The sequence below is a fragment of the Nicotiana tabacum genome, chromosome 17 (genome assembly GCF_000715075.1).
Source record: "Nicotiana tabacum cultivar K326 chromosome 17, ASM71507v2, whole genome shotgun sequence".
Lineage (NCBI taxonomy): Eukaryota > Viridiplantae > Streptophyta > Magnoliopsida > Solanales > Solanaceae > Nicotiana > Nicotiana tabacum.
This window is the reverse complement of record NC_134096.1, coordinates 135,339,756-135,411,844: the sequence shown is the minus strand read 5'-3', so window position 1 is coordinate 135,411,844 and position 72,089 is coordinate 135,339,756. Positions and strand designations below refer to the sequence as shown.

Here is a 72,089-nt window from a genome sequence, read left to right as displayed (position 1 = left end):
AAGAAGAAAAAAGAGAGCCCCCCGAGATGGAATCAGTTTACCCCTGTTGGTGAATCATACTCAAGCTTGTTCTAAAGCTAGTCAGGCTAGGTCTACTGCAGCCAATAGCCCTGAACCGGCCAAACTCTGAGTCCCCCTCGCACCGGCTAATGCTAGATGTGAATACCACTCTGGAGTAGTGGGACATGATACAGAAGACTATTGGACTCTTAAGAGATCAGTGGAAGACCTCATCGAGGTCAAGGCAATAATGCTTAGGGATGAAGAGGCCCCTAATATGATGAACAATCATCTGTCTACTCACACCAATCGGCCAGTAGTCGGAATGATCTGTGAAGATGAGGAATTTGATCTAGCACTGAAGGCCATTGCAGCCATTGAAGAGACAGAAGAGAAACCTAAAAACGGGCGCCAAACCTGAAAAGTTCTCAGTCATATGGGAGTCTCGGTAGCCGGTCTTGCTATCTTTTCTGCGTCCGAATTATTTCAGGATCTAATCCAAATATTTTTACTTCGCTGCTTTGCTTTCTGATGTAAACCCTTCTATCTTAAAAACTCTTTTAAAAAAAAATCAAATGAAATTAATATTTCATTGTCGGGGAATGTTTCTTTTCTTAATCTTGTCACTTTTCTTATTCTCTTTTTAGTTCTGTTAATGCAGATTTTAATGACATGACATGCTTGCGGACTTCATGCCCAGATCCTAAAACGTTGTCAGACCCCGAAATAATAGATCAAGAAACAAAATATTTTGAAGACAAAGCTTGTAAGAAAATAAATAGAAAATTGGAACGAAGTTGAGATTCCCTCTCTTCGGATCATTGTTGAAGCCGGGATTGAGGATAAAGATTGAGTCAAGAACCGATTGAAATAATTGACACTGACAGATGAAAAGTGATTGGCCGCAATTTGCCACGGGCACTTGTGCTAACAAAGAATGGTCTGTGTCTACAACAAGAAAGTGCGGCCCAATAAATTTAAAATAGGACAACTCATTCTGAGACGTATCCTCCTAACTCATGAAGAAGCTAAAGGAAAATTGGCTCAAAATTGGAAAGGTACATACATTGTAATGAGAATACTGCAAAAGAGAGCGTTGTACCTGGGAAGCAATGAAGAAAGTGTCCCTGAAACAACCGTCAACGCGGATGCAGTCAAAAGGTACTATGTTTGACCTTCTATATAGCATTAATGTTTTCTGATTGGGATGATGAAGACTTTCATTCTCGCTATCCAAACACCATCAACCCTTTGCTAACCCTTTTGAGCCGGTTACCTTTCTTTGATTACCCTCTTTGTAACCTAAAGATGTTATTTTTTAAAAAAAGAAGAAGAAAAACAAATAAAAGAAAAAAAATGAAAAAAAAATCAAACAAGTTCATGTTAATCAACCTACGTCCGACTTGATTCCGAGAGGATACGTAGGCAGCCTCTCTCTGGGGTTCAGTCACACCAAAATAAAAATCTACATTCCCCCAAAAGCTGAAACTGGGGCACGTGTTATAATGGTTCGGCGATGGTTTCGCCTGAGAGGTTCCAAAGTTGTAATTCAATCCAAATCCTTTTCAAGTCCTTCCGATCAATCAACGAGAATGTTCAAGAATTGGAGGATACAATCACTTGGATCTGATGCCACCAAAATGAGAGAAATAAAATAAGAGAGTCTTATTGGTGAAAAGCCCTCACGGGCACCATAGGGCGATGACGAGCAAAGAAAATGAAAATGAGAGAGTCTTGTTAGTGAAAACCCGCAAAGGGCACTATAAGGCGATGTTGAGAAGAAAATTGAGAGATTTTAGCTGGTGAAAACCCGCAAAGGGCACTACTGATCGAAAAGAGGATCTTCACAGCTATTGGTATTGATAATCCTGGGCAAGGTTTCTAGGTTTCGAGGCAAAAGTTGTGATGAATTTCTAAGAGTCGGACAGTTTACACAGATCAAACATCAAGTCCAAAAGGCATGTCATGTTCATTGAAGTCCGCATATACTCCAGATAAGTCATTCTTTCCTTCCCCGAAAGGGATACCTCTTGTCTAAATTCATTGTCCATTCCATTGTTTGTTTTTCTTCGAATCCATTTTGGTCTAACTCTGTTCCAAAACTAAAGCAAAGAAGGGATAACAAGACTGATTTACAGGGCTTTCGTTTGATACAAGCTACCCAGACTCGGCAGCGACATCAAGTCGATCCCGACTGGCCATGGCGGCTGATGCTTAGAAATCAAAAACTCTTGTAAAGAGGAAATCAAATTGAAAGTGCCTACAAGGCAAAATGAAGTTGAATAGGTTAAGTCCCAAGTGGCTAACCATTTTAGCAAAGTTTGAAAAGCTAAAGGTTTTCCAATTCTCAGAAATTGAAAGTTTCGGAGGAAAGAAGTCGAAAGTGAAATTCCACAAAGGCAAAACAAAGTTGACAAGGTTAATTCCCACGCGACCAACCGTCATGTAAAAGTTTGAAAAGTCAAAGGCTCTCTGGGGCCAGACATGCTAGTGGTATTCAGGAAACATCTAGTGGCAGGTTGAAATCATCATCAAAAGAAGATGGGCACAAAGCCAAGCTTCCAAAGACATCAGGGCCACAAACTGACCACTATTTCAAAACTCATAATTTTTCTTTGTTTGCAGCATGAACAAAACAGTGAAGAATGATGATTTCTAAAGGATGAATGTCACCAAAGGTAAGTTTCCTCAAAATCTCCACTTTCCTTTATTTTTAGCATGCATAACTATTGTTCATACCTCTCGTTTTACGTAGCTTAACCCAGGTAGAACCTTTTCGCCTAGGGGGATTCAGCTCATAATTTCGGGTAGAAGCACTCTTTGCCGAGGCTGTTTTTTGTTGCTTAACCCAGGTAGAATATTTTCGCCTAGGGGGATCCAGCTCATATTTCCGGGTAGAAGTACTCTTCGCCCAGGTTATTTTTCGTAGCTTAACCCAGGTAGAGCTTTTTCGCTTAGGGGGATCCAGCTCATAGTTTAGGGTAGAAGTACTCTTTGCTCGTGCTATATTTCGCTGCTTAACCCAGGTAGAACTTTTTCGCCTAGGGGGATCTAGCACATAGTTCCGAGTAGAAGTACTCTTCGCTCAGGTTGTTTTTTGTAGCTTAACCCAGGTAGAACCTTTTCACCTAGGGGGATCCAGCTCATAGTTCCGCGTAAAAGTACTCTTCGCTCAGGTTATTTTACATAGCTTAACCCAGGTAGAACCTTTTTGCCTAGGGGGATCCAGCTCACAGTTCCGGGTAGAAGTACTTTTCGCCCAGGTTGTTTTTCGTTGCTTAACCCAGGTAGAACTTTTTCGCCTAGGGGGATCCAGCACATAGTTCCTGGTAGAAGTACTCTTCGCTCAGGTTGTTTTTTGTAGCTTAACCCAGGTAGAACCTTTTCACCTAGGGGGATCCAGCTCATAGTTTCGGGTAGAAGTACTCTTCGCCCACGTTGTTTTTCGTAGTTTAACCCAGGTAGAACCTTTTTACCTAGGGGGATCCAGCTCACAGTTCCGGGTAGAAGTACTCTTCGCCCAGGTTGTTTTTCGTAGCTTAACCCAGGTAGAGTCTTTTCGCCTAGGGGGATCCAGCTCATAGTTCCGGGTAGAAGAACTTTTCGCCCAGGCTGTTTTAGGTAGCTTAACCCAGGTAGAACATTTTCGCCTAGGAGGATCCAGCTCATATTTCCGGGTAGAAGTACTATTCGCCCAGGATTGGTTTTTGTAGCTTAACCTAGGTAGAACCTTTTCGCCTATGGGGATCCAGCTCATAGTTTCCGGGTAGAAATACTATTCGCCCAGGATTGGTTTTTGTAGCTTAACCCAGGTAGAACCTTTTCGCCTAGGGGGATCCAGCTCATAGTTCCAGGTAGAAGTACTTTTCGCCCAGGCTGTTTTAGGTAGCTTAACCCAGGTAGAACATTTTCGCCTAGGGTGATCCAGCTCATATTTCCGGGTAGAAGTACTATTCGCCCAGGATTGGTTTTTGTAGCTTAACCTAGGTAGAACATTTTCGCCTATGGGGATCGAGCTCATAGTTTCCGGGTAAAAATACTATTCGCCCAGGATTGGTTTTTGTAGCTTAACCCAGGTAGAACCTTTTCACCTAGGGGATCCAGCTCATAGTTCCGGGTAGAAGTACTTTTCGCCCAGGCTGTTTTACGTAGCTTAACCCAGGTAGAACCTTTTCGCCTAGGGGGATCTAGCTCATAGTTCCTGGTAGAAGTACTCTTTGCCCAGGCTTGCTTTTCGTTGCTTAACCCAGGTAGAACTTTTTCGCCTAGGGGGATCCAGCACATAGTTCCTGGTAGAAGTACTCTTCGCTCAGGTTGTTTTTTGTAGCTTAACCCAGGTAGAACCTTTTCACCTAGGGGGATCCAGCTCATAGTTTCGGGTAGAAGTACTCTTCGCTCAGGTTGTTTTACATAGCTTAACCCAGGTAGAACCTTTTTGCCTAGGGGGATCCAGCTCACAGTTCTGGGTAGAAGTACTTTTCGCCCAGGTTGTTTTTCGTTGCTTAACCCAGGTAGAACTTTTTCGCCTAGGGGGATCCAACACATAGTTCCGGGTAGAAGTACTCTTCGCTCAGGCTTGTTTTTTGTAGCTTAACCCAGGTAGAACCTTTTCACCTAGGGGGATCCAGCTCATAGTTTCGGGTAGAAGTACTCTTCGCCTACGTTATTTTTCATAGTTTAACCCAGGTAGAACCTTTTCGCCTAGGGGGATCCAGCTCACAGTTCTGGGTAGAAGTACTCTTCGCCCATGTTATTTTTCGTAGCTTAACCCAGGTAGAGCCTTTTCGCCTAGGGGGATCTAACTCATATTTTCGGGTAGAAGTACTTTTCGCCTAAGCTTGCTTTTCATAGCTTAACCCAGGTAGAATCTTTTCGCCTAGGGGGATCCAGCTCATAGTTCCGGGTGGAAGTACTCTTTGTCTAGTTTTGTTTTTCATAGTTTAACCAGGTAGAACTTTTTCACCAAGAGGATTCAACATTCTTTTTCCCAAGTAATACAGGGCACCAACCCCTGGTTACATTTTCTTTTCAGTAATACATGGCACCAACCCCTAGTTATATTTCCTTTTCAGTATAGGGTACACCAATCCCCGATCTCCTTACCAGTATAGGTTACACCAATCCCTAGCTGTGTTTTCCAATATAGGATACTTCATTCCCTAGTTGATTTGAGCTTAAATGCAGGATACACCATTCCTGTTCTTTTATTTCTTTCAATAAAGAAGTAGTTTAGAATTTTTGTTACAATAACTCACGAAATTTTCCTAGTGAAAACTGGGGCAGAAAAATTTTGTTCGTTTATTTGTTGTGATGTCTGAGTAGGTTTTACCATGAGGCACAGTGTTCGAGATGAACAAAAGAAAAAGTCTCAATCCAGAATAAAGAAAAGAAAAGGAAAAGAAGTGAATCCAAATGCAGAAGCAGATGGAAAAGATATGGACTACTCAAGACATGACTGAAGTTACGAGCTTCACATTTCCCGTTTTGCTCAAAAGAAGCCGTAGAAGAATGAACTAGCACATACAACTAGCAAGCATCAAGGTTCAGATCAGAGCTTGCATGAACAACCAGTCAAGATTCAAGATCAAGCTTTAAAAGACTTATAGATAGGAATCTTGTAACTCATAGTTGATAGGCTTGTTTAGTTTCTTTCAATTTTGATGTAATAGCAAGACCACGGACAGGAGCCTCGACGGAACCTCACTCGACTCTCCAACTCATCACTCCATCATTTTTCTTGAACTACACGCGACCTGATTCCCTTATAACCCGGGATATGTAGGCTGTCCAAAACCAGGACTCAGTTGCACCTTTTTCTTTTATTTTCTTCCTCTTATGAATAACGATATGGTCTAAACTTAGTCACACGGCTCACTTTATCTTTGCCTGAAAACTTTAAATATTTCCAAGTAAAGAGGGGCATGCTGTGAGCACCTAATTTTTTATCGTGCTTGAATATTTTCCGCTCCCATCTTCCCACACGTGTCCCCACTCTTTGTCCCCCACGCGTGTTCCCACTCCACTTTTCCTTGTCCCCCACGCTTGCCCCCCATGCTTGTCCCCCACACTTTATCCCCCACACTTTGTCCCCCACTCACAACCCCTAACTCTTTTCTTCCTCATCAAAAACGGACCAAAGGAGCCCCAAAAAGGAGAGGAGCTCAATTCTTTTCTTCCTCTAAGAACAAGCAAGAAAAAGGCAGTCAAAAACCAACAAAAAGACCTCCAAAAACCCAGCTTAAAGACAGCCGAAAATTACTCCAAAAACGGCTCCAAAAGAACTTGAAAAACAACCCTTTTCCAGCAAAAATTCGTTGCAAAAATAGCCAAAAAAAGCGACGAATCGCAGCTGGAAATTCCAACCCCAAAAGGCAACAAAACAGCCCTTGAAACCAGCCTCAAATCACCCAAAAAATACCCCAAAACTCAGTTGTGTTACTGCTGAAAATCAGTCCCAAAAATACTTTTTTTCTTCCTCCAAACAACCATCAAAAACGGTAATACACAGCTGCCGATAATCCCTAAACAGTTATTAAAACTAGTCACGAAAATAGTCATCGTCCAGGTCGGTAGTGGTGGTATTCCATTCCAATCGAGTAGAGTTCGTCGCCGTCGTTCGAGCTACGATCTTGGTTTGAGATCCCCGTATATTTAGCTTAAGTTTTCTGGCCAGTTATTTTGATCGTTGATTCAAAAATCTGACCTCCAATGGAGTTTCTTCATGTTTAAAATAAAAAAAGTTGCTACTAAAAGGTCATACTATAACTTTACTTATCTTCTAATTTTCAGATCTTGTGTCGTGGGTGTTTGAATTGTTTTATTTGATTTCGCCTGTTTCTGTTTTGCTGCTTATGTGATACTAATATTTTGAGCCTTCCATTTGTGATATTTTCTTGTTTAACTGCAGAATCAATATGAAATTTTAAGTGTTTGTTTGCTCTCATTAATTGTCATAGTATCTTGTTTCATGTTAGATATGGTTTATGCGGATTCATTATTGATGTAAGTTGTCCGTTTGGTTAAGTTGAATTAACAGATGTTATAAATCGGTTTGGTTGATTTCTTTCCGTTGGAGTTAAAACTAGGAATAAAGATAATATTGTTTGGTCATGAAAGCATTTGGGTTAAAGGGATTATTATTATGGCATAGAGTAATAACAAATCATATTAGTTAGTCCATTCCTTATAAATTAATAAATCGTCCGAATCTTCCTAGCTTTAGTAAGATAATTGAACTTGTTAATGTATCAAGAGCTGATCATACGCGTCTTATCCACAGTCATTGCTCCATAATTCTCATGCCTCACAATAATCTCAAAATTAGTTTAGGAAAAATAATTCATAATAATCGCTAGTATTAATAAATCTATCATCGTGATTATGCATACGTTCGTATGACATAATTGAGATTTTCAAAATTAAAATAGAAGTATGCGTTCGCGCAACTTTGGGCAAAAACAATCTTATATAATAAAATGTTATTAATTGTGTACACGTATGCGTAACATGATTTCGGCACAATAAACAAAACGGATTCACACACTTGATTTGTTTCAAAGATAATTTTATATTTTAATAATTAAAAGCGGATAGATAAAACGTGAAAATAAATAAATCACAGTTTATCCAAAATTAACTTAAGCCAAGTTGTAGTCAATAAAGCGACCGTGCTAGAACCACGAGACTCGGGGAATGCCTTACACCTTCTCCTCGGTCAACAGAATTCCTTATCCAGACTTTGTTTTTGCAGACCAATAATAAAGGAGTCAAACCTTCCTTTGACTAGGGATTCAAATAAAAGGTGACTTGGAACACCAGCAAAAAATCAATTCCAAGTGACGACTCTGTAAATAAAATAATTCCTATTTCAAAAATTATCACTTTAATTTCATATTTATCCGTTATGATTATAGAAATATGAAAATATTCAATATTCCTTTCATTTATAGTCTCAATATGCCAACCACTTTGACTTATACATTTGAAACTCAAAAAGTTTCTTTTGAGACTTTACAATATCAATGTCGTGAATACTTTTATTCATCCGGGTAGTAACAAATTAATTTTTCCGAAGCTCTTAACAACTTTTGTACTACAAGATCTTTTGTCACACCATTCATATAGTAAATGTCTCCTTCATGGAGAAAATTATATCATAATAAATTGTCATTGTCAAAATCATCATAAGCAAAGTCATTTTTTACTTTAATTTTACCTTTAATAACCTTCTATAAGGCACAACAAAATATATATTTTTTTTGGCGTATCACATGTACGCGACCAATGACATATTCATGTAACCACACAAGAATATTTATTCTCTTTATTTCACTCAAACCTCCCTCGTAGGTGAGTTGTGTGGTATTCATCCAATCATGCATTGCATGTCTTTATTCATTACTTTTATCACATATTACAATATTCACCTTTAGGAATGGGTCTGCATTCTCAATGCTTATCACAAGTCACATTCTCTTCGGCGTACTTTATTATTTTGCATACCAATTTGATGGTAAACATTGCCTTCACATTTTGAAGAACTATTATTATTATTGTGAAGGCAATGTTTACCTCTTGAGTTAAACTATTCATAATGTCATTTGGATATAATTCTCAATAATAGACTTTCGTTTACTCAAATCAGCTAAGTATTTAGTGTCAAACAGATATATGAAAATACAAAATAATATTAAAAATTCACATGTGGTCTTTGCTACAATAAGCTTACTTCAAGATGAAAGTGATATGACTAGAACATTAAAGATAAATAATGTATCAAATAGAATAATATAGTACTACTAGTTACCATGCACTTTTAAGGAAACTAAGTATTATGCTCTCTAGAAAAACAAAGAGATATAGCAGAACCTTTAATTGAAAAAATCATTGACAATATTTTTACTATTAATGAAAAAGTCAATACTGGAATGACTCTACCATCTTGTTGCCTCCCGCATCAGTTATAAAATAGGAGCAGTTATGTATTTTAAGTCACAAGAAACTAAACCCCTATTTTATTTATTTAATGGAGTGTACTAAGAATATCATGCACAAATAATAAAAAATTGGGTTGCAGAGATACAAACTCACTCAATTTTTCAATATACGAGAATTAAAAGTTTTGATCGGCCAATGCTAATTCAAAATATTTTTCCATTTGGATCGTATATTTATTTATCAATAACGTATGCTAGTTATGCTATTAAGATTACCCGAGAGAAACTTACCTCACATTACCTTTTCAAAAGTTAGAATGGCGCATGATGGTCAAGCATATATTTTATAGGAAAACGTTTAGTTAAGTGAAACTTTACATAAGGTTCTTGCTTTTTTTAACCTAGGAACCAAAGTTCCTCAAATGACTTTGCAAAAGCTGTAGTAGCTCCCCAATTTCTTGTACTTCTTTTGGTCTTTGGTTTAGTACGTAACTTTTGACTGCATCATTATATACTTCTGATTCTTATAATAAGATCTATATAACCAGGATACGAGATGAAAGAGATCAGATCAAACTTACAACAAATATTAGAAACTCGTTCATTGAAATGGATATTGATAATGCAACAAAATAAAATAAGTAAAATATGGAGTAGTAATTAGTTTACATTTAAGTATTTTTCTTTATAAAGTAAAACACTTAAAAATATGAATGGATTTGTAAGAAGAAAATACTTAGCATTGGAAACTTTCATAACAAATAAAGAACGTATGAGAAAAATGAATAAGAAAATGAATTAATAAAAAGGATTAGAAAACGTATCTTAGCATTAGCATTATATGCCTTATCACAGTGTACTGGTATCCTCAACCTTATTGTTACTTCAGTTATGTTTGATACCATTCTTTGAAATTGCTAAATGAGAAAGAAAAGCTTATCTCTTCAAAATGAATATTAGGCATGGCAGGAACATGCCTTTTATGATGTGGAACAATTTTGTAGATGTAAGTAACTCAATTGATTAGGGCATCGTGCTGATAACGTGTTATAAAATAAAAATAACTTAGTAAAACATGAACAAGATATGTTGTTATGAAATAAAAGCAATTTAGTAAAACATGAACAAGAAATGGAGATAGAGAGAAGGAAGAGATTTTCTTCTTCAATTGTGTGTATTTTCCTATCTATTACAAGGCCTTTATATATGCATGAAAAGTGAAGAAAAATATGTCATTGAATATGTCATTAAGCATAAAAATATGTCATTGAATATGTCATTAAGCATTTGAGAAGATCATGGAGAAAGAGTAGACATCCACCATAATTTAATTTTTCTTATAACATCCTTGATTTTTTTTCAGTATTTACTCCATTATAGTCTATAATCAACAGTGTTGACGTGTATTTTTGCTTTTGCAGACGAAAAAAATGAATAATAAAGGCTTGTGGCTTTCGGTGAGTTTCTAAGTAAATTACATTTGATTTTAGAAGATCAATGCACAATTACATACTCCCTCACGTCCACTTCAATTGATATTTTTTTGTTATTTTTACACATATTAATGAATTTATCTCTTAGCATTAATTAACAATGAAATTAAGCATATTAACTTTAATTTATTCATTGCAAATATAACAAATACTCCTAGGTTGTTTACTCCAAAAACAACTTATCTCCAGAATATTTGGACAAAAGATACTCTCAATAGTCAACATTTTCCACAAAATAAATCAAATAATTGTATATTTTGGGACGAATTTTAACACAAAGGAGTAAAAACGAAATAGGATGCAGGGAGTATAAAATTTTTCATTGTGACTGTATACGATCAAAACCGATTCGAGTCAGTCGTACGGACTGATCGAGACGATAATGTTTCGATCAAAGGATATCTGCATGACAAGCTCGGTCAAGATCCGAAGTAAGGGCGGCAAACTTAGAGCTCTAAGACCGATCAAATGACAAGCTCGATATCATTATCTAGCCCATATCCAAATCGAGCTACGAGGAAAAGCGGAGATTATCGAAGATGCATGGACCAACCAACATTCACCCTGAATACCGAGACCCCAAGTCAGAATCGAGCTCGGACCAAGGCCGAGGGCTCGATCCAACACCGAGCTCGAGCCAGTATCGAGCTCGCAGATTAGGGCCGTTGCAACCGTACTATGGGAGAGAATCTTGGCGAAAATTGAGAAAAAGACAATATATCATGGGCTCTCCACTACGTATTTTTTTATTGTATATAAAGTAAGATCCCTCTACTATAAGAGGGATGGCAACAAAAGATCACGGGGGAAAAAAGATAATTCCTGGGGCTTGTTTTACTCATTCTTTGCTCACTATTTTCATTCTCATAGTTAAGAATACATGTATTTTTGTTTCTCTACACGATTTATATCAAATTGTATCGCATATCCTTAGAACCATACACAAATCTAACGTTATCCGATTTTTTGGGTAAACAGTTTGGCGCCCACCGTGGGGATAAGGGTAATAGTGGTTGTTTGATACAAATCTGCAATACACACCAGTTTACAACTTCAGATCAATAATGGCAAACCCTCGATTGATGGCTATACCTATCGACCACGAAGCCGACCTTCAAGATGAAACCAACGACTTGACACCCAGGGCCGGAAGGCGAATTAATGATGTCACCAAAGCTCGAGTCGAAGTACCGCTAGATGTCCATTCACAAGTGGCTCTTGAGGCGAACCAAGGTTCCGAACTAGAAAAAAGCATTCAGGGCGGTATTCGATCCGTAGCTCGAGACACCCATAACGTGGAGGAGATCGAAGTCAGCTTACGGGTGATCTTCGAGATGTTACAAGCCCAGCAAATAGCGATAGCTCAGTTGCAGAGCCAAACTCAGGAACGAAGCAGGCCGGAGCCCAATCCGCTTCGAGAAATCACCCACAGAACGGAACCAGCCATAGTGAAGTCAAACGAGCCAGAATCGGGGACTACTCCCGAAATTACTAAATTGCTCGAGGAACTCACAAAATGAGTCGAACCCAACGATAAAAAAGTAGAAACATATAATTTCAGGGTCGATCAGATCCCGGGAGCTCCACCAATGATAAAACGACTGGATTCAGAAAAAATCATTCAAAAGCCTTTTCCCTCGAGTGCAGCCCCAAAACCAATCCCCAAAAAATTCTGTATGTCCGAAATATCCAAATATAACAGAACGACCGACCCCAACGAGCACATCTCTTCTTACACGTGTGCCATCAAGGGCAATGATTTGGAAGATGATGAGATCGAATCTGTATTATTGAAAAAATTCGGTGAAACCCTGTCAAAGAGGGCAATGGTATGGTATCATAATTTACCATCTAACTCTATTGATTCTTTTGCTATGCTTGCAGATTGCTTCATAAAAGCACATGCCGGAGCCATAAAGGTCTAAACCAGAAAGTCGGACCTGTTCAAGGTAATACAAAAGGATAACGAGATGCTAAGGGAGTTCGTAGCTCGTTTTCAAATAGAACGAATGGATCTGCCACCAGTCACAGACGATTGGGCTGTTCAAGCTTTCACTCAAGGTCTAAATGAGCGGAGCTCGATGGCTTCACGGCGGCTGAAGCAAAATCTGATCGAGTACCCAGCCATTACTTGGACCGATGTGCACAATCGATATCAATCCAAAATAAGAGTCGAAGATGACCAGTTGATTTCTAGGTCCGTTACGAAAAAGAAAAAGTCGACCAGAGATCGATACCAGCCATATAACAGAAACGATACTACTGTTGAGTATCCGAGGCCTCTTTAAAATCAACCTCGTATACTAGGGGGCTTTATCATTGAACGCATCTGTGATGATTATCAAGTTCGGTGCAAAGGAAGTTACTTCATTATTTCATGACAAACAACGTCTCAACAGGAAACGTTGTAAGAGCCAAATGGTCAAAACGAACCATGCTTATGTAGTTGGCCCGAGCCCTGACGCAAAACATGAACCCATGTATAATGATTTGCAAAGAAAGCCCTCTTCTTTACCGATATTCTATGTTCAAGACTTACTATGCAAACAGGATCGAGTTCGAGTTAGCGCTCACTCGATCATTACGCCTACGAGCTACATTATTTCGAGTTCGAATCATTCACTCGACTACTAAAGCCTACAGGCTACTTTTATTTCGAGTTTGAGCAAGCACTCACTCGATCATTATGCCTACGGGCTACATTATTTCGAGTTCGATCAAGCACTCACTCGACCATTAAGCCTACGGACTACTTTTATTTCGAGTTCGAGCAAGCACTCACTCGACCATTATGCCTACGGGCTACATTATTTCGAGTTCGAATCATTCACTCGACTACTAAGCCTACGGGCTACTTTTATTTTGAGTTCGATCGAGCACTCACTCGACCATTAAGACTACGGGCTACTTTTATTTCGAGTTCGAGCAAGCACTCACTCAACCATTACGCCTACGGGCTACATTATTTCGAGTTCGAATCATTCACTCGACTACAAAGCCCATGGGCTACTTTTATTTCGAGTTCGAGCAAGTACTCACTCGACCATTATGCCTACGGGCTATGTTATTTCGAGTTCGAATCATTCACTCGACTACTAAAGCCTACAGGCTACTTTTATTTCGAGTTCGAGCAAGCATTCACTCGACCATTACGCCTACGAGCTACATTATTTTGAGTTTGAATCATTCACTCGACTACTAAAGCCTACGGGCTACTTTTATTTCGAGTTCGAGCAAGCACTCACTCGACCATTACGCCTACGGGCTACATTATTTCGAGTTCGAATCATTCGCTCGACTACAAAGCCCACGAGCTACTTTTATTTCGAGTTCGAGCAAGCACTCACTCGACCATTATGCCTACGGGCTACATTATTTCGAGTTCGAATCATTCACTCAACAACTAAAGCCTACGGGCTACTTTTATTTCGAGTTCGAGCAAGCACTCACTCGACCATTACGCCTACGGGCTACATTATTTCGAGTTTGAATCATTCACTCGACTACTAAAGCCTACGGGCTACTTTTATTTCGAATTCGAGCAAGCACTCACTCGACCATTACGCCTACGGGCTATATTATTTCGAGTTAGAATCATTCACTCGACTACTAAAGCCTATAGGCTACTTTTATTTCGAGTTCGAGCAAGCACTCACTTGACCATTACACCTACGGACTACATTATTTCGAGTTCGAATTATTCACTCGACTACGAAGCCTACGGGCTACTTTTATTTCGAGTTCGAGCAAGCACTCACTCGACCATTACGCCTACGGGCTACATTATTTCGAGTTCGAATCATTCACTCGACTACTAAAGCCTATGAGCTGCTTTTATTTCAAGTTCGAGCAAGCACTCACTCGAACACTAAGCCTACGGGCTACTTCGATCATTACGCCTACGGGCTGCATTGTATCGAGTTCGAATCATTTACTCTATTACTAAGCCTGCGGGCTACTTTTATTTCTATTTCGAGCAAAACTACTCATTTTATTTGAGTTAAAACGAACACTTGACTATTTAAGCTAAAGGATGTTCGAGCTCGATAAAGCGAAGGGGACTACCCACAAAGCCCGAAGGCAACAGTAATTTAAATTCAAACTTTCTATTCAGTTTGAAAGGCTATTTTTCTTCAAAAAGAAGAAAGATTTATATTTACAATTTTTTTACAGAGGCGAGTACTCTTCCAAAGGGAAGTTCTTTATACAAAAGCCGAAAGCGGTATCAAAAGAACACATCGATCAACCTAAGGCCCTAAATGACTCAATCTTCATCGGAGGCCGTATTCTCGGCATCATCCTCGTCTTCAGACTCCCCCGAGTCATCGGAGTCCTCCTTAGGAAAGGCCAACCTCCGAGCTTTGTTCTCTTCCGCCCTGGTGACTTCGATCTCGGCCCCAACATCGAAGCCCTGAGCTATGACCTCCTCGAGAGCCTCTCTCCGAGCCTGCCACTTTTCATGTTCGACCATGCTCGCGGCTTTGGTTTGATTAACCTCGACATCGATCCTGAACTAAGCCACTTTGGCATCGGCTCTTTTGTTGACCTCAACTACTTCAGATCTGGCCACTTCGAGTTCTTTGGCCAAATCTGCTTTATCTAAACTGGCCAAATCCAACTGATGCTGAAGCTCTTTTATCTTTTCAATCAGCCCCAAAACATTTTCTTTCACAGATCGAAGTTGGGCATCTGACAGCTCCAACTGAGCTTCGACGGCTTCCTTTTTCGAGGAAAGGTTATCCATACACTTTTTAAATTCTTCTGCCTAGGCCATCAGCGCATCTACCTGTGAGTTAAGCCGTCCAATCTGCTCGATCCTCTGCCGCACCTGCAGAATCGGATCGTTAGTGGTTATCTCTTTTTCATCTTCACTATCATGGAACATGCGGAATACTTGCTCAGCCATCTCCTCATGCTCTTCCCGAGCCGCTGTCAAATCTGCTCGAAGTTTTTCACTAAGAAGCCTGTACGAGTCACTCTTCTCAGTGAGGCTCCGAACCTCGGCATCATGCTCCTCCATGATTCGAAGAAAGGCCTCGTGATGCAACACCGAAGCTTGCAAACAAAAGGAGAAACATTAAAATTACCTGCAACTCTGTGTAAAAGAAGCGGCAAAAATGCCATCAGAGTTACCCGATTCAAAGCATGTTGGGCCTCATTGAAGAGGCAGGCGGACCCCACCGCGTTCATCACTGATTGATCTTCTTCGATCACCAAGGACCGAAGGTAACTAGCAATCCCCATAGGGGAAGAAAAAATTCGGGTATCCGCAGGTACTGAGAGCACTATCTTCCGCCTTCGGTCGGGATCGATACTCGGGACCGAAAATCGGTCCACCAGTTTATGAGTCGATGAAGGCTTGGTGGAACCCGACCACGATGCTTTTTTGGGTACCGTCATTCCACCGAAACCGGTAACCTTCTCTGAGGCACCTGACTCGAGCCCCTCCAGAAAATCGTGGATATCGGCCGACTCCTGAATACCCTCATAGGACCGATCCTCCAACATGACGGCCTCTCGAATCATGGCATCCGAAATTTGAGGGGATCCGCCAATGTCAACTATCCTGAACTCATCCCTTGAAATATCTTCTACTGCCTGAGAAGATCCACCCTCGGTATCCCTTCTAATCATCTTAGCTCGAGAAGGGATAATCTTGACTTCTTGTTGTGGGATTATGGCCAAGTTTCCCCGATTTGCTTCCACCAAATTGGAAGACTGTTGAATCACAAAATTAGCCTGTACGCAGGCTAAATTCTGCTCTTCTTCTTCGGGCTAGTCCCTTGAATGGCGGACCGCTTCCGAAGACATAACACCAGGGCCCTCCTTCGGCTTCCGAGATCTCTTAGCCAGTTTCTTCTTTTTCGAGTTCGAGGAGCCCGATACGTCTTTTCTCTTCCTTTCTTTCACCTGCTTCGGGACAGGAACTTCTTCGCCACCGGACGGCGGCCTCATGACTACATCTTTCCCAAGTCCTACAAAAGGTAAGAGGGAGATTTACCATACAAACTGATGAAGAGACAAATCGACAAAAAGATTTACCATGACTGCTGGCCTCCCATCGGCCCCTTGATAATTCGACCCAAGCACGTTCAGAGTACGGTCTCTACAACACCAGGCTTTCGACCCATTGTCTAAGATTCGGGATCGGTTCCGGCATTCGAGCTACGACTGTGATAAGGAAAAATGGATCAGCAAAATAGAAAGCAATCACAAAATCAAAACGGGCAAAGAGAAACGTTTACTCACGGCTCATATTCTATTTCTCGAGAAATGGCAAGTTATCGGCAGGGATCAGATTCGAGGTTCTGACTCGAACAAAACGGCCCATCCAACCCCGATCCCGGGTCTCGTCTATGCTCGAGAAAGGCGCTTTGGTTGCTCGACGAGCAAGCTTGATCAGCCCTCCTCGATAAAGTCAGGAACTGTAAAAACGCATAAGATGATCGAGGGTGAAGACACGCCCCTCGACCTTGCTCGAGAAAAATCGAAGAATAATCACTATCCTCCAAAAGGAAGGATGGATTTGGCCGAGGGTCACATCGTACCTCTTACAAAAGGCGACGATGACAGGGTCTAAGGGTCCCAGCGTGAAAGGATAAGTATAAACACTTAAGAACCCTTCGAATTACGTAGTAATTGATTCATCGGGTGATGGGATTACTACGAATTTATTATCCCAGTTGCATTCTTGTATGACTTTATCGAGAACTTTTTTCGTGATTGAACATTGATACCTCGACATCGGCTCACACCGACTCGGTATCGGAGAAGGCTTTTCAATTTTAAAATCGCCTACGGTCGAACACCCAATCGGAACGAATTCCTCAGGGCGGGGCTCTTCCACATCGTCGCCACCAGTAGGTCGAGATGAAGAAGCGGTCTCTTTTTACGGAACAGTTTTAGACGTTTTTGCCATTTAAAATTTCATAAACAAAGGACAGAAATATTTGGTGTTCTATGGAAGAATTTGCAGTAAAACTCACAGGTTTACAAGCAGAAAACTCAAAAAAGGAATTTGCAAAATTTGGAAGACTGAAGACATAAAATGATGAATGGTGGAAGGAAAGGCTATTTATAAATTGAAGCAAAGACGGTTCAATATCAGAGGTGGCCGACCACCGTCTGACACATTAAATGCCTCGATAAAACCGAACCGATGGGACAACTATCACATACGTCATGGTCGGGATCGATGAAAATGTTAGTATATATCTGATGGAGCTGTTGGGAAATCATATCGTTTCTCGCCACATCCTTTTCCGAGAAACGAGGGGACTATCTATATACGGTCAAAACCGATTCGAGTCAGTCGTACGGACTGATCGAGACGATAATGTTTCGATCAAAGGATATCTGCATGACAAGCTCGGTCAAGATCCGAAGTAAGGGCGGCGAACTTCGAGCTCCAAGACCGATCAAATGACAAGCTCAATATCATTATCGAGCCTATATCCAAATCGAACTACGAGGCAAAGCGGAGATTATCGAAGATGCATGGACCAACCAACATTCACCCTGAATACCGAGACCCCAAGTCAGAATCGAGCTCGGACCAAGGCCGAGGGCTCGATCTAACACCGAGCTCGAGCCAGTATCGAGCTCGCAGATTAGGGCCGATGCAACCGCACTATGGGAGAGAATCTTGACGGAAATCGAGGAAAAGACAATATATCATGGGCTCTCCACTACGTATTTTTTATTGTATATAAAGTAGGATCCCTTTACTATAAGAGGGATGGCAACAAAAGATCACGGGGAAAAAAAAATAATCCCTGGGGCTTGTTTTACTCATTCTTTTTACTCACTATTTTCATTCTCATAGTTAAGAATACACGTATTTTTGTTTCTCTACACGATTTATATCAAATTGTATCGCATATCCTTAGAACCATACACAAATCTAACGTTATCCGATTTTTCGGGTAAACAGTGACTTATCCCAAAGAAAAAAGCTCACTGTTGATAGCACATATAGTATCTTACATTACCATTGAAATAAATTTTGCTTATTATTTCATAGATATTTTTGAAGAAGAATCACATGCAAATTAATAAAGTTTGCAAGTTTATTTATTTTAAATTTTTTTATTAAAAAAGATGCACATTTTGCTTTTAGTTTTTTTAACTGCATATTGTGAACTGTTTTATATAGAAAGTTAAGGAGAATTTGGGACGGATTTTAGCAAGATCTAAAAGAGAACTTCTACTGAATCTAAACTTCATTGCATATTTATATTCAAACTAAACACGTAAAATCTCTATCTCTAAGAATAATATATGGTACATCAACATACAAATTAAAAATAAATTTTGTACAAATTTAACGCAAATTTAAATATGTACAACAACATACATAGTAAAAATATATTTTATACAACTAATTATATATTATACAACTTATTTACAACTTTCATACATTATTTCTATCCAGTTAAATATAACTACAATATCATACAACTTAAATATAATTTTTATACAATATGTCTTTTGTATACTTTGTATCTGATTTATACATAGTAAAAATAAATTTCATACAACTAATTATATATTATACAACTTATTTACAACTTATCTACAACTTTCATACATTATTTCTACCCATTTAAATACAACTACAATATCATACAACTTAAATACAAATTTTATACAATATGTCTTTTGTATATATTTTGTATATATTTTGTATCTGATTTGTATATATTTTGCCTGTGGTGTGTGCTTCTTCCTCTCTAAAATTTCAATCAAAACTTACTCTCTTAATATAATTTTGATACATATCAACAACTTTATGTAAAAAGATAGTATTGATAACTTAAATATAAATTTTATACAACGATTCATACATTATACAACTATTTTTCAACTTTCATACAACATTCAAATAATAAAAATATATAACTACAACAGAGTACAATTTACATACAATTATAATACAACTTTACTACAATTTCGTAAGTATATTGATGTCATGTGTTCTTCTTTTTCTTCTTCGAGTTTCAATCTGAAATTCAACCAAAATCAAGTCTAATCTTCACCAAAATACCCTCAAAATTGAGATATAAACTCCAAACAATATTTCCAATTGTTTGCAACAATACCCAATCCAAACAAGTAATAATTTTTGAAAACCCAAATTCGATTTCAAAGCTTCAAAGCATTTTAATAGCTGTCAATGGTGGATAGTCAAATACCTTCAAAATTTATTGATTGACAATTTCAATTTGAACACCAATTGTGCAACATGAAAAGAAATTGCTAAGTTAAAACGATTGAAATCCATTGATGAATTCTATTAAAACTCTATACAACAAAAAAACATAAAAAAACTGAGAACATCAAATGATGAAAAATTGGGGGAAAAAACAGAGAAGGAGAGTAGAGAGACGAAGAGAGAGAGAGACGGAGAGAGAGAGTGGACAAGTATAAAGGGATAAGGAAATAACTGATATTCCTTATTCAATTCATAATATAAAGGGATACTCATTTAAAACTTATTTGTATATAATTGGTAAATTTATATGACCATGTAATTAAATTGAAACTTGAGTCGGAAGGGTAATAAGGTTTCAAATAGTGTATAGGAAGGTAAAAATTCAAAAAAAAATCAATTAAAGTGGACCCGAAGAGTAATACTACTGAATATCACGTGTTTCCAACAAGTCATTAACAATTAACTATTAAAAATAAACAAGATCCATCCTCTGAATACAAAACGGACAATAAAAGTGATGTTTGGCCAACGGAATTTTTTTAAGAAAAAAGAATAGCATATTCCTCTGTTATCAACTGGAATAGAGAATTAGAGATATGTAGACGAAAAATATAGAGAAATTAAGAGTGGAGACCTAGTAAAATTATGACATAAAGTCTGATTATCTGTTTAAATTCATATATGAAATGTTCTTGGAGCTCATCATTCTCAATAAAAAAAAGTATGCAATATTACGACCCCAATATTGACTTGGAATGTACTCAAACTTTTAATTTGTTGTCAATAATGATAGAAACTGATGCAGGATTTAAATTTAATGAATTTGGTAAGGCTCTCTTTGTTATCAATATTGAGTTGGAATGACTTTCTTTTAATTGAAGATTTGGTTCCACCATGTGCCTTTACTGAAAGCGTTTGTTAGGAGTTTTTATGATTTTGAGGAGAGGGCAACCAAAGCCAAAAGTGACTGTCTTTTCTTGTTTTTCACTTTTAGCTGAAAGGTGATGTCAACTCATTATGATTTAATCCTAATTTAATCAGTTATAATGAAGATGACTCTGCTAAGCATTTTAACAAACAGTAATAGTGCATTAATTTCGCAAGAACATGGGGGAATTTTAGTGTGAAAGCATGTTTTTCCTCTCCAAGAAGTCCACCCTCAATCATTTCCATTTTGCACAAAGTAATATTATCCAATTCATTCTACAAGAATTGCGTCTTCAGAATTGAAATGTAGCCCAAACCAAAGAAGAGGCTGCAGCCCAAAACTAGGCAATGGATCTCTATTCTAGTAGTTCCTTTCACACTGTAATAGCAAAACAATCTTAGTTATGCTTTTGCTCTATCTTTCCTGCCAACGGCCCTGCCAATTCCTTCCTCAATTGCATAGTTAGAAGTAGAAGTAGAGGCGCAGTTTGCCCCCCACTTCAGGAAAAAGTAAAAAAGCATGGATGAAGTAAAAAGAGTGCATACGGAGGGAGAAAGAAAAACTTGGTTACAAACCGAAAAGCTAAGTCTCATTACTATGATTGAAATCTCACCAAAGTGGTGTATACAGTAAAATATGCTATGCTAAGTGGCCAACTAAGAGAGTGATACGTGGAACCTAAGGCGGGGATAGTTAGAACTGAAGGCAATTATCCCGTTTGTCATCGGAAAGAATAACACTCGTAAAGATACAATAAATATCCTCTGCCCGGTAGCATTTAGTGGAGAATATTCCACAACATTTAGTGTGATGCCCGTTACAGAGAATTTGTCGTTATGCTCACCGTTACACCTTCATTAATGACCCTCGTAATTGACATTAAAGAAGGGCACGATCCTAGGACCTTGTTCCCTAGGTGCAACTATAAATAGTGAGCTCTGTTATCATTGTAAAGGACACGACTTTTCTGGAAAACTTATGCTAAAACCGATTAAAAGCTTTATACAATTTCATCTTCTTGTTCCTTGATTTCATCACTGTTGTGCCCGGAAGCTCTGCTCCTGGAGTGACTGTTTTTCGTGATTTTATCTTCATTTCAAGGCTAAGTATTGCGTATTTCTTTAATTATTTCATTATTTCAGGATCTAATTAATTCACTTGTCTAGAAACCACGTATAAATTCAATTATACCATTTTACGGGTAAACAAGCGGTAGTTTTGTTTTACATATTACAATATTATCACTCTCTGTCAATTATCGGAAACAACCTCTCTACCTTCACTAGTAGGGGTAAGGTCTATGTACACATTACCTTCTCCAGACCCACTTGCGGGGTTATACTGGGCTTGTTGTTGTTTTTGTATCACTCTCCGTCAATTGTCATGTACATATATCAAGTATGTATCAATCTTTGATTTTAAAACGTTTGGCATTGGATTTGGATTCATTTTATTCTGTGAAGACTGCAATATTACAAACAAATGCCTCATCTATGAGACTTAGCTCTTTCCATAGCACTTCTTTTTCTTGCCATTACTTGCAATATGCTAATAATCCACTAGTAAGATGTGTGCTGTATATAATTAGGGGTTGTTTGGTACGCGGACCAGTTCAATCTCATCAAATCTTCTTCTGAGCACACGCATTAACTTCTATTGGTTAGAATCAGAATTTATACACCAACAAGATGGAAAACCAAATTCAAGACTCTTGATTTTCTAATGAGTGCATTTACGGGAAAGTGAATCCACAACACTATATATCAAAGCTATCAAACATGGAATTCAACCACATCAATTCCGACACACACTTCTACTTTTGATGAAAATCAGAATTTATTCCAACAGAACACAGGAACGAAGTCAAGATTCTTGATTTTCCAATGATTGCCATTACATCACCTAGACCATCAAAGCTATCAAACCTGGGACTCACCACATCAATTGTTACAAACTGCAAATTGGATAATTAAAGAGGTGACCTAGAATTATAGAAATTGTGACTAAGTGACAATTAAAGAGGCTGCTAGACTTTCACCACCTTCCCTGCTATAAATTGCAAATTGTTAATCCACTCGAAAGAGGTGTGCTAGACACATTTAGAGAAATTCCAATGGAAATGTAAAAACAATTCTAGCTCATCTAAGTTCAATTTCTAGCTCATCGAACCTTCCTTGATGAGCACAAACATTCTTTTCTGTTGGTAAGAATCAGAATATACACTAACTAAATGCAAAACCATATCATTTTCCTTGCTATAAATGGAAACATTGCTAATCACTTGTAAAGGGTGTGCTAGACACAATTATAGAAATTCCAAAAGAAAATGTAATAGAAACACAGTTCAAGCTCATCAAAAACTTCTTGTGAGCATACATATTCTCTAGTTTTGGTAAGAAAGAACACATACCAAAAAAAGGCAAAACCAAATTCATGATTCTTGATTTTCCAATGATTTCCATTTATGAGAAAGTGCATCCACAATACCATCAAAGCTACCAAAATTGGAACTCACCACATCAATCCCCACACCCAAACTCTCAGCACCAGCAGCTGTGACCGGGCCATGCGCCGCCACCACCATTCTTGGACACCTCCTCCTCACCATTTCCCAATCCAATCCAAATTCCTTCAAGCTCTTCAACAAACCCTCCACTTCTCCAGTACTAGTAAACACAATTGCATCAAATCCACACTCCTCTTCACTCCTTGTCACCACCTCCACTGCACATTTCGCCCCCGCCCACCGTGTCTCATATGCATCTAATCTCACTGGAATCCAACCCCTTTTAGCTAAATCTTCAAGGAATTTAGGCACTACAGGTGGTTCATCCAACCCAATCACTAATGGAACTGGACATAAAACTTTTCTTCCTTGGCCTAATCCTAGTGCATCCACTAGCCCAGATGGGGTTGCAATTGGAGGAACCAAGATTCTAATTCTCTCAGGATTTTCACACATTTTCCCAATGTAATCTTGATCCAGGAGTTCTGAATCCTTACCCAAAGCTGCAATTGTGAGGATTTCTCCATTTGGGGTTAATGGGGGCGTGGAGTTAATAGATAAAGCTTCTGAAAAAGCAGTAATTCCAGTTCTTGAAGTGAATGCAAGAGCTGAAAATTCTTCAAGAAGTGAGTAGGGTTCATTGCTGGTAAAATTGAGGTAGTGATGAATACAAGAGATGGTTTGTTTGGTAGATTCAACAATGAGAGTAGGACACCAAAGAGGAGTCCAGCCTTTGACTTGTATGAGCTCAGATAATCTTCCTGCGTAGTTCTGAGGAGTGGTGAAAGCTATGACACAGTTTCTTTTACTGTTTTCAGGGCTTGGAATCGGAAAAGGAAATAGCGGAGGATGCTGCATATTTTTAGAACCACTATCATTCCCTTATCATCTTGGGAGTTTTATCTATATTACATAATGGATGGAGTAGTTCGCCTTTCGCCGGGAGTTAAAATTCCTGTATGGTATAGAAAAACATTGAGATAAGATGTCTCTTTCTCTTTTTTCTCTGAAAGGGGCGCGATGTGAAATTGTGATGACGATTGACGGAGATAAATAACGTCAATATTAGGAAAAGGTTCATAGTAAATTGTAAAAACTAGTGATCCCATCAACCGGGGCGGATGTAGCCTTACAATAACTGAACTCATAACTTTGCACGCACAGCATAAATTTATGTACAAAATTCACTAAAATTATAATAAATTATAAATATAAACCCATAATTTTAAGAATATAATGAGTTCAATACTAAAAACCTTAAATGTTGAATCCATAAAGTTTACATCCTGAATTCGCTTCTGCCATCAACCTGTTGTGTTGGTTGTACAAAATCTAGTAAGCGTTTAAACTTTAAATTTAAACAATATTTGGTTGAAATTGAACAAAAAAAAGTATTTAGAATTGAAATTTGTAAACAAAATCTGAAAGTTTATGCAATTGTGTTTGAATATAAACTCGCTTAAAAAACCTGAAGATTTTATTACTGAAAATTGTTACTCCTGTCATCTCTTGAAATATTCTTCAGATAAATTTTTCAACATTTCACCAAGGCTTCAAATGTTGAAGTTAATATTAGAGCATTCTGATGGCTAAGCAAAAAATTTACAAATACTGAAATTCAGATTTGCTAATACTGGAAACTTCCTCAGTGAAGAATAATTCTTCCATAAAATCTTTCAAAAACTAGACTTTCGAACTTTTTCTTCAAAATGTTTTGTGCATTAACTTTTTTCTCCAAACATTTTTATTCCAAAAACTTCTTCCGGAAGGAAGACTGTAAAAAAATTATCTATTTATGTTCTATCTTAATTCTAGCGGTTGACAAAGGAATACTGCAACACATTTAAATAGATCTGGCTCCTTATTACCATTCCGTGTAAGTAATCTGTCTTGTGTGCAGCCAAAAAAACGGAGAAGGCAATATAGCAACCAGTAAGTCCGCAGTAAGCACTTTCATTTTGACCAAATGATATTGGAAATCTCAAAATGCAAAAATTACAGCTACAAGAATGATACCGTGATACTGAACTGAAATCTTATCCTACATCCTCAATTAAGAGATGAATGTCTAGCCTCAGACTATCAAAATCTTGAAAGGCAAAACTACAACTGACTCACTACAATATGACCTTCAAAACAGATGCACCTTACGGATTCCCTTTAACTGATCGGAAAACACCAACTCTATTGCTTGGTCTTCACGTAAGATCTACTGAAACTCCTTATGTTTTCCAAGGCAGTTCGAATTTGATCAGATATGGTCATGTACAGACATCTCTGTGCTGCCTCGTCCAGTCCACCAAGGATGTTTCCCGGCCATCGCCCACTGGAAGATGATGAACCCCGAGATTGAGATAGAGCCATCTCTCTCAATTCAGGAAGGTTGAATTCCATTGGCTCACCAACAGCTATTTTTATCTCCCGGTTCCATAAAGGAACTGGAGGTCTTCTCCCACAAGCATAGTTCTCAGGCATAACCTGAAAATTGATCAAAGCAAAGAATGTCTAACCATCCCAAGGATCAACTTTAAAGTTATTCAAATAAAAAGCTGATTCAGAATCATAATCCACACTTAATTTGGAAACAAAAATATGTATCCCTGTCCACAGAAATACAAGAGGCACACCGTGTGTGTACACAAGTGTGTGTATTTATCTCCTTGAACTGGATTGAGCGTAAAGAAGCACAGGAGATGCTTAGCTGAACGTAATGACCGTCATGACATTTAGGCCACTCTTATTCTCTTTTCTTAGGATGGAACAGGAGGGAAAGGAGAAAGCAACTATGGCATTGGTAAGCATGTCACCTTATTAGTGAAGTTGACAAAAGAATCAAAGGACTGTTTAACAACATTGAAGCAGTGCCATAAATGTAATTGAGAGATTTAAAAAACACTGTTAATACCCCATGACCTCTAATCCTCAAAGCTACAGTACATTATTTTTACAATAAAATTAGCTCCACACAAAAGCACAGGAATTTAGCAACCAATGAACAATATACAAACAAACAGGTATAAATTACAGAATCACAACTTCTTGAACATTCCCAAGAAGGTCTGCCTCATGTGCATAATGTATTACCACCAAAAACAACAAAAACCAAATGGATCCATTCCTATTTAGGAATTGGCTTGCATTGTTCAATTCCCAGTGTAAATATCAAGAACCTACCTTTTCAAAACCATGATGGACAATGGGCAAGACAATTGGTGTCACGGGGGCACGAGCAATGAGACTGGCAGTTCCCCACTTCAATCGTCTTATTGGAGCATCTTCTTGACAGACCTTCCCTTCTGGAAATGTATGCAACTGCCCAATTGGAAGTTAGTCTTTTGCCGAGCAATGGACCATTTCGAATGCAACATGTAATGATGTAATACTAGAATAACATGATATCACTTTTGGGGAGTGTGTATCCATTTTAGCGCAATACCAATTGTACAGTCACTGGGTAAATGATAAAACCACCCTAATCAAAAGCAAAAATTTAATGAACCGTAAATAACCCCTAGAGTGTAACAAAAAAATTCAACTAATTAAGCAGAAATCTGCAAAAATCGACACTAATGTTCATAACCAAATGAAGGAGTCCATGGTATGGGAAAAAAGAAGTATTACCCAGGCTCCGTCACGCAAACGATCAAGAGCTTCATTCATATGTTCTTGATAGATTCCACCCCCTCTTGTTATTGGTATACATTTCCCTGCACATCCACACACCGTGAGAAGCAAGCCATACCAAGAACAACATCCCCCTTTTTTTTTTAATTATATGATTCTTGTGGGTCTGCAAGTGAACCCCAAAACGTCAAATCCCCTAATGTGTGATTTATTCTCCACTGACATGTATAATAATCAATTTAATATTTTCATATTTCCCTTGTTAAAGCAAGTAGTGGAGACAGGAATAAATGCTCAATATGGAAGCTTGTTGTAAAGAAGCATGGGTGCAGATCTGAATAACTGCTCTGTAACTGACAAAGAAACCACATTAGCATGCATGCAGATACAAACAAGTGCTAATATGGAAACTTCATATCCATGTAAATGGCACAGAAACCACATAAGCACGGATGCAGATTTGAGCAAGTGCTCAAGTTTTTTTAAGTGAATGATCTCCAGATATTCTCAAAGTCATAGAACATCATTATGCAAAAGCATGCTCCATCCTTCCTAGAAGAACCTAATTATCTGCTGAAAATGCATGTCCACTGACAAAGCATAATTTTCATACGTATTTTTTTTCACCTTTGAGTTCTAGGGTAGTCTAATACACTATGAAGTTCATAAGAAATAAATTAAGGCATGAAAATACAAGAACAGAAGTGTACCAGACCAACAGATTACACACCAAGCCGGAAAAAATATGACAATGCTGTATTTTTAAAGCATATGTCTTCAGCTGCCAGTACCCATCGAGCCAGCTTTGCATCAGAAATTGGAAAACCTTTGAATCCCCACATAACTGGGTCATCCAACCTGCAGTTAGACACACAATAGGAAATAAGAGACAGTAACTACATATCCCAGAAAGTCACTAGACCAATGATCAAGTCAATAATCAACTACAATTCAACCCAAGAATGGGGTTTGATTATATGAATCCTGTATATGTATTCCGCTAAATTGCTCCACAACCAACCGGAGACGGAGCAGGGATCGTCACAGGAGGGAAGCTGCCGGAGACCTCGAATAGAGTGAAACAATGTCATGTCGCTTCTGCCAGTTGTTCAGAGGATAGGCACGTGGGGGGTATAGCCTTTAATTCAAATGTAATGGGGGAGCAGTTGGGCCAGACCTGGATCCAACCTCAGCCTACTAATAAGGGCAAAGCAATATTGGGCCCAGAGTCAAACTTCTATTACAAAGGCCCAAAAAAGAACAAAAAGAAGGGGCCCAAATTGACATCCCAGTGGAAAAAGGTGAATGTATTTATTGATCCATGCCTTAATAAACCTGTTTCACCACCCAGACATGCCCACGATTTTGACCCGGTCTCAGAGGAAATTATAGCACAGGGTCACAAAGCACAACCAGCAAAAGAAGGGCCCTCAAGAGAATTTTCAGACGCCGACGATGAAGCAGAGCCCTCCACCCACATTCACATTCCTTCTCTGATTTCTTTAGGGCCTCAGACATCATCAATTGCTCGCGAATCGGAATCTTATTTTTCTTCTCAGTCAATGAATGACTTTCTCCCTCTACCATGGCATGGCAGAGATGATCTCAAGGTACGAGTGGTGGGCATACCCACAGTGTATGAGACCTCCAGATGGACAAAAATAGCATTGGGCAAGGCATGCAAAGCTTTTGGGGTGAATGCAATGGGGTTTGAGCATGAAATCCTGGGTATTATCCTAAGAATGGAGCAGAAAAAACAATTGCAATTACAGCAGCAAAAATTGGCAAGCCCGGCGTAAAAGAAATCCAAAAACAAGGGGGAGCCTGAACTCAAGAAGCTGGAATGGGGACTCGGTGAGGGAAAAGAAAGGGGCAGGTATCACAAGTCAGTTTCTGAATGAAAGTCAAGATCTTGAGTTGGAATGTACAGGGTCTCAACAGGAGAAATAAAAGAAGCACTCTGAAATCTCTTATTCGCAAATGGGGAGTGGATATAAATTGTCTACACGAGACAAAGATTGAAAATTGGAACGTCACTTTACACAGACAAATATGGGGAATAGATGGGGTTCATGGGCTGAACTACAATCATGTGGAAGCAGTGGAGGAATATTAGTTCTATGGGACAAAAGGTTCTGGAGTTGTGTTGATGTTCAAGTTGGCACCTTTTCTATCTCTTGCAGATTTGAGCATCTCTATGAAGACTTTAAATTTGTCTTCACTGGAGTATATGGACCTCATACCAATCCAGAAAGAGCCAAACTTTGGCAGGAATTGGCTGCAATTAGAGGGTTATGGCCAGAGCAATGGGTGATTGGTGGTGATTTAAATGTATGTAGGTTTGTCAATGAAAGATTAAACTGCTCAAGGATATCCTGGACTATGACTGGTTTTTCAGATTTTATACAAGATTTGGAACTTGTTGACCTCCCACTTCATGGAGCACAATACACATGATCAAGAGGGGTGGACCCTTTCCAAACTTCCAGAATTGACAGGTTCTTAATATCCCCTGAATTGAATGATGCTTTCAAGAATGTGAAGCAAATTGCACTTCCAAGAGCAGTGTCAGATCACAAACCAATTCTCTTAGAATGTGGAGATTGGGAACCCACCACATCATATTTCAAATTTGAAAATATGTGGCTCCAAGTAGAGGGTTTTATGGAGATGGTAAAGCAATGGTGGCCGTCTTATACGGTAGTGGGCACTCCTGATTTCATACTAACTCTAGAAGTTAAGGAAGCTGAAGAAGGATATTACAACTTGGAACAGGGAGATCTTTGGCAAAATGGAAGCAAAGAGAAACAATGCTCTTGAGGAACTGCAAGCAGTAGAACAGGCTGCTGAGAACAGAGCTCAATCCCCAGCTGAGAAACTGAGAACCTTCAATCTGAGGCTTGAGCTAGAACAAATTGCCATTGCTGAAGAAATTTCTCGGCGACAAAAATCAAGATGCTTATGGTTAAAAGAAGGGGATCGGAACCAAAGTTTTTCAAGAAAATGGCAAGTTCAAACAGGAGAAAAAGCAGCAATGACAGACTCATGGTACGGGAGGAGATTACTGAAGACAAAGTGGTCATCAAAAAAGAAATTCTGGATTACTACCAAAACCTGTATATTGAGTTTGAACTCTGGAGACCCACTGCAGACTTTGAAGACCTGGCTTCTTTAAATGAGGAGGAGAAAGACTGGCTAGAATCACCCTTTGAAGAACAAGTGGTGCTAGCAGCCCTGAACTCTTGTGCTCCTGACAAGGCAGCTGGGCCAGATGGCTACACAATGGCCTTCTTCCAAAAAGCTTGGAATTTCTTCAAGTTAGAAGTTTTGAATGCTCTTAGCTACTTCCATCAGAATTGCCATATGGTGAAGTCTTGCAACGCTTCCTTCATTGCACTTATCCCTAAAAAGAAAGGTGCAACTGAGTTAAGAGATTACACGCCTGTTAGCTTAATAGGCAGTGTTTTATAAGCTAACTTCTAAAATACTGGCTGAGAGACTCAAGAAGGTTATTGGCAAGCTAGTTTCAGGCCAACAAAATGCTTTTATCAGAAACAGGCAGATCATTGATGCATCCTTAATTGCTAATGAAACCTTGGATTGGAGAATAAAAAATGGAGGCACAGGTATTCTTTGCAAGCTAGACATTGAGAAAGCATTTGATCAATTAAACAGGCCCTATCTAATCAACATACTGAGAAGAATGGGTTTAGGTGAAAGGTGGATTAAATTCAGCATTACCACAGTGAAATACTCTGTTTTGGTTAATAGGAGTCCTGTTGGGTTTTTTTCTCCACAAAAAGGCCTCACACAGGGAGACCCTCTCTCCCCTTTCCTCTTTATATTGGCTATGGAAGGACTAACTAAAATGCTTGAAAAAGCAAAGCAGCTGCAGTGGATACAAGGTTTTCAAGTGGGAAGGGCCTTAGAAAACTCAGTGATAGTCTCACATCTATTGTTTGCAAATGATACATTAATATTCTGTGGGGCAGAGAGGTCACAGGTTCTCAACCTCAACCTCACTTTGCTCATCTTTGAAGTTTTATCTGGCCTACACATTAACATGTTGAAAAGTGTCATATATCCGGTTAATGAGGTCTCCAATCTAGCTGAACTGGCTGAGATTCTTGGCTGCAAGACAGGCACTTTCCCTACAACCTACCTAGGCCTACCATTGGGAGCTAAACACAAGTCAGTTGGCATATGGAATGGAGTAATAGAAAAATTTGAGAAAAGGCTCTCTTCCTGGAAGATGCAGTACCTTTCCATGGGTGGCAGGCTCACATTAATAAACAGTGTTCTTGATAGCATCCCAACATACTACATGTCATTATTCCCTATCCCATGCTCAGTTTTAAAGCAATTGGATAGACTCAGAAGGAGATTCTTATGGGAAGGGAATAGCCTAACCCATAAAATTTCTTTGGTTAAGTGGTCGAAGGTCACTCAACCAAAGTCACAAGGAGGTTTGGGCATCATGGACCTAAAAGCTCACAACAAATGTATGCTCTGGAAATGGTTATGGAGGTATGGTCAACCGGAGAATGGGTTTTGGAAAGATGTCATTGATGCCAAGTATGGAATGCAAAGTCATTGGTGTACCAAAAATAGCTCAGCCCCCCATGGGGTTGGCTAATATTAACAGAAACTGGAGTGAGTTCTTTGAAAATGTAACTTTTAAAGTTGGCAATGGAATGCATGTGAAATTCTGGAATGATAGGTGGATTGGAATGTTACACCTTGTGCGTCCCAAGGTGACGTAATGAATATGAGACTTTTTAATCATTATTTAAATGATTTTAAAGTCATAATATGGCTATATATGATGTTTGGATAGAAAATATGAAGTTTGGGAAAAATCAGATTTAAGTTGCAGAAAAACCGACTAAGGATATGTAGTTTCCAACGCTCTTAACAGTTCGTTCATATGGCACCCGAATAAAAAGTTATAAGCGTTGGAAGAAGGGCCAATCATAGGATGCCAAGTAGCACCTTTTTGACTTTTAAATAAATGGGATTTTTACATCCCATCTCGTCTCTTTCTCCATCTTTCCAGAGAGCTCGCCCAAATAACACCCCTAACTTTGCTCTTAAGCTCTCTGCAAGAGCTTCAAACAAGATTATCATCCCGGGCACGAAATCAAGAAGCGATAACATTAAAACGATCCCTACGACGTAAGTATCGCTATATCGCCCCTCTTTTTCTTTGTAGTTTGAGTTTTGGAAGGTATTTCATAGTTAAGAAAACGTGTACTTTCTGTATTTAAGTGTTTAAATATCAAGGAATGTTGATAAATTCATTTCCTAATAGTTAGAACTCACGGGATGGTGATCGGAAGCCGTGAGTTCGAGTTATTTGACTTGTAGTAGACTGTTTTGTGGACTGTTTCGTATTGCTTTTGGGCTGTCTATTGTGCTGCTAATTTATGGAGTTTTGAAGGATAAAAGGGCGTGGAGAAACGCCACATGTGGTAGGGTAGTAGGCTGGTCGTTCGTTGTTACATTTTTTAGGTTGTTTGACACTACTTTGGTTGTCGTTTTATGTATGAAGTGATTAGGGTGTGTGAGCTGTTTTGTGGTATATTGTGATGGAGATAGGGTTGGAAAATGATGCTTACATGTTGTTATTGTTGTGTTCTTGTTGTTGTTGGTATATGGTATTGGAGGAGGGCCTAGTTACAGGGGAGATGCTGCCCAAATTTACGTAAACGAGCTACTAGTTTAAGTTGCGGACTTAGCCTTTACTCAGCACTGATTTTGAATCTCCTTATGATGTGGTAGATTGAATTGAGTTGTTTGAATAATTTCTTGGAAGGTATTAAGGACTCAACGGAGTTAAGGCTATCCCTTCTTTCTTTTTGGCATGATCCAAATGATACAAACGAAACGAGCAAAATACGCACAACTTACATAAATGACTCTATTCATAGAAATACTAGGGTTGTCTATATTCTTGATTCCCCATGTGAATTATTATTATATCCTCTGTTCATGGGTCTCAGAAAAATACGTATTTGATAAAGTTTGTCCGACAGACATATTGATTTTATGATATTCGAGAAATCTTATTAACGTATTTCTTATGCATTTCATGCATTTATACATGTACATTGACCCATGATCAGAAGGCGTTATATACGCGTATATTATATGTATATGAGATATGGGAAAAGGTTATGGCATTATATACGCACCACCACCTGATCAGCTGGTATACATTGATGATTTTGCCCACAGTGGCTGAGATGATATGATGAGATGCCCTCAGAGGCTTGATGATGTTATGTACGCATATACCTATGCATGGTATGGTATTTATACGCACATGCATGACATTATAAATTTTCATCATTCACAGAGCTATTCAGAATTTCAGGTTGAGTTCTTTACTCCATGTTTCTTTCATGTCTTTTATATACTACTGTCATGCCTTACATACTCGGTACTTTATTTGTACTGACGTCCCTTTTTCCTGGGGACGCTGCGTTTCATGCCCACAGGTCCCGATAGACAGATTGAGAATTCTCCAAGTAGGCTATCAGCTCAGCGGAAGATGTTGGTGCGCTCCATTTGCTCCGGAGTTGCTTATTTGGTCAGTATGATTCGGACGTGTATTGTTTAGTATGGCGGGGCCCTGTCCCGACCTTTATGGTATTTATCTACTCTTAGAGGCTTGTAGACGTATGCCATGTACGTAAAAGATTCTATGGCCTTGTCGGCCTACGTTTAGTGTACGAGCGATTATTTTGGTCTTATAGGCCCAAGTTGGTAGTACATGTTTTATTCTAGTTATCCTACGATAGCATTTCCGTCTCATTTACCCATGATAGCATGATACAAAAAGATACGTTACGTTGGTACTCGGTTGAGTAAGGTACCGGGTGCCCGTCGCGGCCCATCGGTTTGGGTCGTGACATGGAAGCTCAACTCTGAAGGACTCATTCCCTGGGCTGTTTCAGATAGCCTGCAATCAGAACTCCACCATAGCTCATAATAGGGAAGGAAGTACATGGAATCCCTTATTCAGAAGGAACCTATACGATTGGGAAATCAATGATCTACTGGCACTCTTTGAAGCTTTAGAAGGCTACAACATTGAAGAACAACAGCCGGACATAATCATTTGGGGAAGCTCCAAGGAAGGCAAATACACAGTCAAAGCTGGTTACAATCTCATTTGCTCTCAAAATGGGATATTACAGAATTGGCCTTGGAAGCACATATGGAAGACTAGACTGCCTACTAAGGTAATATGTTTCACATGGACAACATTGAAAGGGGCATGTCTCACTCAGGATAATCTAATCAGGAGAAACATTATACTAGTTAACAGATGCTACATGTTTCTCCATAACGCAGAGAGCGTAAACCACTTATTCCTTCATTTTTCAGTTGCAGCTGACTTATGGAATTTCTTTTATTCCGTCTTTGGATTATCCTGGGTCACCCCTCAGTCAGTCAAGGAAGCCTACGATAGCTGGTTTTTGTGGAAAGTTGATAAGGCCATCAGAAGGATATGGAAAATAATCCCAGCAACTATTTTTTGGTGTATCTGGACACAGAGAAATCGCAGATGTTTTGATGGTGTCTCAACTCCAGCATGCTTCCTGAAGGCTAGATGTTTAGTTAGTCTTTTTAGCTGGAACTTCATGACCCCTGTAAATAGCACTGATTACTTTTTGGACTTTGTTAGCTCTCCGATCCTAGCATAGTTTTTTGTATTAATAGAGCTAACAGTCACCTCTCTTTGTAACCTTTTGTTTGCTTTTGCATCTTCTTGATGCCTTCTTAATGATAACACCTTACTTCATCAAAAGAAAATATGTATTCCGCTATATCAGGGCACATTTCATTCCAAAAATCAGCAAAGATTGAAATAAAAGGAAAGATAGTTCTCATTACAAAAAGAACTTTGTAAATCATTGCCCATTAACTTGTATTATAAGACCTAAATCAAAAATCGGTATTGCCAAGCCTGGTAAGAATGTCTACCTCAGTACCTAGCACATGTTATGACCATTTTGTGATCTCCACAGCATCTCAAACCTAAATGGCTAAAAGCATTCAAATCAATAATGGATGTTCTACTCAGCAAACAATAACGAAGTAAACAATTTATCTACCAACTCTTGCATGCCCAGCAGCTGCGTATTCGCTATTTTATTCAACTTGAAGAAAAAACACAAGTTTTTCAAGCGTCTTATGTAAGCATATATGAGAACAAGGTTTTCTGAATTAAAAAGAGAATAAAGTGAAAGATTTATTAGGATGGAGAGGAGAGCAAGTGACTAACGTGGACATGTGATTGCTGACGGTGAGGAGAGGAACACCGGCAGGGCGGGATCGAACGAGCTGGAGGAGGGTGTCGCCGTTGTGGACAGTGGTGGTGTTGAGTAGATTCGCCACCGCCTTCGCGAACGCACCTACCGCCGTGATCACCATTTTCCTCGGAAGACCACCCAGGTGGTTTGCTCTCGCCGCCCACTCCATCGTCCGACCACCCGCCATTTCACTAACTCACTGATGTTCAACAGTTCAAGCCCGGCGGCATAAACTTCTTTTGTTTGGGCACCAATTTATTACCGATTAAGTACTTACACATATAACTATTCTTATCTCCTTGGTGAATTTTTTTTTACCCTATCTCAATTGAGTTCTTTAAAACCTATTTAACATTTATATTATCATCTTTGTCTCTTTTTTTAAGCAAACCTAATTGCTTATTATTGGTTGCTGATTCAATCTAAAGACAAATCTTTGTTAGTTCAAAAATCTTTGTCTCTTCTTTTATTTACTTATTTTTTAGTATCACAATATATTTCTCTTTTTTAATAACATAAGCTTAGCTATATGACAATTAATCTTATTTCTGAAGTAAGAAACAATAATCAAACATATAAGTTAAGTTAATAATGTTAATAATAAAAGAAATGAAAATAAAGTAGTTTGCTTGTATTATATTTTTTAATAGCAATTAATACTCAAAACATTTGTTACACAATATTGAGAATACATGGGTTTCCTATGAAGGAAATTATTTTTTTAGAAAAAAAGTTGTTTTCTAGCAACTAAACATTTAAAAGCATAACTCTCTTAGCTTATGCTTTCTTCAATAATCCATTTGAAATGGTTTTCGATATTTAGAGAGTGAAGAATAATGAGATAAAAAAAATTCAGTAATAGTTTTCGAAAAAAATGCAGCCTAGAAGAGAGTAAGAATTTTTAAACCTATACTTAATGGTTGTTATAAAAAAAAATCATTACGCAAAATTTATGACTATTTCTTTACAAATGTCTATTTATACTTTAAACATATTTTAGATTATAATATAGATAAAAGTTTCATTGATGCCTATCAAAATTAAAAAATCCTTACACATAATAGAGAATAAAAAGATTGAAACTTAAATATAATTTTAAGTAAAAATTATAAATAAAGGTAGATTTTACAACAACTTTGATTTCAGGTTGCTTTATTTTTCAATTGCAAATTACTTATTTTGAAGAATTTTCTCAAGGGTAGGGGAAGCTAAAAAAAAAAAAAAACCAATATGAAAGTTGGATTTTTATTTATTTATTTTTTTTTTTTTTGTGATGAAATAAAGATGGATGCTTCGATTTGACTGAAGTCATTAAAAAGGGTTGGGGACAAACATAAGGTGAGAATTAACTACCCTGTCTGTCTGAACAACACTTGTCTTCTCCAAAAGTCCACCGCTTTAAATTCAACTAACCACTCAACACTTTTAACTTACCCCATTTCCCAAATGTGAAGTCTTTCACTTTCTCTCTTACTAAAACCCTACCCACCCATTTTCCACAATGCCCAACCCCAAACCGAAATCATTCTAGGTTTTGCTAAACAGTGAGAATAAGTGATGGGTGTTAAGCTTCTGATGCATTTACAGTTCCCTTTGCTTCTATTTTCTTGTTTTCTGCTTCAGCTCTCTGCTTCCACTTCTGTAAGTAATAAGTAATAACCCACATAGCAAAATATTCTTGCAAATTCTTAAGAGTAAATGTTATTGGAATTCATGTAGTCATGTGAATTTGGAGCAAGTTCTGATTTTTTTTTTTTTGAATTCGCAGGTCTCCAATAAGACAGTTGATGCACAAGTAGCCCCTTCTTCTGAGAATCAAAGTCATGATGATGGTAATCATTTTGATTTTATTCGACTATTATTCTCCAGTCATTTTCTTTGGAACTGATAGATTGGCTGTTGCCAATATCAGAGGCGGAGCTAAGATTTCAACTCTAATGTTTTGGATTTTAGAACGACGATTTTAAGAGCTACTAACGGTTCTAAATTTACTATTTGTACATATTTAATGAATTTTTTAATAGAAATAAGCAAAAGCTAGTGGGTTCGGCCGAACCCGCAATTAGGCTTTTAGCTCTGCCCCTGGCTAATATGATTAGGGCTCTCTGAATTCTTTTGGACTCTATAATTGAGTTAAATCTATAATTATATTTTTCTTATAATGTTTCATTACATATGACTTTATGCATCCAGTCCATAAAAATATTACTTGTCCCTCTGGTCTTGTTCCCAACACTAAAGTATCGGGCATTTCTAGGGACTAGCCTTCTTTATCTAGTCCACTAATAAAAACTGAAGTTTACACAATATCAGCATCAAACCTAAGTTGATTTCGAGTGATACACGATTCATAACACAGAGGCCAAATAATGGCTGCCGCTATCAGGTTCATAGGACACATGGGTAGAGGAAGGGAAAAATAACTGAACTTATAGATGTTGTAATTGTTAATGGCCAGGTGGAAGCATTGTGCATAGGCCTTCTTAAGCTTAGTTTGAGATGGCAGTGTTAGCCAATTGTGGTTAATGTTTCAGTCTCCGGATCTTGGAAACCTTATCCCAAATGAATTCTTTGAACATGATCCCATGCTTGCTAGCACAATCATATGAATCGTGTATCATATAAATCAAGCACGATTCATTTGGCTGTCCATTCACTGTCAATGCAGAGTGGCTCCCGTATTTAAGTATGAAGGTACAGACACTTTCAGAGTGAAAATTCATCTTTAGTTGTGGTATTAGATATAAACAAGTTAATAATACCTAAGTTTCGTGGTCCATCATGAATTTAAGATCTAATGCGTGGTCCATCATGAATTTAAGATCTAATGCCTTTTGAACATCTCTTTTGGCTTTTGTTTGCTTGCAAAAATAAGCTTCTTTTTTAAGCACCCAAGTGTATGGCCTAATGGTCAATGAAGTGGTTATGAGAACCTAAGGTCTCAGGTTCAAATCCAGCGGAGACAAAAACACTAGGTGATTTCTTTTCATCTGTCCAAGCCTTGGTGGACAGAGTTACCTGGTACCTGTTGCTGGTGGGAGATCTCAGGTATCCCGTGGAATTAGTCGAGGTGCGCGTGAACTGGTCCAGACACTATGGTTATCAAAACAAATATAATTCTTTTATGTAAATATTAGTCATGTTTTTGAATTTGATTTGCAAAACTTTTTTCTACTTGTTTTACCATGTATCCCCAATCCCTTGTCCTAGAAAAGTGGGAAGAGATAGAAGAATGTTATGGGAAAGCAACATAGGGGCTTTTCACTCAATAGAATTTCCAAAAATTAGAAGAAGCCCTTGAGTCAGTTGGTAGTACCTTGTTCTAGTTCTAGTTCAATTTTAGAAAAAGAGGGAAGAGACAAAATACACTTGGTGATTTCTTCTCATCTACCTATGTCTTGGTGGGCAGAGTTACGAGGTAGCTGTGCTAGTGAGAGATAGCAAGTATTCGGTGGAATAGTCGAGTTGCACGCTAGCTGGTCTGGACACCACCGTTATAAAAATAAAATAAAGAAAGAGCGAAAGAAGTTGTCTGAGTGACTATCTAGGAGAAAGTCTGGATAAATTTTGAGTATTATTTTTTCGCTCACTAATTAAAAAAAAACTTTTGAGTATTTTTTTTTCTTTTTAGATAAATCAAGAAGTCAGAATAAGTATAATTATAGCACTAGTGTAACTGAAACTTATTTTGATCTGTCAAAATGATTTTTCTTAGTGTAATTTGTGATTTTTAACTACTCTAGTTATTATGTCTCATCTGTTTGACACTATTGAGTATTGTCTACTGTTTTGCAAGCAGGAAGATGTGATCCTGGTTGGTTTAGCAGCCCAAATGGGAAAAAGTGTTTCAAATATAATGCAACCTCTTTGCAATGGGATGAATCAGAGATTTACTGCAACAGTTTTGGAGGAAACCTTGCTGCCATAACATCTTCAGAAGAACTGAACTTTGTCCAAAAGCTCTGTGGCAATGATAGTAACAGATGCTGGGTTGGTGGAAAGAGCATTAATACTACTGCTGGTTTGGGTTGGAAATGGTCTGACAATGAAGCTAGTTGGAATGAGAGTCTTGATCTTAAGTCAACTTTTAACTCAAGTTGCAAAAATTTCTCATGCTATGGCTTTAAGTCAGCGGATTTGTGTACATCGATAACCAATGGCACTACACCCCTTATAGCTGAGAGATGCAATACAACTCATGCCTCTATATGCATGCTTGATGCCGGTAAGTGATTGCCGAACAACTTATTTCTAATTGCTTTTCTTCACCAAGTGTAATTTTGAAAAGTGGGAGCAAACTCTTTTCCTGATATAATGTGGTGATGATATGTGTCGACTAACAACTCTATAGTCCCCTTTTAATTTTTCCATGAGCAGTACATTTTAGATAACCATTATCCAATCTACATGCCTTAATTAGATATTAAATAATCTTCTGATGTTTTTGATACATTAGGGAGCAAGTGTCGCCATATGCGCTGCCACAGGGAATATCTCATTATCCTTGCAGTTGTGAGTGGGTTGATTCTTTGCACTACTTTGGCTGTTGTGATATGGCTTCTTGTTTATAGGCGAAGTAAAAGACGGAGAAGATCTCGTGCATCATTAGCATTAGTTCCACCATCTTGGAAAATCTTCAATCGTGACGAAGTAAAGTCCATGACAAAGAATTTCAGTGAAGTAAATCGTCTCCTTGGGGATGCCAAAACAGGTGGTACCTATAGTGGGCTTTTACCTGATGGTTCAAGGGTGGCTGTGAAAAGATTGAAGAGGTCTGGCTTTCAGAGGAAGAAGGAGTTCTACTCTGAGATTGGAAGGGTTGCAAGACTTCATCATCCAAATCTGGTCTCCATCAAAGGATGTTGTTATCATCATGGTGACCGCTATATCCTATACGAGTTTATTATCAATGGACCCCTGGATAGGTGGCTACACCATATTCCTAGAGGAGGTAGGAGTTTGGACTGGAGCATGAGAATGAAAGTCGCCACCACCCTTGCTCAAGGAATTGCGTAAGTAGCGTTAATATTATCTTCATCTGCATTGTAGATTAGGAATAAATATTTTAATTTATCCTTGAGATGGATTATTTTAGTTAGAAATGTGCGTTTATTCTTTAAATCTTGTCATACATCCCTTCTTTGTCATGAGTATGAACTCATGTATACATGTTTGGCTTCATGTCAATTGGGGGATGTTATCGGGAAGTCATACAAGGGTAAATATAGATGGTTCGAATGCATGATTTATACTATTAAAAAAAGAAAAAGAAGAAGAATGCATGATCTCTCTTGCAATATTTCCCTTCTTATTTCTTTGACATGGAAATGCCGGTGAATAAAATTTCCAGAGGCTTATGAGACCACTCACTGCCCAACCCCCAACAAGAAATATGTATGGAAATTTTTTTTGAGGGTTCAAGAGGAAGCCTATATATTAATTCCAATTATTCATGATGATATAAGATAGACCAATCCACGGGCTTATCTAGCATCACCAGATTGTATTGTAATAATAATGTATGGTCCCTGGTGGTTTAACTTTTCCCGGACTTCTTTGATCAGATTGTATTACTTTCCATAATTTATTTGGTATAAGTTGAAAAATATAGGTCACTTGAGTAAGCTGGGCTCTACTTCCACAGGGTAGGGGTAAGGTCTGTGTATACACTTTATATGGAGGTCGCTGCCATACGCAAATCAACCACGATGCCTAGTTCTGGCTATCGATGGATAAGGTACCTTAAAACCAGTCACGTCTATGGTATATTTGTTAAAAACGAAAAATAGAGAAAGATGATGCAGGGTCTATTACTAAATTATGTTATTCTCTATTACTAAATTATGTTACTGTCTATTACTACTAAATTAGTTTATTACCTAATTAATTTCTGAATTGAGGGATCTAGCTGCCTAAGGTGAAAATGACTGGTCTGGTTGTGTTGTTGTGCGGAGGTAGTTGAAAACTCTCGGTTTTGTCATACTGTTTCAGCTAGTGCACAAGAGATAGTGACTCAAGAGCTGCAAATTATTTGTTTGCAAACCTCTGTAATGGCAAATTCTTTGCTTGTACATAGTTTTGTGCTTATTTCATCAAATTTGACAGGTTTCTTCATGACAAAGTGAAGCCACAAGTTGTGCATAGGGATATTCGTGCAAGCAATGTACTTCTTGACGAAGATTTTGGCGCACATCTAATGGGAGTTGGTCTGTCTAAGTTTGTACCGTGGGAAGTTATGCATGAGAGGAGAGTCATGGCAGGTGGTACTCATGGGTATCTTGCTCCGGAGTTTGTTTACAGAAATGAGCTTACTACAAAAAGTGACGTTTATAGCTTTGGAGTTCTCCTGCTTGAAATTATGAGCGGACGAAGACCAGCACAAGCAGTTGATTCTGTTGGTTGGCAGAGTATATTTGAATGGGCCACGCCTCTGGTGCAGGCCCATCGCTATGTAGAGCTCTTGGATCCTCTCATATCATCTTCTTCTTCTTCTCGTATTCCTGAAGTTGGAGTTATCCAAAAGGTTGTTGACCTTGTTTATTCTTGTACACAACATGTGCCATCAATGCGTCCGAGGATGTCCCACGTTGTCCACCAGCTGCAACAATTAGCTCAACCTCCTAGTGTAAAGTAAGTAGAGAAGAATTACAGATCTGCAGTTCTTCTAACAGAAACTAGTTACACTATGTTTCTAACCTATTTGCAAGGGCCACAACTGTTTTAGGATTTTATTATCACCTTGCTGATGGACATGCAATGCCTTGAAACAGTCCATAATGGTTAAAATGTAGCTACAGTTACTAATCTGTACGTGTAAGGCCAGTTGATTTTCACTTGATATCACCAAAGCCGGTATGCATTCATCTTGCGGGTGCTTTATATTTTATAATTTATTATCACTATCTTCAAAGTTTACTTCTAATTTCCTGTAATTGTCATTATGCGTAACAACCTATTCAAGATATGTCCACGGATTTTTTTTGAGATATTGTCAAAAGAATTCCAGAAACATGTTTGTTCCTAAAATATGTTTGTTTAAATTCTTTCAAGAAACTTCTGCAAAGAAAAGTTCGTGAAGAAGTGTTTTGTTGGTTTTTCAAAGAGTTCTTCCATTTACAAAACACACACAAAAAAGAAGAAGTCCGATACACTAAGCTCCCGCTATGCGCGGGATCCGGGGAAGGGCCAGACCACATAAGTCTATTGTACGCAATCTTACCCTGCGCTAAGCTCCCGCTATGTACGGGATCCGGGAAGGGCCGGACCACCTAAGTCTATTGTACGCAATCTTACCCTGATTGCGAGAGGTTGTTTTTGCACAAGTTGTCTTCAAATTTTTCAGAAGTAGTCAAAGCGATTTAAAGCATCTTAGGCTAAACTTAGTCGGACGGTAGATATCTGTTCTGCAAGGATGTCGCTTAAAAAATTTCAAAGAGATTATTGCTTTTCTATATTCGCTCGTTTATTCTTCTCCAATTTACCAGCAAGTGGCATCCAATACTGCCACTTATTCGAATCATGCTCAAGCAAGAGTTTGCTCAACGTCGGTTCACTATGAACAGGCGAAATTGCTATTTGCAAATATACATTCTCATTATTGCAACTATAGAAGTTTGCATCGATGTATATACATAATATGATTACGAATGGAAAACTAGATTGCATTGCAGAATGCCGGTAATTACAAGAGGGTCTCCAAAAATGTAAGTACTGCCATTCCAGCTGCCCAAATATCATCATCTAATACATGCTCCGCAGGAGAATGGCTGATGCCTCCACGACAACGCACAAATAGCATTCCCACCTATTGAAAAATAGTGGATCTTTAATACAAACAAGAAAGAAGATCACGTTCATAGTGTCAATGAAGTGGGTAAGTAAAACCATGGGACACACAGGGGTTCCTATTTGCCTAAGTGGACAGAGCTACCTAGTACATGTACTATGAGAGGTAGCAAGTGCTAAGTGAAATAGTCTCGCAAGTGGCCCTTACACCACCATTATCAACAGAAAGAAAGAAAATCACGTCCAAGTAAAAAAATACAAGGTTTTGAGTATAGCTCACCTTGGTTAGATGAGACATGGCCATTGCATCATGACCTGCTCCACTCATCAGTACTGGAACATCACCAGGATCCTCACCGGTAATTCTCTTCAAAGCAGCATGAGATGCAGATTTCAGCTCTGTACTTAAGCCAGGATCGCAAACGACAGCATTTGCATCATGCTAAACCAATAAGAGAAGTGTTAGTCATAGAATATGCAGCAGGTAACGCCACAGATAATTAGGTATCTCTCACCTTTCGCTCAACGTTACAAAAGACAGAACGTCGATCACACATATGATAAAGTCTATTGGAGAATTCATAAATTATAGCTTCTCGTCCCGTGTCATCCATTGCACGTACATCTACAGTGAATGTCACCTGTGAAAAATGCTCATATAGTAATAAGCATCCCAGATATTCTTGTTTCCCTGAATATTGGATGATGAACAACCAAACAGTACGTGAGTTGTACGCCAGAAGTTTTAAGGAGTGCTTGCCTGGCCTGGAATGACATTACTTGCACTTGGCCAACTTGATATCTCTCCAACAGTACAGACCAGAGATCCTGCAAGAGATTCCACTGTTGAAGAAGCGCATTGACCATCATAGGACAGATAATAGTCAGGTTGTTTACAAAGGCTTTCCAGAAATACAATTAGTTCAGCAGCTGCAACCATAGGATCCTGTCGCATATTCATAGGCACTGTTCCTGCATGTCCTTGTGTGCCTCTCACTGTCACCTGCAGAGCTTAATTCAAAAGTCTGGTCAAGCTAGCATTACTTCAACCAAAATTATATGGGATAATGTATACCAAAAGGAGATTAGTAGTGACAACTAGAAGTAAGTCAAGCTGTAGATTGTGCGAAGAAAAGACTTACTGGACAAATAATTTTCTCACATAATTTAAGTACTTTTCCCCTTTGTAACATCATATCATCACAAAGATCAGAACTGCCTTTTACTAAACAAACCTAGATAGACTGAATAGATACAACAGCCAAGCGGACATTCTTATTTCTTCATTGCACGTTATATACCAAAAGGGTACTTTATCACCATGATCCAACATCTTACAAGGAGGGATGAAACGAACCGTGGAAATAAAGAACTAGAAAAAGGTGTTTAAGCTATAGGAAAGGAAAAAAAGGGGGGAGTTGTACATGGAGGATAAGTTTATGTTAGAATAAAAGTAGATGACAACCAAGAGGCAGTAGGATAAGAATACATACCTTCAATCTTGTCTGCCCTGCTATGCCTTTTACTAAACCAAGAGGGAGACCAACAGTCTCCAGTACGGGTCCCTGTTCAATGTGAACCTGCGAAAGACCATTAGAATAAGATCCACCATCAGCAACTATGTTACCAGAGATCTTATGAAGTAGTTAGTAATTTCGATATGGCATATTGAGAACTATTATTGACCTCAACATAGCCCCAAACAGATTCTGGTTCATATTTGAGCTGCAAAAGGTTTTCTTCTGTAGTTTCTATAGAACTTGCTCCCAGAGCACCTTGCACTGTCACACCACTGAAAACAGTTGCACATTAATGTATTGAGAAAGAAAATCCATACAAACAAAGACAAGCTTTTAGGTTAGCCATACAAACTTCTTATCATGTATTTGCAATGCTGAAACTGGTAATAAGCCAGCAATAGCTGCACTTCCCAAGAAGGTCGACTGAAACCTCACTCCCTCCTCATCACTAAATGCAATTACCTGCAAAACAGTACATAAGATATTTGCAAAACCGGAGAAACTAAATAATCTTTGATATGATTTAACTGAAAATAAAAGCTGTAAAATAGAAAGAATACAAAAGAGAAGTCAGATTGGCAGCAACAACACATTAGACAACTAGCACTATTTTTAGTGCTGTAACACTTGCTACAACTGCTCAAGGATGTAAACTCAAAATTTTGATTGTTCCAAGGATATAACGTTCAAAGATTGCAGAATATACTTTTTGAGCTAGGGTTAGATGGCCAAGAGAGGAAAATTTCACAGCTCAGTAGTGACTAGTGAGTTCACACACTTCAAAGATGAAAGACAAGGAGATAAGATGACTTTCCCAAAGAAGCAGAAAGATGCAATAAGGAGGAGAAGGATAACCAGGGAACGCTAAACTTAACAAATACTCCAAAACTCTTACAGATGGATCTGAACTTGTTCTCTTGAAGCTTACTACTATACATTAGCAAGCATCAACCTCAGAAGTTGTGAAAACTACTATAAATTATGATAGGAACTTTGGCTGGTAAAGACATATTCAGCAAAGCAGACTCAGTTAGTAGGGAAAGACAGAGAGCTAACAAGTATTAATCCATTTTCCAATTTCAAGGCCTCATATGCAAGTCACGTCTTTAGCGAAGCTTGCAACCACAAACATTAGCTTCTGAGTTGAATTGGTTTTAAATGTAAATCTCAAAGACAAAATTGACACAGTTTGAAACTTGGCGGTTGAAACCAGAACATAGTCCAAACTTCAAAGATCATTTGTGGGAGAGCTCATGACTAGCAACTTACAACTAGTACTTTAACTCATGATCCTAATCAATCTAGCAACTGAAATTTGTAGTTAAGTTAAAGAAGAAATTACTTTCTGGAATTCAGATTGGGCACTTCCCGTAACAATTGTCTTTAGGAAAATAAGAGGTCACAAATAAAGTTGCAGCCCCCCTTGGATATAGCTGATAGTAACTTTTAAAAAACGGATTTGATAGTTTAATTAAAAAAAGATATTACCCTTACGGTTACAACTAAGAATAACAGAACAGAAAACATGCCAGACGATAGCATGTTTGCTTATATTAATGTGTCTCACCTCAACCGGCCGCCTGAGTTTATCCAACCTTCCAGTGGCATTCAATGCCTTCAATGCAGATATTGCACAAATTATGCCCAATGAGCCATCAAAGTATCCAGCATCGATAACTGTATCCTGTTGCAACACAAAAAATTCATTTTCCGGTTCTTCTGCAGCATCTTAAACTAGTGATGCTGGGAAGTAAACCAAATATACTAGAAGATATAATGTAAGGAAATCAATGCGTCACCAAATGGGAGCCAATTAACAAAGCCTTTTCACTTGGATTAATCCCATCAGCCCGACCATGGACATTGCCCATTTGGTCCACCCACCTGGAATCAGGAGTGCTCTCAATTAAGTTTCTGAAGCATTAAAATATAATACGATAAGTTGAAAACTTACGTCTTCAAGCCCGCATCTTCCATCCATGCACGAAGAAGATTTCCTGCTCTGATCGATGCAGGGCTCTGGAATGTCCTTTCAAGGTAGTCATTTGCATCACTTACCTGCCACACAACACAAAACTTGTTACTTCAGCTCTTCTACTGATGAAAAGTTGGATAAGAGATAGCAGCCGTGAAACGGACTAATGGATTTTCAAAATTTGAAACCTTCCAGTGATGCATATTGTATTGTATGTATTCCAAGGAAGAACAAAACTCTGGTAAGACACAAGAAAAAAAACATTCCTCACAGGAAATTTGACTTCCACTAGTAATGATATAAATAGATTCCCCTGCTTTAATACCTTTCCGAGCTCATTAAGTCTAGCAACAGCTTCCTCCTTGAGGATTTCAGGAAACAGATCATACTTTATGCCTTGTGTATTTTCACCTAATAATGACAAAGAGAATTAACCACATTATTACAACTTTGAGGTGTTTAGCATAGAAAAGCAATTTTTGCTTAAAAAAAGAATCTTGCCCGATGAGATGGAAAGGAAACAGTTCTGTGTTATGACAAATACAATATTTTGGATTCAGAAAGAATTAATTATTTCAGACATATAACGTTTGGATTAAGAGGGAAACAACCCACTATAGTTTCATCAGGACAGCTGTCCAAGCAAAACGGCTCCCAAATACTTGCAAAAGCATCACTAAAAAGGACCAAGGAACGCATTAAAAGAATGAGGAATATTTGAAGAATTAACAAAAAAGATCACAACTTTAAATCATCAACAAAACAATACAAATTCCAGGTCACAGATTCAAACCACCTTAACCATACATTTCGAGCTTCAGATATTGAAATGGTTCATTTATTATCCAAAATGGTCTAAAAACGACAACTTTTCATGTACAAATTAAAAGAAAAGAAAAAACACAAATAAATAAATACAGTAATTACCGAAGAATGTGTTAGCAGAAGTAGCCATGGCGAAAGAAGGATAAAGAACAAGAAAGAATAAGGATAAGATCGAAAGAACGTTCTTCGTCATTGCATGGGAAGTTGGAAATGAGGTTAGATTAGAAGAGTGAAGAGAAGGAGCCGCCATGGCTACTTGCTGCAAGCTTATGGAGGAAACAACAAAAGCAAGCAAACAAGGCCACGGCTCTCTCTCAAAATGAGAAAGATAAGTCACTTTAGATTGTAGGAATCCACTACTCCTATATACTATCCACCTCACTTATTTGTTCTCGTGGCTCGTGAAGGCTCTACCTGCTTTTGTTTTTTCGGCTTTGTGGGTCCCAAAATGGTCTCCGACCCAAAGCAAGATGCTGTGGGTTCCACCAAATATTCATCCATGTTTAATTTTTTCCCTTTCTTTTATATTCGTTTCGGTCCACTTTTAATTAATTTTTTAGCTTTCTTCACACATATTAAAGAATTTATATTTTAACATTAATTAACAATAAAATTAATCATATTAACCTTAATTTATTCATTAAAAATATGATAAATACCTATAAGTTCTTTAATCTAAGGACAATTTTGAAAAAAAAAGAAATTAACTTAATCTTGATATCCAAAAAAATCAAATATTGTTGACCACAAAAAAGACAAAAAAATTGGTGGACCGGAGGGAGTAGTAAACTAGTTAAGTAATTTGTGCTTCCCGTGGTGATATATTTCTTTTATAATTTAATTAATAGTAATTCTATTATTTCTCGTTCACTTTTACTTGTCTATTATATTAAAAAATAATTTTATTTTTACTTTAATTTTAGTAAATCAAAAGAAAATTAAATTTTTTCTATTTTATTATTAATATTTATTAATTATTCCCACAATCAGTCCTAAGACTTCTTAAAATATTATCGTTATTATGAATATTATGATAAAATATGTACGTTCATTTATCGCATGTCAAACAAGTAAAAGTGAAGAGAAGCTATTTTATTCCTCCTTTTTCGTCATTTCTTTTTCTTTTTCTGGAGTCTAGTGTTCAGCAATATGTATATTATTATACTCCATTGTTTGCCACCAGAAAGGAGTGGAGAAAGCGACTACGTTTCCCAATTGAAAAGTTTGATTATTTAATAATCATTGCTCATCTGATACAGTTTCTAATAGAATAAGGTTGAATATTAGTTATCCTTTTCGTCTATTTTGAACGAACTAAAAATTAGAGACCACATTCAATACGGGACAAAAATGTTTTATCCAAAAAGATAACAATTGAATTTGTATGCGATTTAAATGATACGTAATTTAATTTAACACGAATGATTAAAGAACATAAAATAATTGAATTAAAAGGAGACAAAACAATCAAACCAACGACGTCAAAATTTGATCACGTCCAACTATGCCTCCTAAGAGGTCTAGTGGTCGTTGCAAATATAATCCGGTTTACAAGTCCGGAGTCGAATCCCACATGGAAATAACGTGCTAATTACAACTAATAACTTTGCACGAATTCAAGTAATCAACCTTCAGAAATATTAAATAACAATTTGGGAGTGTACTAATTAAGATCAAAGTAATTAAAAATGCAGTATTTTGTAACGAACAAGGCAAATATTATAGACAAGATTTGGAAAAGTCTAAGGTTATGATTTTTCCTATTGTCGGAATCTTCCCCGCTACGTTTCTGATAGGCTATATGTACCTTGTTATGTTTTGATGATCTAACAAACTTAATGACAAGAACCAGATAAGGAACCTGATACACATTCTCAAGTATGTGGAAACAACAAGACTTAAGCTGGAATTGTAAATTAACGCTTCAAGAGTCAAAGAATCAACAAGGGGAATAGATGGACATCAGTTCCCCTGGTGATCGTACCAGTCAACTCTCCAACAACAGTAAAGTCACTGCCTGCACACGCAACGGTACAAGCACAGTATAACAGTCAACTTCATTGGGAATGATCTTGTTCCCAAGAAGCTTACATCATCCAAGTGATATCATCAATGTTATATTAACATTAAACAAAAGACAAAACATCACTTGAACACTTAGAGAAATTTCTCAAGCACTCCACACAGTGATTGATCATCTGCCAAACGATTCTCAACTGCATCAAGAACAAAGAACAACATAGCAACAGACCAGTTCCCTCTGTATTGAGTTATTACATGTCCTTTGTTGTGTTGTACCTTTGTCAAAATTCTTTACTTGTAATTCCTACTTAGCTTAGTTAGAAGCATTGCGTAGGAAACCCTTTGTAAATCATAAACCCTTGTGTTTGTGTCTTGGCTAGAGTTAGTCGAGTTGTAAAGTCTTTGTAATAGAGTTACTACAAAGTGACTTGTAATAGAGTTGATACCAGTTAGTGAAGGATTAAGAGGTTAATTCCTAGGTTACAATATGTTGTAATCTAAAGTTTGCTCAGTAGTGAAGTTGAAATCCTACAAGGGTAGGTCGTGGTTTTTAATCCCGTGAGCTGAGAATTTTCCACATAAAATTTCTCTGTGTCATTTACTTACTACAGTGTGCGTGTGTTCTGTGGGAACTAATAGAGAACCTGGTTCTCTATATAGTTTGGTGGACCCTCGAATTCTATCAGTTTCTTATAAATTTGTCTAAATATTCTCTACCAATCGTGAGTACTTTGATTTTCATAGCTTTTTCTCGAGCAAATACCACAATTTATTAGACGTATTCTCTCAAACTACGCTAGCTGACACTAGTTTACCGCTCATTACGATTGCACCAAGACTTCGTTATCTCTAATCTCGCCTTTAAACCCTCCGTATCGATCTCTCAACTACGTTAGGAGTGGTGTTGTTCAACAACTACCTAAATATGTACTCTCTCTCTCTCTCGAGCAATATACACACTAAATAGGCACAGTTAATTATACACAGTTAATTGAGAGCTCTTCAATTAACAACAATGAAAATATAGTTGAACAAGTAGAGAAAAATCAAAGACAAATCTATATTAAACGCAATAGAAAATCATCCTCCAATAGGTTCTATCAAACCTTAGATAAGAGAGTTTAGCTACTCATAAATATAACAACAATCAACATAATGTTTAAAGAAATGAAACTACAAAGTAAAGAGATAAAGGAAGGAAAAACTCGTTTGATTCTTTCTCCACAGTGCTTGGCAGCATTTTTCTTCTCTAAAATCATGACCAACTCTAGAATAACTCGTTTGGGGAGTATTTATGTCAATCCACAGTCCAAATCCAGGTTGAGGTTTTTTTAATCCGTGACTTTTAATTACCGTGCTATAGACCTCGCGAAGCCTGGTCTATAGCGCTGTCGAAACCTCGCGAAGTTTGGTCTATAGAGCGGTCAACCTGGCTATAGACCTCGCGAAGCCTGGTCTATAGTGCAGTCGACCTGTCTATAGACCTCGCGAAGCCTGGTCTATAGCGCAGTCGATCTAGCTATAGACTTCGCAAAGCCTGGTCTATAGCACGGTCAACCTGGATATAGACCTTGCAAAGCCTGGTCTGTAGCACGATTTGGATACTTGATGCTTTTGTGCTCTTTTCTTGTATTTTTGTCCTTTTTTTGTGCAACTTTCGTTCGACGATTCTTTCCGATGTTCCTACACATAAAACAACACAATTTAGCTCAAACGTCGCACAATAAATCATTAGAATAACAAAATATAGGGTGAGTAATGTGCTAAAAGTATAGCATTCTGGCCTCACATCACCACCCCACACTTAAATGTTGCTCGTCCTCTAGTCAACCGCTAATTCCTAGAGCACTTTTATTCTCTTTTAGCACATCTGAAGCACACCATACCTATGCCTATGGTTGATAGCAACAATTAAACCTTAGCATATGCCTTCAAACTTTCCTTTACATTATGTCATACTTCAAATCTTTATTCAACAAAAGGACACGATGTTTCTAACAATCCTAACCTCACAAACCGACTCAATATCACAATGCATTCATGGCTTGAACACTTAACATCATAGAGAAATCTAATAACGTCACATATCCCTTGTGAAATCATGTGCCCTCACAACAAGAACAAGTGAGTAAGTTGAATCCACACATTCGAATCAAATGCTCAAATATATTTTAAGGATTCTCATATATCAAAGAAATTTTTCACTCTCACAAAGAAGTCACATGCATGCACAAAGTACCATAGGCTTGCCAATTAATCTAAAATAAAGAACATCTCCCACCAAAGGATGTAAACCTCTACTAATGTAGGCTTGCTCGATCTAAAATCAATTAGAACTTTTTATGGTTGTAATGTTGGCTTAAGGACGGTTAGGATAAATTTAGGAATAATGACTAACCCTCCTAAACACTTTAACACATCACATAATTAAATTTAAGCGCATTTTTCTCCAACCCAACTGCATTTTCACAAACAATATCATCCCCAAAGTATTTCCTGTTTCTTTAAGCACTACTTTAATTCACGCCCACTAGCAAGAACAAGATCTCTTTTTTTTTAGTTTCTGCTAGTGTGTATTAATTTACAAAATAAGTGCACCTTTCTTTCTTTCATTGGTTCCACTCGAAAGCCACCCCACACCTAGTCCTTACTTCTTCTTGCACTCACTTCACAATTAAAGTGCTTTACGAGGTACACGGATAAAAATAATATTAATTAAGAACAAATGGGCATATACTTGTAGTGTGATTGCCAAATAAAAGTCTATAGGCTCAAAACGGTTGACTAGGGATACATTTTATTTGTGGTAGGCATTATGTTCAAAAAGATCAAAGAAAACTTAAAATTATTTTTCAAACCGAGCAAAACCTAAAATTTCGCTTCAACTCACATGTCGGGCAAGTTCTAGACTCTAATGCAATGACACGGACTATACAATTTCTCACCACTCATGGCACATGACTCACCAAGGATGGTTGCATTCCTATTTTCAAACAATTGCAAGTATTCACAGAGCCATAAAATATTAAGCATCAAACATAAAGTGACACAAGCGAAGAAAATGAGATATAGGCGTCAATAAACATGTTATTACTCAACAAGGCATAATAAATATTTTCAAACCATAGGGAAGGTACTACACAAGCTAGAGCCTAATATGCTACTACCAAACTAGTCAAAGGCGCCTAGCATTTCTCATTTCTCCCTTTCTTTTATTCCCTAAATTTTATTCTAATCTAAAGACAAAACAACAACTACTATCCGGTTCAACTACATCCTGTGGAAAAGAACCGATGCACAAAGAAAAATCACGAGGGATTATTACTATCTAAAATAATAAAAAGACATATATATATATATATATATATATATATATATATATATATATATATATATATATACTTTGATAGACTTAAGTCCCTCAAGAAAACTGCCCAAGAGATCCATCGTCGGAAAAAGTCCAGTCATTTCATTTTATTTTTATTTTTTTTAAAATTAAATAAGGGAAAATTCGGTTTTTACTGAATCCGCATTCCCTAAGGAGGCCTGGTCAATCAGATGATTTTGTCTGGTATAAAAAAAGTAGGAATGGATAAATAACATATAAATCGAGGGCTATGCGAATCCTTAGACATATATGAAATGGAATAAAGATGGACCAAGCTACTTATGAATGTAACCACAATTAACATCACTATGGTCGGGCTATCGAACACAGAGTCAGAAGTGAATTACGAGTCGAACCAATCTGCGAATCGAGCGAGCTCCCCTTGCACGCAATGATGTGGTGGTAAACCTCTCATTCTAATTCAGTGCTCTCCGAATCGTGCAGGAAGGTTTCCTATCACCCGGCTCACGAACTTGATCTTCCGCGACGAAAAATAAAATAAACATTAAACACACGAACTAATTAGTTTATCTAATATTTTCAAATGACAGAGAATACCTTCCACCCCACACTTAGATCATGCATTGTCCTCAATGCATATATAAATTCATAAACACAAAAACATGTAAGGTTATTGGAAAAACTCCCTGATCAGTCATCGTCCTCGCCCTCATCGTCGAAGGCTCCATCTGCACCTGTCTAGCCCTCATCCTTTGCTCTCTCATCATTATCATCATGATCCTTATTGGGCTGCTCTGGCTCGGCCTCAGAACATACTGGTGTGTTTACATCCTCATCATCTAGGAGTCGCTGCCCATCGCCAAGCTTAACTAGATGTTGTGCGTGAGTATTGAGTGGAGAACGCTCCTCCAAGGTGGCCCTCTCCTCAATAGTGGCCTACCTGCCCCCAATCCTGAGCTGTAAATCCATCCTCCCATATAGATATGCCATAAAGTTGTCATCTTGAGCATTGTGCTCGGCACCTGTCATTGTGGCCATGGCATTCTCCTCTTTTACCCGTATACTTGTGATGTCCGTTAGTCTGAGAGGTGTAGGAATGACTATATCAAAATCTCGCTCCTCCTCCACCTATTCTTTATGCAGGTACTGAGTCAACATGTTGGCAAAGGACAATCTGTCAATGCACTTACTTATTTTCACCTGGGACATCTGGTAGCATATTAAGTGGCCCACATTTACTTCCTGGCCAGTCAGGAGGAAGTACAACATGCATATCCTTTCACGGCTTATAAGAGTCTCATGATTGCATGATAATAGTCGTGTGTTGATCAATTTCAGCCACACCTGAGCTTCCGACTTCATTTTTTTTCTTTGGAAATTTCCTATGGCGTTGGGTCTTCTTGTCACGAACCCAGGAAATCACAGAATTGACACCACAGAGAGTGTGCCTCCATGCCTGATATGTAGGACGGATGATGAAGTTGTCCAAGGGTTCCTATGGAACATCTGGAGCTCCCAAAAAATTGCATATAGCTGTTGCCAAAAAATTGATCAACCTTCCTCTAATAGGCACCAACTGCTCAGGATTATTCGGATCAAAACTGACATAAAATTCCTGAATAAGGTTGAGATTTATATCCTCGGTGTTTCTAAACACGTATCTTAAGCCAAGGTCATGAATACCTTTCCAAATTGATTGGTACTTAGCTTGTAGGCGCCGCTCATGAATAGATGACGCAGAATGTATATGTCTCGGCCGACAAAGCTTGTACCAATCCTTAGCAGATTGAGGTATGCTCTTCAGTCCAAATTCTCATTGTCCCTCAGTTTGTGGGCGTGTGGCTGCTATAGCTGCAACTGCTTGCAACTCTTCAACTTTTCTTGAAGTGGCCTCCCCACCTTTTCTCTTTTTCGGTGGAGGTTTGGAGGAAGCCTTGGCCTTAGTCGGAACAATAGCCTTGCCCTTGCCTTTTCCATCATCTTTTTTAGGATGCATACTTGTACCTACATAAGTGAACGTTCCTCGGTGATAAAGCAGATGAATTAATTCAAAATATGGTCTTGCGACCCCACACTTAAGAGTTCACTACATGATGTTCAACCATTTTGAGGCTACTCAGACTTCACCTCTTTATTTTAGCATGCGAATAAAGCAATGGTAAAATGGTGTTTACTATAATTGCGATGCATGTAGCTACTGTTTAGCCCACCTAAACTTGCAATTTGGAGTGTTGCAATGCAACATAGCATTAGTCATTACAATCCCGTAGAGTAGAACTCCATTTGGGCCAAGAATGCCTTCGAGGCATTTCGACAAACACTTAGCGTGCACTAGTATTATCAAATTGGTTGTAGATATGAGGGAATGCCTCACCTTCCCCAAATAGGCTTGGTGATTTCATATTATCACCCTTGTACACAACAACAATACCAATCCTATGGGGTTTATGGGATTAGGGCGAGCAAGCACATTGCTGCTTTGAAGATATACCCAAAAATGGCGGAATTGCATTTCTTTAGCTAAATTCAAATTTTTGATAGAGGAGAGAGTTAGAAACATACCTTAGATGCTTAGGAGGATTGAAGTGTCCTTCAATTGATGTCCCAAGTGATTAAAAGAGATGATGAACGAAGGTCTTCAATGAAATTAGTGTGTGAGGGGAAGGGAAAAAGGGACTGGCAATGTAGTGTTAAGTATGGTGTGTGTGTGTGTTTAACTATGTTATAACTAACAGAAAGAAGTTTAAAAAAAAAAAAAAACTAGACAAACTAAAAGCAACACTAACCTGGCGACACGAGCTCCCAACAAGCATAACACCATGTGAGCCTATCTGTTTAGAGTGAAACGGACTGGGCGACGCAAAGCTAACAACGAACTAAATGCCTGGCGACACAACCTTTGCCGCGAGATTGACCTCGTTTAATCCCTCACTTGGCGAGCTCTATAGCACACTTAAGACCTGACGACGTGCGGTGTTTAGCGATAAAGGGAATGGTTCGTTGTGCTTAGGCTGGGCAAGCTCCCAAGCGAGCGATGGACAGTAGGTTTACAACAATGGACAATAGGTGATGTGAGGTCCATGGAAATCTCTGATGCGTGCATGGGGGCTAGCCAACTGAGTTTTACAGCAAAAATGGGGGATGGCCAGGCGAAGCCAATAGCGATCTAGAAACATGACTGGCGATGATTTCCGTGAGCAAAGGACTATGCGAGGTGATATCTAATGCGTGCTGAGAACCTGGCGATGCGAGCTCCCAGCGAGAAACTTACCTGGCGAGGCGAGCTCCTTAGCGAGCTACGAAGCAGGCGACGCGAGGTTCTTTCCTGGCGATGCGAGGCCTGCTGATAGGTTTTACTTGCTGCATCCTATGCGAGGTAAGGCTAACGCCAAGTTTTGCTTGTTGTATCTTTTACGACGTGAGGTTAAACGTGAGGTAATTACCTGGCAACGCAAGGCTGCCGCGAGATTGGTATCGCTATAACCCTCACTGGGCGAGTTGTATAGTGCGCTGAAGACTGGGCGACACGAGCTGGAAAGCATGCTGGGCAGCAGGTAATGCAAGCTGTGCCACGAGGTGAAATGTTCGCGACACGAGGTTTGCTTCTAGGTGTGTTGTGCATTAAACTGGGTGACGCGAGGTACACAACGTTGTTTGGAGCGTACGCATGTAATTTTTATTTTGTTTTGTGAATGACTCCAAGCGCCATGACTTTCCATCGTGCTCCATTACCTGTTCAGACACTAATATTTAGCTAAAAACTTGTTAGTGAATAAAACAAACGAAAATTTATAGTTAAGCTTAAATAAACTACGAATTGGGTTGCCTCCCAACGAGCGCCTGATTTAACATCGTGGCACGACGCATGCCGTCGAATGTAAGGTTCACTCAATATTTGAGGCTCCTTAAAATGAATCATTGATACAACTTTTTCGTCCTCCATGCTGAGGTAATGTTTTAACCTTTTCCCATTGACTCTAAACCTGTTCGGTCCATCTTCGGATTCAATTTCTGCAGCTCCACTTGAGCGTACTTGCACCACTCTTAATGGTCCCTACCAACTAGATTTTAGCTTACTCGAAAATAGTTTCAATCTTTAATTATACAACAACACGACATCTCCGGGTTTGAAAATCCTCTCTTGAATATGCTTATCATGCATGATCTTCTTCATTTCCTTGTACAGCATGGTGCTTTCAAAAGCATGATAACGGAGCTCATCAATTTCATGAAGCTCTGTGACTCTACTAGTGCCAGCGGCCTCAATGTCAAGATATAATTGCCTTAATGCCCAAAAAGCTCTATGCTCTAGTTCCACCGGTAAGTGACATGCCTTTACGAACACCAATTTATATGGTGACATACCAATCAGAGTTTTGAATGCAGTGAGGTAGGCCCATAGTGCATCATCCAATTTTTTCGCCCAATCAGTCCGAGTAGCATTTACAGTTTTGGTCAAAACACTCTTGATTTCTCTGTTTCACACTTCAACTTGACCACTTGTTTGTGGGTAATATGGAGTGGAAACCTTATGGCGTACGCCATATTTTTCCAGCAGCTTTGCGAAGACTCGATTGCAGAAGTGAGTTCCTCCATCACTAATGATCGCTCTTGGAGTTCCAAATCGGGTGAATATATTTTTTCTTAGAAAACCAATAACTTCCTTTGCATCATTTGTTGGGAGTGCTACAACTTCTACCCATTTCGAGACATAGTCCATTGCTATGAGTATATACTTGTTGTTGTATGAGCTAACAAATGGTCCCATAAAGTCGATTCCCCATACATCAATTACTTTCACTTCTTAGATTGGGTTCATGGGCATCTCATGTCGACGAAAAATATTCCCCGTCCTTTGACACTCATCACAGCTCTTTACCCAAAAGTGTGCATCTTTAAACAACATCGGCCAATAGAAGCCTGACTCCAAAACTTTAGCAGCTGTCCTTACTCCTCCGAAATGACCTCCATAAGGCAAAGCATGACATGCCTGCAAAACAGAAGCTTGGTCTATCTTGGGAATATATCTTCGGATCATGTTATCAATACAAATCTTAAACAAATATGGTTCATCCCAGAAATACATGCGACAATCACGAAAGAACTTTTTCTTCTGCACAGAAGACAATTCATAGGGAACAATACCGTTTTCCAGGTAGTTTGCAATGTCTTCATACCATGGCGCTTTCTCAAGGCTCGTGGCTAACAGTTGTTCATCCGGGAAAGTCTCCATGATCTCTTCCACCTCCACCTTCATTTCAGCTCCTTCAAGCCTGGACAAGTGATCAACAACTTGGTTCTCCGTTCCTTTTCGGTCACGGATTTCCAAGTCGAACTCTTGCAACAGTATGACCTATCTAATCAAGCGTACTTTGACTCTTTCTTATCAATTAGGTACTTGAGAGAAACATGGTCAGTATAAACAATTACCTTCGAGCCTATCAAGTAGGACCGGAATTTGTCAAATGCGAACATCACGACTAGCATCTCTTTTTCTGTCACTGTGTAATTCAGTTGAGCCCCATTTAATGTTCTACTTGCATAGTAGATTGGATGTATGATTTTATATTTTCTGTCCAAGTACTGCTCCTACAGCATAGTCACTTGCATCACACATCAACTCAAATGATTGCTCCCAGTCAGGGTAAACTATGATAGGTGAATACACTAACCTCTTATTCAATCCCTCAAAAGCTACCATGCAGTCATCAGAAAACACAAAAGAGTGATTATTTTCAAGCAATTTACACAAAGGGTTAGCAATCTTGGAAAAATCTTTTATAAAATGCTTGTAGAAACCGGCGTGACCAAGGAAACTCCTTATTGACTTGACAGAAGTGGGTGGTAGCAGATTCTCTATTACATTGACGTTAGCAAGGTCTACCTCAATTCCCTTACTTGACACTAGGTGTCCCAAGAATATACCTTCCTGTACCATAAAATGGCATTTTCCCCAGTTTAGCAGCATATTAGTCTCCATACATCTCCACAATACTCTTTTAAGATTTCTAAGGCAATCATCAAAAGAATTTTCCACCACTGAGAAATCATCCATGAAAACCTCCATTATATCCTCTTCCATATTTGTGAAGATGGCCATCATGTACCTTTGGAATGTGGCGGGTGCATTGCATAGGCCAAACAACATTCTCCGAAAAGCGTAAATGCCATATGGACAGGTGAATGTCATTTTCTCTCTATCCTCCAGGGCAATAAATATCTGATTATACCCCGAGTGTCCATCTAAGAAGCAAAAATAGGACCTCCCTGCTAATCTATCTAGCATCTGATCAATGAACGGCAAGGGAAAATGATATTTTCCGGGTGGCCTTGTTCAATCTTCTGTAGTCCATGCAAATTCGCCATCCCGTAACTATTCTTGTTGAGATCAACTCATTGTTCTCGTTTTGCACAACATAGTCATCCCACCTTTATTTGGCACACACTGAACTGGGCTAACCCAGTTGCTATCTGAGATGGGAAAAATAATTCCCGCATCTAACCACTTGATCACTTCCTTCTTTACAACTTCCTTCATGTTAGGGTTTAGCCTTCTTTGATGTTCTCTAGAAGGTTTGTGCCCATCTTCCATTAGAAGTTTATGCATACAGAAGACCGGGCTGATACCCTTAATTTCTGTAATGGTCCAACCAATTGCAATCTTGCACTCTTTCTACACCTGCAAAAGTTGTTGTACCTACACATCTAACAAACCAGATGAGATAATAATAGGTAAAGTCGAGTTAGGTCCCAATAAAGCATACCTGAGGTGAGATGGCAGCAGTTTTAGCTCCAATTGTAGTGGCACTTCGATCGATGGCTTAGGTGGAGGGGTCTTTCTTTCTTCTGGGTGTAAAGGCTCGAATTCAAGCTCTCTCTTCCAGTACCCTTGCCCTTGACGAGCCAACACCCATTCCGCTAAGTCCTCACCATTTACTTCTTATAAGTTTATAAGGCTGACTGTTAGGGGATATTTTGCATTAAGTGCCTCATCATCTTCCTCCATGATTACATCCACCGTGTCTAACAAAGAGCAATTTGCGAACTCACTGGGTCACCGCATAGACATTTGCACATTAAATGTTATTTCTTCATCATTCAGCCTCATTTTCAGCTCCCATGTTTCACAATCAATTAAAGCTCTTCCTATGGCCAAGAACGGCCTTCCCAAAATTATGGGAATCTTCTCATCAACCTTGCAGTCCAGAATGACAAAATCTGTTGGAAACACGAATTTTCCAACTTGTACACGTACATCATCAAGTATACCTGATGGCTCTTTTACCGTTTGGTCAGCTAGCTGTAGTAACATGGATATGGGTTTTGCTCTTCCAATGCCTAACTTTTTATAGATAGACAATGGCATCAGATTTATACTTGCTCCCAAATCACACAATGCCTTGGCAAATTCATAGCTATCTATGGTGCATGGAATTATGAAGCTTCTAGGGTCGGATAACTTCTCAGCTATAGGTTGTGACACAACAACACTACATGTCTATGTCAATGTGACAGTTGCCAAGTCTTGGAAGTAGAACTTACGAGACATCAAGTCCTTCATCGTTTTTGCATAACCAGGCATCTCCCTCAAGGCATCGATTAGAGGAATGTTTATCTGAATTTGTTTCAGCATTTCCATGAATTTTTTGTACTGTTCATCCTTCTAATATTTGGCCAACCTCTGCGGGAAAGGTGCTGGAGTTTGCTTCTTTTCTGTGGCTTGAGTTAGATCCTTCTCGACCACTTATTCTAATGCCTTTTCTTGCACTTTCTTAGTCTCCTCCGCAATCTCTTTTTCCTTGTTTATTTCCTCCTGGGTTGGCTGCACTCTTACTCTTGTTACCTCAGTTGACTCATCTACCTCAATTGGTACTGAAACAAGTGTTTTAGTCGATCGGCTCTCACAAGCGATTTCTTGCTCTAAATCAAGATCTCTACCATTTCTCAAACTTACCGCCATAAGCTATTTCGGGACCTGCTCTTTTGAATTGACATGTGTGTCCGCAGGTAAAGTCCCTTGGGGGCACTTATTTAGAGCCATAGATATCTGCCCTAATTGAATCTCAATGCCTTTTATCGGTGATTCATGTGCTTCAACCTTCTCTTGCATTTTCCCATTGGATCCAATCAGTTGTTGCAACATTCCCTTAATTTCGGATAGCCCATCATCTTGTCTCACTATCTATTGTTGAGGTTGTTGATAAGTTAGTTGTTGATTTTACTAGTTGTATCCTTGTTGCCTATGGTAAGGTACTACTTGACCCTGTGTTCACATAACTCCAGAATTGTTGGTGTTATTGTACTGTTGTTGTGCTGGTCTATACTACTTATTTTGTTGCCCCCAATTCTGACCACCTTGCCTCTGGCCTCCATAGTTGCCCACATAGTTCATGTTCTCTTGATAGTTCTGGTTGTCACATTCACCACTCCACGAACACACGTGTGGTTGGTTATTCCATGATGTACATAATCCCCCATTAGTCGTGTCAACTATGTGTACCTACTTCTAGCCTGATTCATCCATCTTCTTGGTGAGGATACTCATTTGCATCATCAGAGTGGCCATATTCTCGGCTATGGAATTGTTCGGGTCTAATGCTACTAAGTGAACTATAGGGGTGATTGTGGAGTCTCTTGTCATCCATCCCGAGTTTTGAGCCATTTTATCTAGCAGGACCTTATACTCTCTAAATGACTTGCTTAAAAATGCTCCACCTACTGAAGCATCAACATTGGCCTTCAAGTTGTCCGCCAATCCCATATAAACCGTTGTCCCAACATCTGATCTGGAATGCCATGATGTGGACACTTAACCAGCATACCTTTGAATCTCTCCCACGTTTCTTATAATGTTTCAGCTGGTTTCTGCCTGAAGCTCAATATCTAATCAACCTGCTTGGCAGTCTTATTGGGTGGGTAGAACTTATTCAAAAACTGTTTGACTAATTCCTCCCAAGTTGTGATGGACTTTATGGAGAGCGAATTAAGCCAAGTTTGGGCTTCTCCTGTCACTAAGAATGGAAACAACAACAGTCGTATTGCTTCCGGTGTCACATTTGTTTGCCTTTGTGTGACAGAAATCGACATAAAATTTTCCAGATGTTGTTGTGGATGTTCAATGTAAGACCCGAAGAACAGTCCCTTGTTTTGCAGCAGATGTATCATATTGTTTGTGATTTGAAATGACTCTGCTTGTATCTGAGGGACTGCAATTGCAGTTGCCAAATTTTCAACTGTGGGTTGTGCCCAATCATACAAAGCTGCTTCTGGCACAAGAGGTGCCACACCCTGATTATTCGGGTCATTCACATTGTTTTGATTGTTTTGCTTATCCAAAGCGTCACCCATATCTGGTTCAATTTGTTCTCTTGGGTGATGTTATTGTTTGTCCTTCTTGTTTGCACGATTTAATTCCTTGAAAGCTTTCTCAGGATCCGGTAATGCTTCAAAGAATTCACTAGTTCTTGAGGAGTTTCTAGGCATACACCTATAACATATAAGACCACAAACGTTAGAATTTCAATGTAATGAATAAAAATGAAGAAAATTGACTAAACTAAGAGTCCTAGCAATTCTTATAGTTGTAATTAGTAACACTGTTGCCTCCCCGACAACGTCACCAAAATTTGATCACGCCCAACTATGCCTCCTAAGAGGTCTAGTGGTCATTGCAAATATAATCCGGTTACAAGTCCGGAGTTGAATCCCACAGAAAAATAACGTGCCAATTACAACTAATAGTTTTGCATGAATTCAAGTTATCAACCTTAAGAAAGATTATATAACAATTTGAGAGTTTACTAACTAAGATCAAAGTAATTAAAAATGCAGTAATTTGTAACTAACAAGGCAAATATTGTAGACAAGATTTGGAAAAGTCTAAGGTTATGATTTCCCCTATTGTCGAAATCTTCCCCGATATGTTTATAATAGGTTCCATCAAACCTTAAATAAGAGAGTTTAGCTACTCATAAATACAACAACAATCAACATAATATTTAAAACATGAAATTACAAAGTAAAGAGATAAAGGAAGGAAAAACTCATTTGATTCTTGCTCCATAGTGCTTGACAACCTTTTTCTTCTCTAAATCATGATCAACCCTAGAATAATCGTTTGGGGAGTATTTATGTCAATCCACCGTCCAAATCCGGGTTGGGGTCTTTTTAATCCGCGACTTTTAATTACCGTGCTATAGACCTCGCGAAGCCTGGTCTATAGCGCGGTCGATCTGGCTATAGACCTCGCGAAGCCTGATCTATAGCATGGTCCACCTGGCTATAGACCTTGCAAAGCCTGGTCTGTAGCACGGTTTGGATACTTGATGCTTTTGTGCTCTTTTCTTGTATTTTTGCCCTCTTTTTGTGCAACTTTCCTTCGACGATTTCTTCCGATAATCCTACACATAAAACAATACAATTTATCTCAAATGTTGCACAACAACTCATTAGAACAACAAAATATAGGGTGAGTAATGTGCTAAAAGTATAGCATTTTGGCTTCACATCAACAATTAAACCAAATGAGACTAAATAATTAAGCCTTGCGTTAGGTCTAAATGCTAATAACCGGTCCTAATCGAGCCCTTAGAATGGAGCTCGATTACAATTAGATGGATGAACAGCGGAAGAACACTTGAATAATTACTAAAAGATAAAAGTAAAATATATTGCTTTGATATGCATGCCAACAGTGACCCAAAAAATAAAAAGGTTCTCCCCTTTATATAGTAGGGGAGTCTAACCCCGATTCAAGTCTAAATAAGGTAAAATATCTTTCCTTCTTTTTCTCTCATGAAAACACGATCTACAGCTTATATCGAGCATGATCCGTGTCGTCATATCCGGTTGATGGCTGATATTCGGCTCTCCGCTTGTCTTCTTTGACCGTTTCTTCATTTTACCCTCTGTTCTTCGTATTGCTCGAGCTGGGATCTATCCGGGTTCGGCCATGATCGATTCCCAACATATCATCTACCCACTCCTGGTTCCGCTCTGTAGGCACCCTCGGCCTTAATCGATCTAGTAACGAGCAATAATGTTCCTTGCTTCTTAACGGAAAATCGAGGATAACTTTATCCCCGATTTTACCCGTACATAAATAGTCCCCTCACTTCTCGGAGAGTAAATTACAGGATCGATGAGAAGTGACTAATTGTCCCCGGTTCCTTCCCTCGCATAAAATAAGCAAGTTGATGAACCAAAACGTCCCATCAGTCACGTCGCTCTGATGTTGGACACGCGTCAGCCGCCCCCGTTGACCATCCTCGGCAGTTACCGAATGTGAAATATCCTGCATTCATTATTCTTTCCCTATAAAAGCTCTGGTTTCCTACTTTCACTTTTTTACTTTCTGATTTTGAACTTCATTGAGTTACTCTCGAATTTTTCATCTGTTCATCAACCCTCCAAATCTTCATAACTTGTTCTTCACATCTTCATATCTTTATATTTCATCTTCAAATCTTCATACCAAATCTCCAAACCTTCATACCAAACCTTTAAACCTTCATATTCTCAGATAGAAATAGCTAAGACTTCGAAATCAGTACCCCAAAATACTGCACCGATGACTTCTTCCTCGGCCACTAGTACCGAGACACCGCTTCTGGTAGTAGCCCCGGGACCTCCTCTTACAGATTTTATCCCGGGAAGCTGCTCCATAGATAATGACTTCAAGGTAGAGAAAGCCTTAGTATAAGGAGACCGAGATGAATAAGCATGGAGGTATGTTTGCTCTATCACCGAGAATACGCTTGGAGTTGTTAGAGAGGACTACCAGTGGGAAGGCAAAGCTATAGTTGTTCCCAGTCCTGACGAGGACATCCCGACACACGTGGAAGGATATTTAAGTGTTTACATGTATCCTTTCACGTTCGGTCCGGTTGAAACGGTGATCCTCAAATTCTGTTTTCTTCTTAATTTGTGTTCTTGTTTTCTTTGATTAGTTTAGTTATTTTTAGGACTATAAATGTCAAATGTGCTTAATATGTGCTTCAAAATCATGTGGGTAGCCTCGTATGTGTTAATTAGGGACTGGGTAGACCACTAAGCTTGTCAATTTGTGTAAACCATGTCTAAATTGTGAAAACATTGCATGAACCCTAGTTTAGTGCCCGTGAAATTCAAATTATGCGGCCGCAAACATTTTTGTGCAGTTCGTAGTCCTTTAACTTAGGGCTTCTGTGTGCCTAAATTGTGCAGACCACACTCAAAAATATACGGTCCACAGCAAAATTGTGAGGTCCGCACTGATAAATGATCAGAGAACCTAGTATTCTGAACCTGGGGTTGTGCGGCCGCACTCAAAATTGTGTGGTCCGCACTTTTTGTTGTGCGGCCGCACTCATTTTTGTGCGGCCGCACTCATTTTTGTGCGGTCTGCACTTAGCAGTGCGACCACACTCATTTTTGTGCGGTCCGCAGTTGGCAGTGCGGCCACACTCATTTTTGTGCGGTCCGCACTGCCTCTTCTGTTTTTCCACAACTGGCCTGCAACTGTCATGCATATATCTGTGTCCTATGAACCTGAACTCTAACCGATTCTTATTGTTATGAATTACAGACAATGGTTAGATCACGTGGTAGAGGAGATACATCAAAAGGGAGGGCAGAACCCTCCCGAGGCCGAGGCAAGAGTAACCTACCACTTGCCATTCAGAGGACCATAGGCAAGAAACCAACTGCCAACAGAGTTCTTGAACCCTCCGAGACCAGTGAGTATCTCCTATCCGGGGAAGGTTCTGAGGGTAACTCCGTGCAAGAACAACCGGAAGCCCAATCACAACAAGTCCCGGGTAGATTCCACTTGGTAGATGAGTCATCTTCGGCTGCTAGTTCTTCTGAAGGTTTAGAAGAGGGTAGCCCAGATTTTGAGCCTTCTTTCTCATATGCCCCGGCTGCACCAATCAATGTTGATGATGATAATGATGTCCTGGATGATGGTAGAGGGGGTGATGCTACAGTGGGGGGTTTAGAGAGGTCGAGGAGAAGGGAGATGTGGGAAGACAGATTTGTGAGCTTGACTGCCTTCAACAGATTTGGAGAGTGGTGGCCCCAGAGATCGCTCACTCTTAAGCGACAATTCTTGATGAAGGATTTGGACAAGCACAACCCAGATGTCCTCAGACAGTTCTGGGAGAGAAAAAGATGGAAATGTTTCACCCAAAGCGACCTCGATGCAAATGAGCACTTGATTAAAATATTTTATGCCAATGTGGTTCACATTAAGAAGTGTACCAAGGTGACAAAAGATCTGAAAATCCGATTTGACTCCTATGCTTTGAACTCTTATGTGGGATTTGAAGAAGTGGAGGCAGTCCAATACTTGGAAAAGCTGGCTATGGGTGATGCAGCTCGCCCGTGGCTAGCTGAGATTTTGGCTATTCGAGGATCAATATATCTAAGTCTTACAGTAGGGGTTCCCATAGTTCGAGCCACCCTAAATTTTGAAGCAAAAGGGTGGCAAACATTTGTGTGCAACCGCATTGATCCAGGCCTAAATGAGAACAACCTCCCACTTCCCCGTGCAGTCCTGGTGGCTTCGATTATGGCTGGGTATCTAATTAATATTGGTGCCATCATGTCCACCAACATCACATTAGCTGTCTAGAAAGATGAGAGATCATACCTGTATCCGAACTTCCTCACAGAATACTTCAAATATCAAAAGGTGGAGCCGAGGCAATATAATACAGAAGTAAAAGCCAAGAAGCCTTTCTCATGGTACCACCTGCAGGGTGCTAACAACCTGAAGTTCAAGGGTAAGGCAACTACCTCCTCTGGCCAATATGAGGAGCCAACGATAGTAGTTACTGATTCAGTTGCTATGCCTTACACAGTAGCCGATCCTTCCACCGGGACAACGACCATGCCACCATTGTCGTCTTCTAGACCACCATCTTCATTATTAGTGCCAGCTTCATCCACTTATCTACAGACTGCACTGCGAGTCTCCCAGACGTTGGTGAGTCTTAACAACTAGATGCAGGCAGCTACTTCAAAGCTGTGTGACATATCCAGTGTTGTTGCAGCATAGTTAGCAGCCCCAACAACACCACAGGTACCTCCGTCAGTGGAGGAAACATTGAAGAAGATTTTGGACAACCAGAAGACCATTATGGAGACTCTAGTGGTGCATGGGGAGTCATTGAGGAGTTTGAAAAGCAAACAAAGAAGATGCGGAAGTCTTAGGCATCGAAGAAGTCAGTGGACAAGTTGAGAAAAGTGGTTGTCAAAATTGCATCTGTCTGAGATCTACCATTGGACTTACTTATGGAGGGAGCACCTTCAGACCCAGCAGCCCAGGCAGCACCAGCAATACCAGATGCATCACATATAGCAGCCGGCCAGTCTGAGGAGCCGGTTGCGACTGCCCACACCGCTGAGGAGATGATCTAGATGCTCAGCAACCCTGTTGTCCCTCAGCCAGGTGATGATGAGATAGAGCTAGAGAAGACAGAGGGTGCTGCGGATCCCATGTAGACTGAGACCACATAGGGAGTTCTCTTAACTTTTTACCCTTCCCTGTTCTTATTTTTGTTAAGCATTGGGGACAATGCTTATTTTTATTCGGGGGTGGTCTATTTTGATTGATTGACATTGACATGTGGTCTGTAATAACTCTTATACTATTTTTTTCCATTATCTTTATTTTCTCTTTGGTATGTATATATTCTCCCCCTTCGTTTGATGTATATATTCAGTCTCCCTTATGTATATATTCATTTTACTTCGATTTGTATATTCATTTATCTTGCTTTCCGTAGTTTATTTCGTAGCTTATTTACTTTGTCTTTCTTAGTAGTATAACTTCTTATTTGCTTTAGTAGTTTCTTTTTGATTTGTTAGCTTCTTTTTACGTTTGAGTGATCAATAAGCCTTTGATTTTTTTAATGCCACGGTTCTTTCTAAAGGTGGATTTTATGTGAACCGGATAGCTCTTCTCAACGATGGATGGCATGACAACCATCTTAAGGGATTGAGTCCGTTTTCTTTTATGTTTAGGCAAATATAGTAGTAATGAATAAAAGGGTCTCAAGTATGCTACACTTGGTACCAACACATTTACCTCCGACCTTATGGTTAAAAACAAAGTTGTTGGCATAAAATAGCTCTAGTTGTGACCTTTTGACTCTTGTGTTAACTTAAACAGTCATCGAGTGGTTCAGTCGAGCCATTTGTGATTCTCAATCTTAACTAGAGTTGTTGTGGGCCCTCGACTCCGTTCTCTTTAGCAATCCAACATCGTGAAAGGGGAGGTATTGAATTGCAAGTCCAAGTTCCCGTGCTAATAGTCTAGAACTTGCCCTGAATGTTTTTCTAGGCAAAATTCGAAGTGTAACTTGGCTTGAGAAATGATTGTAGGCTCTCCTTGATCCGATTTGAAGTTTGAAATCTTCCATAGCCTACCAATGTAATATCCTTAGTCAGCCCATTTGAGCCTAAGCCATTTTTTCTTTCAATAACCACGTTACAAGCCTTTATCCGTTTTGTAATGACCCTCTCTTGGCACACAATCTTTCTTTAGTATTCTTGAGAAACAATTGGCAAAAATATAAGTTTGGGGGAGAGACGAGGAGTTTGAAAGTTATAAAAGGTACAAAGAAGAGAAAGAAAGGAAAAAAGGGAAGCTAAAGAAAAGAAAGAAAGAACAAAAAAAAATGCCAAAAATAAAGTGAATAAGGTAGAAAGTGGAAGGGATTCAAATAAAACAATGATGAAAGGCATGGAGTAAATAGAAAAGGAGAAAAATGAATGTCATGACTAAGAAAGAGCGACGTTACGTCTCTCTAGTTTCCCCGAGGAGAAAGGAATTGACTCAAAGTGTCGACAAAGTATGAGCCAAAAAAAAGAGGAGAAAATGGAGTGATTAAGGAAAGATGAAACCATTCTATTCCAACAAGTCCTACCTTAGTCCAAAAGCTTTCATTACATCCCGCAAAATCCCTACATGATTTCAAGTTGAGTGAGCATTCATTAGTGGTGATTTACATAAGGGGCAAGCTTATGGTACTTAGAGCCGGACTTGTAACATTCTTTTATGAGAGATGAGCAAACTTTTCACAATCCTTACGTCGAGTGTTACATTCTAAAGTGAGATATGCTAATGGAGAGTAGAGGAGGGGGAGTTTGGGATCCACAATGACCTACATAAAAGAGCGAGCTTCCTTGATGAATAAAGTCAACTCTTGATGCTCTAATGTCATATTAGAACTATTGTACTAAAAAAGTCAAATCATTGCATTGTTGATACTTCATACGTGTTATGGGTAATTGTTGGTCCCAATTGATGTGTGATAGATTCACCTTAGGCCAGCTGAAATATCCCTTTTTCTAGTGGAGGTGAGAATTGCCTTAATTGCTTGAGGACAAACAAAAGCTTGAGTTTGGGAGAGTTGATAAGTAGGGATTTTGACCGCTTATTTGCTCTCTTTTACTTGCGTTTTAGCTCAAAAATGCTTAAAGGTATTCCCGGGAACTAATAAAATGTGCTTTCGTGCACGAATATTGGGAGACGAGCCAAAGAAGTCAAAATCAACTCATAAAGGAGTCAAAAATGGACAAGGACCAAAACAAGGAAAAAAGGCCCACAGTGCGGACTGCACAATACTGTGTGCGGCCGCAGAACAATGAAACATCACTGTCAGATGTCCTTCAGAGTATGCGGCCACAGAAGAGGAGATTCAAAGAGTTAGTTTTTGGGCAGGCTGAAGATATGTAGACCGCACCATAATTGTGCGGCCGCATGATAACAAGTGCGGCCGCACGCATAATTGTGCGGTCTGCAGAAGAGAAGAATCAGAGAGCCATGTTCTAGTCCAAGTTCAAGCGTGTTGCCGCACTCATAATTATGCGGTCCGCACAATCAAATGAAGTACGGTCGTATCCCATCTTTATGCGACCGCAGAAGGCTTAGTTGACCAGTCAAGCTCAGAGTGCGGACCGCACACAGAATTGTGAGGCCGCACAACCTCCGCAGGGATATTTTTGTCAGATATTTTCAGCTTAGTATAAATAGAACTTTTTGTCATTTTTAGGAAAGATTTTTGTTTTGGGGGAGCACCTGAGCCAGTTTTCTTTACTTTTTTTAGTTATATTGTACTAGATTAGCTTCTAAATATTAGATTTTCTTTCCTTAATCAATTATTATGCATTCTATCTTAATTTCTTCTTGTATTTCTTCATTTTTCATGAGTAGCTAAATTTCTAGCCAGGGTTGTGGCCCAAACCTAGCGTGGGTACTTAATGGGTGTTTGATTTAGGACTTGTTTGTGATTGAGTTAGTGACATTTAGCCTAGTTATTTCTTGAATTCAAGAATTAATGGTTGTAAAACATTGATTCATGCCTAATTGACTTAGTCTCTACTTGAGAAAGAGAGACTAAGTCTAGAAAAACTTAGCTAACAAGAAATTGGGGTAAACTCAAGAAATTGATAGCCCCAATTAAAGGGGTTGAATCTAGAGATAGTAAGACCCGACTCGAGAATTTATCACTTGTTTGCGCAATACCCATTTGGACTTGAGAAAGTCAAATTGGGCAAAATCACTCAAACTACCGAGAGGTATAGAGTGGGTAATTGCGTGTGATTGCTATATTACAATCCCGACCAATCAAACTTGCCCTATAGTTTACAACCCATTAGGTAACCACCTAGGTGGAAGTCATGACCCTAGATCTTTTATCATTTGGAAAATAACCAAAACCAAAAATATTGTCTTCTAGTTTTATAATTGCAATAAATAGTTTAAAGTAGAAGTAGAAACAACAAACAAGAATGTGGAAGTGTAATCTAAGGCATATTGTACAATTACACTAAATATATACTTAATCCCAATTCTAACTCCTTGAGGATTCGACCTCGACTTGCGTTGGATTTTATTATTGCTTCGACCGCCTCACTACCTATATTTATGGTGTGAGTTTGGGTGATATCAAACCATGCAACATGTACCCCAAGAACAGAACAACGAGGCCGACACTCTTGCAATGAAGAACTCAACTCGAGGACTGTCGTACAACTCATGATATCGGTAATCGAAGAAGGTCACGCCGAGATAAACTCCACAAATTTAACTTGGGATTGGAGAATCAAATACATAGAGTACTTAAAGAATGGGAAGCTTCCATCAGATCCAAAGGAATTGAGAGCTCTACGCACAAAGGCAACACGGTTCACCTTATCCGAAGATGGAACGCTGTTTAGAAGGACGTTCGATGGATCACTGGCAACATGTTTGGGACCGGGAGATACCGATTACATCCTACGAGAAATTCATGAGGGCACTTGTGAAAATCATTCCGGTGCCGATTCGCTGGTCCAAAAAGTAACCATAGCAGGGTATTATTGGACCGATATGGGTAAGAATTCAAGGGAGTTCGTTCGAAAATGGGACAAATGCTAGAAGCATGCGCCCATGATTCATCAACCCGAGGAACTACTCCACTCAGTCCTATCCCTATCGCCCTTCATGAAATGGGGAATGGACATCATTGGGCCCCTCCCATCGGCCCCAGGTAAGGCTCGGTTTATTTTGTTTATGACTGATTATTTCTCTAAATAGGTTGAAGTACGGACTTTCAAAAAAATCATAGAAAAGGAAGTCATAGACTTCGTTTGGGACCACATCATATGTCGATTCGGGATTCCATCCAAGATTGTATGTGATAATGGAAAATGATTCATCGACAGCAAAGTAACTAAATTTCTCGAGGATCACAATATTAAAAGGATCCTATCAACACCTTATCATCCCAACGAGAACGGACAAGACGAATCGACCAACAAAACCATCATCCAAAATCTTAAGAAGAGATTGACTAACGCCAATGGAAAATGGAGAGAAATACTACCCGACGTCCTATGGGCATACCACACAACATCGATATCCAGTACCGAAGCAACACCATTCTAGTTGGTTTATGGCGTCGAAGCTCTGATCCCGGCCGAGGTCGGGGAACCTAGCATCAAGTTTTGATATGCAACAGAGGAGTCGAATAACGAGACCATGAATACGAGCCTAGAATTGTTGGACGCGAGACGCGAAGCTGCTCTAGTCCGATTAGCCGCCAAAAATAGCGAATAGAAAGGTACTACAATAGAAGAACAAATCTTCGACATTTTAACATCGGGGACTTGGAATTAAGAAAAGTCACTCTCAACACCCGAAATTCGAATGAAGGGAAACTGGGTCTGAACTGGGAAGGACCGTATCAGGTTCTCGAAATCATCAAAAAAGGATCCTACAAGCTCGGCATAATAAACGACAAACAACTACTGAGCAATTGGAACGTATCGCACCTAAAACAATACTACTGCTAAGGTACGGCCATCCCAGGTGTCCGACTAGAAACAGTGGTGGATTCTTCAACACGAAGCCTTTAGGTCTGAAAGCATGCGTTGCACTCTTTTTCCCTTAAACTGGTTTTGTCCCAAATGGGTTTTTCGGCAAGGTTTTTAATGAGGCAACCATTGATCGTGCTAACTTAGAATAATTCAACAGTATCCGAGGCCTCTTTACAATCAACCTCGAATACTGGGGGGCATTATCCTCGAATATCAAGTTTGATACGAGGAAGTTACTCCATGG

At 38.9% G+C, this 72,089-nt stretch overlaps 4 protein-coding genes and 1 non-coding gene across 6 annotated transcripts; 2 read left to right on the top strand and 3 right to left on the bottom strand.

Annotated features, from left to right (window-relative positions):
* Positions 1-23,002: 23,002 nt before the first annotated feature.
* On the bottom strand, positions 23,003-23,935 carry LOC107797441 (uncharacterized). Its single transcript, XM_016620337.1, has one exon. The coding sequence runs from the start codon at positions 23,933-23,935 to the stop codon at positions 23,003-23,005; it is 933 nt and encodes a 310-aa protein (XP_016475823.1).
* A 1,065-nt stretch (positions 23,936-25,000) lies between these two features.
* Positions 25,001-35,338, bottom strand: LOC107797443 (N-acylphosphatidylethanolamine synthase). Its single transcript, XM_016620340.2, has 5 exons — positions 34,995-35,338; positions 27,432-27,559; positions 26,699-26,784; positions 26,252-26,389; positions 25,001-25,555 (listed from the first exon to the last, which is right to left on the bottom strand). The coding sequence occupies exons 1-5, from the start codon at positions 35,207-35,209 to the stop codon at positions 25,262-25,264; spliced, it is 861 nt and encodes a 286-aa protein (XP_016475826.1). The 5' UTR covers positions 35,210-35,338; the 3' UTR covers positions 25,001-25,261.
* A 1,021-nt stretch (positions 35,339-36,359) lies between these two features.
* Positions 36,360-41,932, top strand: LOC107797442 (C-type lectin receptor-like tyrosine-protein kinase At1g52310). 2 transcript variants are annotated; one of them, XM_016620339.2, is made up of 5 exons: positions 36,360-36,663; positions 36,791-36,854; positions 38,822-39,247; positions 39,479-40,034; positions 41,128-41,932. In XM_016620339.2, the coding sequence occupies exons 1-5, from the start codon at positions 36,580-36,582 to the stop codon at positions 41,654-41,656; spliced, it is 1,659 nt and encodes a 552-aa protein (XP_016475825.1). In that variant the 5' UTR covers positions 36,360-36,579; the 3' UTR covers positions 41,657-41,932. The 2 variants fall into 2 exon arrangements, with proteins under 2 accessions (XP_016475825.1, XP_016475824.1); XM_016620338.2 differs by having other exon boundaries at positions 36,440-36,663; positions 38,819-39,247.
* Positions 41,933-42,590: 658 nt separating this feature from the next.
* LOC107797444 (allantoate deiminase 2) lies at positions 42,591-47,522 on the bottom strand. The gene is made up of 12 exons (XM_016620341.2): positions 47,230-47,522; positions 46,628-46,713; positions 46,282-46,385; positions 46,127-46,211; positions 45,895-46,011; positions 44,680-44,789; positions 44,494-44,599; positions 44,301-44,387; positions 43,568-43,810; positions 43,323-43,448; positions 43,088-43,249; positions 42,591-42,826 (listed from the first exon to the last, which is right to left on the bottom strand). The coding sequence occupies exons 1-12, from the start codon at positions 47,375-47,377 to the stop codon at positions 42,704-42,706; spliced, it is 1,497 nt and encodes a 498-aa protein (XP_016475827.1). The 5' UTR covers positions 47,378-47,522; the 3' UTR covers positions 42,591-42,703.
* A 13,767-nt stretch (positions 47,523-61,289) lies between these two features.
* LOC142172342 (small nucleolar RNA R71) lies at positions 61,290-61,396 on the top strand. The gene has a single exon (XR_012701703.1). It is a non-coding gene; the product is annotated as a small nucleolar RNA R71 (small nucleolar RNA).
* Positions 61,397-72,089: the final 10,693 nt, after the last annotated feature.

Excerpts from the sequence above, each read along its gene's own strand:
- LOC107797441 (XM_016620337.1), bottom strand. The coding sequence starts at position 23,935 with ATGCAGCATCCTCCGCTATTTCCTTTTCCGATTCCAAGCCCTGAAAAC.
- LOC107797443 (XM_016620340.2), bottom strand. The coding sequence starts at position 35,209 with ATGGCGGGTGGTCGGACGATGGAGTGGGCGGCGAGAGCAAACCACCTG. Across the intron at positions 26,390-26,698 it reads GTTTGCGTGACGGAGCCTGG|TTGCATACATTTCCAGAAGG; the intron begins GTAATACTTCTT and ends CCAATTGGGCAG. Across the intron at positions 25,556-26,251 it reads TCCATCATGGTTTTGAAAAG|GTTATGCCTGAGAACTATGC; the intron begins GTAGGTTCTTGA and ends ATCAATTTTCAG.
- LOC107797442 (XM_016620338.2), top strand. The coding sequence starts at position 36,580 with ATGGGTGTTAAGCTTCTGATGCATTTACAGTTCCCTTTGCTTCTATTT. Across the intron at positions 39,248-39,478 it reads TATATGCATGCTTGATGCCG|GGAGCAAGTGTCGCCATATG; the intron begins GTAAGTGATTGC and ends TTGATACATTAG. Across the intron at positions 40,035-41,127 it reads ACCCTTGCTCAAGGAATTGC|GTTTCTTCATGACAAAGTGA; the intron begins GTAAGTAGCGTT and ends CAAATTTGACAG.
- LOC107797444 (XM_016620341.2), bottom strand. The coding sequence starts at position 47,377 with ATGGCGGCTCCTTCTCTTCACTCTTCTAATCTAACCTCATTTCCAACT. Across the intron at positions 44,790-45,894 it reads AACTCAGGCGGCCGGTTGAG|GTAATTGCATTTAGTGATGA; the intron begins GTGAGACACATT and ends ACTGTTTTGCAG. Across the intron at positions 43,250-43,322 it reads TTTGTAACGTTGAGCGAAAG|CATGATGCAAATGCTGTCGT; the intron begins GTGAGAGATACC and ends TTATTGGTTTAG.